This window comes from Mercurialis annua, linkage group LG5, assembly GCF_937616625.2.
Source record: "Mercurialis annua linkage group LG5, ddMerAnnu1.2, whole genome shotgun sequence".
Classification (NCBI taxonomy): Eukaryota; Viridiplantae; Streptophyta; class Magnoliopsida; order Malpighiales; family Euphorbiaceae; genus Mercurialis; species Mercurialis annua.
Window position 1 is genome coordinate 7716513 of NC_065574.1, and position 70066 is coordinate 7786578.

The 70066-nt window shown below is 33.7% G+C and overlaps 8 protein-coding genes across 12 annotated transcripts in view; 5 read left to right on the forward strand and 3 right to left on the reverse strand.

The window, feature by feature from the left end:
- Nucleotides 1–9757: 9757 nt before the first annotated feature.
- Nucleotides 9758–18492, forward strand: LOC126680604 (topless-related protein 1). 2 transcript variants are annotated; one of them, XM_050375752.2, is made up of 27 exons: nucleotides 9758–9910; nucleotides 10278–10415; nucleotides 10524–10703; nucleotides 10807–10920; nucleotides 11004–11162; nucleotides 11660–11837; nucleotides 11924–12047; nucleotides 12151–12260; nucleotides 12399–12564; nucleotides 12705–12814; nucleotides 12915–12984; nucleotides 13094–13167; nucleotides 13268–13363; nucleotides 13460–13555; nucleotides 13698–13825; nucleotides 13915–14149; nucleotides 14231–14392; nucleotides 14475–14576; nucleotides 14757–14903; nucleotides 15644–15754; nucleotides 15856–16035; nucleotides 16119–16247; nucleotides 16658–16753; nucleotides 17179–17367; nucleotides 17486–17652; nucleotides 17805–18076; nucleotides 18320–18492. In XM_050375752.2, exons 2-26 carry the CDS (start codon nucleotides 10336–10338, stop codon nucleotides 18010–18012), a joined length of 3411 nt encoding a protein of 1136 aa, XP_050231709.1. In that variant the 5' UTR covers nucleotides 9758–9910; nucleotides 10278–10335; the 3' UTR covers nucleotides 18013–18076; nucleotides 18320–18492. The 2 variants fall into 2 exon arrangements, with proteins under 2 accessions (XP_050231709.1, XP_055961659.1); XM_056105684.1 differs by lacking the exon at nucleotides 9758–9910 and adding an exon at nucleotides 10106–10122.
- Nucleotides 18493–19368: 876 nt separating this feature from the next.
- On the reverse strand, nucleotides 19369–27405 carry LOC126681117 (uncharacterized). 3 transcript variants are annotated; one of them, XM_050376504.1, is made up of 16 exons: nucleotides 27304–27405; nucleotides 26015–26308; nucleotides 25809–25937; nucleotides 25503–25710; nucleotides 25160–25306; nucleotides 24446–24520; nucleotides 24019–24090; nucleotides 23568–23639; nucleotides 23244–23315; nucleotides 23075–23146; nucleotides 22629–22700; nucleotides 21938–22009; nucleotides 21425–21568; nucleotides 20563–20634; nucleotides 20265–20411; nucleotides 19369–19840 (listed from the first exon to the last, which is right to left on the reverse strand). In XM_050376504.1, the coding sequence occupies exons 2-16, from the start codon at nucleotides 26210–26212 to the stop codon at nucleotides 19656–19658; spliced, it is 1737 nt and encodes a 578-aa protein (XP_050232461.1). In that variant the 5' UTR covers nucleotides 26213–26308; nucleotides 27304–27405; the 3' UTR covers nucleotides 19369–19655. The 3 variants fall into 3 exon arrangements, with proteins under 3 accessions (XP_050232461.1, XP_050232459.1, XP_050232460.1); XM_050376502.2 differs by having other exon boundaries at nucleotides 24431–24520; nucleotides 27304–27404; XM_050376503.1 differs by lacking the exon at nucleotides 27304–27405 and adding an exon at nucleotides 26902–27042 and having other exon boundaries at nucleotides 24431–24520.
- Nucleotides 27406–38180: 10775 nt separating this feature from the next.
- LOC126682509 (uncharacterized) lies at nucleotides 38181–41886 on the forward strand. The gene is made up of 10 exons (XM_050378226.2): nucleotides 38181–38650; nucleotides 39007–39072; nucleotides 39182–39362; nucleotides 39570–39766; nucleotides 40109–40159; nucleotides 40252–40343; nucleotides 40610–40728; nucleotides 41086–41180; nucleotides 41384–41488; nucleotides 41576–41886. The coding sequence occupies exons 1-10, from the start codon at nucleotides 38330–38332 to the stop codon at nucleotides 41711–41713; spliced, it is 1365 nt and encodes a 454-aa protein (XP_050234183.1). The 5' UTR covers nucleotides 38181–38329; the 3' UTR covers nucleotides 41714–41886.
- An 832-nt stretch (nucleotides 41887–42718) lies between these two features.
- Nucleotides 42719–44195, forward strand: LOC126680570 (homoserine kinase). Its single transcript, XM_050375712.1, has one exon. It carries the CDS (start codon nucleotides 42880–42882, stop codon nucleotides 43987–43989), a length of 1110 nt encoding a protein of 369 aa, XP_050231669.1. The 5' UTR covers nucleotides 42719–42879; the 3' UTR covers nucleotides 43990–44195.
- A 1790-nt stretch (nucleotides 44196–45985) lies between these two features.
- LOC126680569 (disease resistance protein RPV1-like) lies at nucleotides 45986–50660 on the reverse strand. Its single transcript, XM_050375711.1, has 5 exons — nucleotides 50011–50660; nucleotides 48688–49786; nucleotides 48140–48571; nucleotides 47114–48046; nucleotides 45986–47034 (listed from the first exon to the last, which is right to left on the reverse strand). The coding sequence occupies exons 1-5, from the start codon at nucleotides 50514–50516 to the stop codon at nucleotides 46246–46248; spliced, it is 3759 nt and encodes a 1252-aa protein (XP_050231668.1). The 5' UTR covers nucleotides 50517–50660; the 3' UTR covers nucleotides 45986–46245.
- A 4668-nt stretch (nucleotides 50661–55328) lies between these two features.
- LOC126681301 (probable disease resistance protein At5g63020) lies at nucleotides 55329–60359 on the forward strand. 2 transcript variants are annotated; one of them, XM_050376824.1, is made up of 5 exons: nucleotides 55329–55528; nucleotides 56662–56717; nucleotides 56819–59680; nucleotides 59797–59875; nucleotides 59956–60359. In XM_050376824.1, exons 3-5 carry the CDS (start codon nucleotides 57041–57043, stop codon nucleotides 60096–60098), a joined length of 2862 nt encoding a protein of 953 aa, XP_050232781.1. In that variant the 5' UTR covers nucleotides 55329–55528; nucleotides 56662–56717; nucleotides 56819–57040; the 3' UTR covers nucleotides 60099–60359. The 2 variants fall into 2 exon arrangements, with proteins under 2 accessions (XP_050232781.1, XP_050232783.1); XM_050376826.1 differs by lacking the exon at nucleotides 56662–56717.
- A 6453-nt stretch (nucleotides 60360–66812) lies between these two features.
- LOC126682663 (phosphopantothenoylcysteine decarboxylase subunit VHS3-like) overlaps nucleotides 66813–70066 on the forward strand; it is a 4550-nt gene continuing 1296 nt past the window's right edge. The window contains exons 1-4 of the mRNA XM_050378402.2: nucleotides 66813–67120; nucleotides 68355–68398; nucleotides 68495–68798; nucleotides 69597–70066. The exon at nucleotides 69597–70066 is cut by the window's right edge and continues 1296 nt beyond it. Of these exons, the coding sequence (XP_050234359.1) occupies nucleotides 66992–67120; nucleotides 68355–68398; nucleotides 68495–68798; nucleotides 69597–69602 (483 nt within the window). The 5' untranslated portion in view covers nucleotides 66813–66991 and the 3' untranslated portion in view covers nucleotides 69603–70066. The remainder of the gene's footprint in view (nucleotides 67121–68354; nucleotides 68399–68494; nucleotides 68799–69596) is intronic.
- LOC126681382 (disease resistance protein RPS5-like) overlaps nucleotides 69639–70066 on the reverse strand; it is a 2488-nt gene continuing 2060 nt past the window's right edge. The window contains exons 2-4 of the mRNA XM_050376923.1: nucleotides 70002–70066; nucleotides 69829–69904; nucleotides 69639–69748 (exon numbers count right to left, since the gene is read on the reverse strand). The exon at nucleotides 70002–70066 is cut by the window's right edge and continues 712 nt beyond it. Of these exons, the coding sequence (XP_050232880.1) occupies nucleotides 69639–69748; nucleotides 69829–69904; nucleotides 70002–70066 (251 nt within the window). The remainder of the gene's footprint in view (nucleotides 69749–69828; nucleotides 69905–70001) is intronic.

Genomic DNA, 70066 nt, shown 5'->3' on the forward strand with positions numbered 1-70066 from the left:
ATCCAAACTAATATAATTTTTCAAAGTAAATGCAACCGTGTACAAATATGCCAAAAACTGAAAGATAGCATTAAATATGTCAAAAAAAAGATTATGTTATATACCAAAAACACATGGAAGTTGGTAATTTTTGGTGCATTTAAGCCGTATTAATACTTCTTCCGTTTTAATAAAGTTGTCCACTTTGAAAAATTATTTTGTCCTAAATTTTTTGTTCACTTTTAAAAAATAATACTTAATTTTTATATTTAATTTTTTTATATTACCCTCCTAATGAGTAAATTAAATATAAATTATAAGTGTAGTCTATATTAAATAATGGTAATAATAAAAAATTATAAAATTCGTAATAATAATTTTTTTTTAAATTATGTTATAAAAGATAAAGTGGAAAATTTTATTCGACAGAAAGAGTATTATTTTAGAAAAAAACAAAAAACACAGAGCATATCCAAATCCAAAAACAGGGGGACATAATATTTGAGCATTTGGTGCCCATCACATCGTTAAACTTAAGTAGGGCCCACAATTTATCTGACACGAGTCACACGACCACTTTGTTCCATTGTCATTTCTTCGTGTTCTATACGCTCCTTTTGCAGCGCGTGGATATAAGTGTAACTGATGTGTCCGTTTTGAGTGGTAGGAATCTTGGGCCTTTTCTTTTTGGTCCTTTCAGATTACGTTTCTCTTTCTTTTTCGATTTCGAATTTCACACCTGTCACTTTGTCCTCGTAACACATAGATTTCCCTCTCGTGATTTTGATTTTGGTTTTTTCTTTGATTTTTAAATTGCATCAAATCTTTATTTTTTTTAATGATTATCTTTAAGCATTTTATTATAATTATTTTTGATAATTAAAAAAAAAGCGTTTATAAAAGATTGAACCCACATAAACAAAATGGTATTCAGCGGTTATGATATTCGAATTGTAATTTTTTTGAATACTAAATAATTTCATTAATAATTTAATACTTATCCTTCATAATCTGAAAAAAGGTTTGTTTATATTTCTAATATTTGGCCCGAGACTTGGGTTAACCTCTCGTATTTTTTGGCCAAAATAAGCCTTTAAAGTTTTAAAAACGGCTCAATTATGCCCCTCTGTTAGACGGCGTTAACTTTTTATTTCATAAGAAAGACATAATTAAACCATTTTAAAAACTTTAAAGGTATATATGAACAGAATTTGTCACAAGAAACATATTTATTCTTAGATAAACATTTGAGAAATAAAACCATAACCATAAATCCCCAAAATAGTTAAAAATAATCAATTAAAATTATATACTTACATTACTTCATATAATGTAAGAAAATAAATATTTAATAAAAATAATTTAAAAGTTCAATTTCTTTTTTTAAAATTTTTTAAAACACAAATAATAATAGATACTTTTATTTAAAGAATTATTTTAATTTTTATGAATGTTATAATAGTTAATAATTATAAGAAAATTCATTAAAAAACATTATGATCAATCAACATAACTTTTAATTATTTAGGGAGAAAAGAAATTTAAAAATTTAAAAATATTATTTTTTTTATTTTAAACTTACATTGCATAGTATAAATATGCCATTAATTCTAAATCATAAACTCTAACCCATAAATCCTTAAGTCTAAATACTAAATTACAAACCCAAAACTATAAATTCTAAACTCTAAACTTCAAACTGGAAATTTTAAATTCTAATTAAATCCTAAATCTCAAATCATTAATAAAAAAACAAATTACTATGAAAATTAAAATTAGAATTAGGATTATAATTCAAAATATAAATTAATATCATATTATATAAATATTTGAATACAACATTGTTAGCTAACCAGATGATTACATAGTGAAAAAAATTAATTTAATATTAAGATTAAAAAATTTAAAAATGATTTTAAAATTAGAGGGTGTTTAATTGATCTTTATAGTATATTTAAATTATAGAATGTAAGTTTAAACAAAAAAAATACTATTCAAATAATTAATAAATTTTAATCGATAATTGTTTTTCACCCAAAATAAGTAATGGTTATATTATGTGATAATAAAAAAATACAGTGGATTTCTTATGATTATTTACTACTAATTATTTAGATAAAAATATTTATTATTATTTGTGTTATAAATATTTACTAAAAAATTAAATTAAACTTTTATAAATACTTTTATTAAAAATTAATTTTACTTACATTATATGAAGCAATATAAGTATATAATTTTAATAATTATTTTTAGGGTTTAGGGTTCAAATTTATGCCTCTAAACTTTATCTAAGAAATAAATATGCTCCTCCCGACAAATTTGGTTCAAATATTCCTTTAAATTTTTTAAAATGGTTTAATTATGCCCTTTTTATGAAACCGAGAGTTAACGCCGTCCGAAATAGGGGCATAATTGAGCCGTTTTTAAAAATTTAAGGGTTTATTTTGGCCGAAAAAGTCACGAGTGGCTAATTTGGGCCTCGGGCCAAATTTTAGGGACATAAACAAATATTTTCCCTCATAATTTAGTAAAACTGCCCCTTATATATAATACTTATTGCAATTTTTTTAATAGAGATTGAATTATTGAAAAATAATAAAACAAAAATCATATAATAAAATGCAAGTATGTAATTTTTCAAAGATTGGTTTAGCAATAATTAGTAATGATAAAATAAAAAAATAGCTACAATATATAATCCTTTTTTAAGTGGGTCCTACCAAAATAAGTTTGTGAATCCACCATACACGGGTTCAATTCCCAAATATCAAATTACAAATATATAGTTTTTCAAACTTTAATTTAGCAATAATTATAACACAGCAAAAGATACAAACAAATAATTAATCGAAATGAGGAAACTAATCTGAGAATCCTACTAAAGGTCATTTTAGCGCATAATGATAAACAAAGTTATGTTAGTGAATGTTTTAATTTAAATCTCGTTCGACTTAACCTATAAACTGCTCGATCCATTGAAGTTTGCTTTATGATATTAGGTTGTATTGTCTCCCGTCTCTCTCATACTTTCCAAACATCATCTTAAAAATAGATCTACCACCAAAAACCATCAAAACCAAATATTAAAATTGAACATCATTATAAATATTGAACAAAATCTTTAACTTTTCTTTAATTCAAGGATCTCAATCAAATCAAGAAATTTTTGACATATAAGCTAAAAAAAATTTAAAATTTTTTGATCGAGTCGAAAATTTTTCAGCATGTCAAAAAAGATTTGGCATTCCAAAAACCACCTCCTTTAACGTATGATGTTGAGTTATTATTAGAGATTTTATTTTTAGAGAGGGAGTTGGGTAATATGTTTATTGCAATTTGACTTTCTACTATTATAATCATAGTTTCTCCATCTAGCTTAGTGCATCGGTTGGTTCAGTTCAACAATAAGAACTCCGAAATTGACAGTATCGAATAACTTGTAAACTATAAACCGAACTGTTAATTTTTATATCCTAAACTACATAATTGAAATTTGTCGGTCGGTTTGATTCGGCAATTCGGTTTGGGATTTTTGATGGGCATTTAATTGGGCTTTTTGCAAACACAAAATATAACAATTAAACATTCAATTACATGAAAAATACAACAACAGGTATTCAGATAAACATATTTTGTTACTGTAAATAGATAACACATAAATATTTTAACATATTCATATAAACATATTTAAGCTCTCGTTCTTAATATTGTTTCAACCTTTGTTTATTTTTATTAGCGTGGACTCATTAATTACCAACGTGAATTATCAGCGTGGACTCAGTAACCTTTTTCGGGACAGTCAAATCCTTAATGTTTAGCCATTGAGTCAAGTAAGCCCTTAATGTTTAATGCGGTGCAACTAAGCCCCTTTTGTTCGTAAATCGTATCATAAATCATCATTCTTAACACTGTTCCAAACCCCGTCTATTTTTGCCAGCATGGAGTTTAATTTTTATAAAATTGTTTAAAAGTAAGTTATATTATTATCAAAATGATTGTTTATAGATACTTATTTATCAACAAACGAGTCATTCAATTAGTATCCCATTAAAAATTTAATTGTTTGCGATTAAAAATCATGCTAAAAATAATTGTTGTTCAAATGATTCTATCATTGCTAAAAAGGACTTTTAGTATTTATAAATTCTAACAATTACTTTTAAGGATGAAATATTTTTTTATAAATTAAATTAATTCATTTTATTTAAATAAATAAATTTTTAGTATTTATATTTATTTGTAAACTGGCTATTATTTTTAAGACAAGTATTTATTAATGAGCCTATGCTGGCAAAAATAGACGGAGGTTGGAACAATGTTAAGAACGAAAATTTATATGATACGATTTACTAACGTTAGAGGCTAAGTTATACCTTTAAACGTTAAAGGTCTACTTGACAGGCCAAACGTTAGGAGCTTAACAGGCCCTTTTCACTGAGTCCACGCTGATAGTGAGTCCATGCTGGCAAAATAGACGAAGGTTGAGACTATTAAGAACGAGGGTTTATATGATACGATTTACTAACATTAAGAGTTTAGTTGCACTTTTCTGAATGTTAAGAGTCTATTTGATCTAATGGCCAAACGTTAGAGACTTAATTAACCCTTTTCCTAATTATAAATAAAATTTCAAACAAACTGAATACTTTTCTAAGTTTATTATAGAGATAATAAACGATTATCAATAAGAAACGAAAAGAAAAGGCCACAGTTGAATAATTTTTAACTATAAATTTGAATAGTATTTATAATACTTTTTGTTGTTCCAATTAAGTTGTTCACTTTTTCTATTTTCTTTTGGCCAAATGATTAAAAAAAGCCAAACCTTTCATGAAAGTTTTACAGAAAGTACAAATCTTTCAATTTTATCCAATTTGTCCCAAAACGTATGACTTTCTTTCAATTATATCCAAATACACAATTTTACTTATGTGGCGCTGATGTGTGGCATATGCCACATCAGCGCCACGTAGGTGCTACATGAGCAAAATTATATAGTTGGATATTATTGAAACGAAATCATGTGTTTCAATCCAAATTTGATATAATTAAAAAGTTTGAATTTTTGTGAATTTTCATGAAAAGTTTGGTCTTTTTTTTATCATTTGACCTTTGTTTTTCATTTTAAGACCCCATTTGTAGTCAATAATAATTTTTAAAATGAACTTTTTTATATTATTTTTATTTAAAATTCACTAATGAGCTACTTTTCTATCCCATTATATAATAATATATATATATATATATATATATATATATATATATATATATATATATATATATATAATCTTTACTCATTTATTTGTCTACCACATTCATTAATAGTAAAAATAAAAAAATATCATATGCTAGTAACATAACAGTGAAATTCTTTTCAAAACATAAAAGTGTCATATAACATAAAAGGGAGAGGATAATATTTATATAAAGAAATGAAAATGAGTGATTATATTAAATAAAGATATAATAGGTAAAGTAGGAAAATTTATAAAATATTAATTATATTTTTTAAAGTGTGTGATAATACACAGTAGACAACTCTATTAAAACAAATAAAATACTTACTTTTTTTAATAATGTTTGTCATATTTAGTCATTTCATATAGTAGATTAAGAAAGTAATAAATATATCTTAATTTATATACATTTTTATTAAGTTGTCCATATTAATTACTCACCCAGTCCTATTTAAAAAGTCACATTGTCATTTTTAGTATGTTCCACTTAAAAAGTTCCATTATACCTTTCCGCATAATTTCTCATTTTTACCTTTTATCTGATGTTAATAGCAAAACTCATACAAGACTATAAATTTTTACCCTTTATCTTATGAAACTACATGAATCCAAGTAAAAATAATCAAACAAGAAAAAGAAATGAAGTCTTTGATCTGCAAAGACGTTATTTTTATTTTTTAGTTAGAAGCCCTCAACTAATGAAACCGCTCGATCTTTAAAGTTTATATTTTTCAAATTTTCACTTCAATAGAAATCAAAGAGATAGATCTAAAGAAAATATTAGCAATCATCAACAAAAAACTTCAAATATAATAAACAAATAAAGATTTTGAAGACTCCAATTTCAAAGTATTGGACAAGCCACTAGTTAAAACTAGAAAAATGGTTTTCGGCCCTCTAAAAGAACACTTATGCCAAAAATTAGTTTATTCAAACTTCTAAAAAAGTACATACAAGAATTCTATTTCTTCTACCTTTTAAGGGACTCAACAATCTTAATCAGATTAAAGATCCTTCCAACCGACTCAAGAGGACGAAAAACTCTCAAATCAAAAACTATGAAGAAATATATAAAAAAACAAAATGGTGTTTTCCAACCAAGAAACAAACCACCTTTTAAAAAAATTGTTCTTTAAAACTTTAAAAAATGCAAAAGATCTCCAAGTATAGAGTTTTTACTGTACAAGCAAACTAAATGAATTTTATTAAGAAGAGAAGAAAAAGAAAGATTAAAGAGTGGAGGAGTTGGTTTTTCGGTCAAAAGATCAAAACCACTTCCTCAAAACAATGATTTTAGTTTGTGTTTTTAGGGAGAAGAGATGAGATTTATTTGAGAGAGACAATTGTGCTTTTTAAGTGGACAACTTATTTTACAAGACCATTAATGACATGCATAATTACAAAGCACAATTAGTAATGACAAAATAATAAAAAAAAGATTATGTCTATGTGTAAAAAATAGCAACGAGAGTACCTGAATAGAATAGAGAGCATTATTGTTTTTAAGTTTGACCAGTTCTTTTAGTCTCATCAAATTATTAATGATAGAAACAAATTTAAAAAAATAGTAATAAATATTTTTTAATTTTTTTAAAAATAAAAAATATTATGAATCAAGTGTTTTTTTTGGATATTCTCACAAAATATCTGTTTTTGAAACTTATTTACACAATTTTTGGCCATCTTTCCCTTATTTCCCACGCTACTTATTTTTCTTACTTATTTGCAAAAGTATCCACTATATATAGAAGTTTTATTTCATTTTAAGTTAAACTTTTACATAGCCATTCTTTTTTCTCTCTCTTCCCTCTCAAAGTTCTCTCTTGTTTTTTTTTTTATTTTCATTTGATTTTCAGTTTGTCTCCTCAGGTTACATTTCCGTTCGCCTTTCCGTTTGTGCTTCCATTCATCTACTTCTGATAGATTTCTCGTCGTTTTTCCGTTCGTCTTTTCCGTTTGCGCTAGTCCGTTTTCCATTCGCGCTATGGATTTCTCGACTCGTTTTTAGATTTGTGTAATTTTTTTAGGTTTTTTGTAATGATTTAAATATTTTGTAAATAAATTATTGTAGATCTATAATTTTTTGTTTATAAAATAGTTCTATTATTCATATATTTATTTATTTTTCCTTTCTCTTATTCATATGTTTATTTATTTCTACTGATTTTGTAAAGAACAAATTGATTTATGGTGCATTTGTAGTAATTTTATAATATATTTACGTTTTAGTGTATTTTTGGTGTATTTATAGTGTATTTCTGGTGTTTTTCATGATATCTATGTTTTTGGTGTATTTCTGCCGTTTTTTAGTATATCTATGGTGCATTTACAATGTTTATGGTGTATTTGCAGTATTTATGATGCATTTGCAGTGTTTTCATGGTATAGACCACAAAAACACTATAAAATGCATAAATACACCATAAATATATTATATATACAATATATATACACTATATATACACTAATCATACACTATAAAAACATTATAAAAAATAAAAAAAATTCTAAGAAAAAAATCAATAAAAAAGAAGACATTATTAAAAACTCAAAAATAGGGCTGTGCAATTGTTCGGTTCGGTCGACCGAACCGAAAACCGAAATTGGAAACCAAGGTATTTGTGAAATTAAAAAAAAAGGTATTTTTCATTAATAGAAAAATTCAAAAAAGAAAAGTCAAAACTTGACAGGTAAAAGTGTAAATAAGTTACCGAAACATATATTTCAGGAAATTACCACTTCTTTTTTCAAATGCGATAAATATTATGGACCGGAGGGAGTAATAAACAAAAAAAAAATGAACAAAGAATCAGTTCGACCCCTAAACTTGGCATAAAATATCAAAGAAATCATTTTCGAAGGAAAATGGTCAAAGTAACCCGCAACTTAACACGTTAACATCAAAAAGGCCCATCTGTCACAAAACAGAGTTAGATTGCCTAATTACAACTTTTAATCCTAATTAATTATAATTATTACTAATTAAACATAATTAAAAATTAAGTAACTATGATTAACTCAAATTAATTAAAATTCTAAACAAATCCAATTAAACCTAATTATCCTAACACTGAGACTCGGCACCACCAGATCCCACCTCTGGCAACCACTGGATCCCACCTCAGGCAACCACCCGAAATTCGTCGGAGCAGCTTCTCCTCAAGGAGGAGGCCTTCTTTGTGAAGGAGTAAATCTTCTCTTCGACTGAGAAAAAATTATGCTCCTTTTTAAACGAGGAGGCCTCCTCTGAAAAGGAGTAAAGAGATTTGCTCCTTCCTAGAGGAGGAGGAGCAGCAACACCTTCTCGCATGAGGAAGAGCAGATCCGATGGTGGTGGCTCTTGTGGAGGTGGGTGAAGGAAATGCTTTTTATTTTGATAATGAATTTGATTTAAGTTGATAAAATGAAGAAGGTTTAAAAAGACCAGTGAAATTTTATTTAAAAATTAAATTAGTTTTTAAATTTTATTAATACAAGGATTATGAATGAAAATTAAAAATTATTAAATATCAATTTGAAAAATAAAATAAAATTAGAGACCATTTTAAATATTTTTGTATTTTAAAATAGAGTGTACTGCACTTAAAAATATGAGAGAGAGACAAATTTTTTGACATGGACGTGACGAATTGCGGGTTAATTTAAATAATTTTTTTTAATATTTGATGCAAAATTATAAAGATAATTGATTCTTCGTTCTAAAGAGAGTGAAAGAAATTTGCTCAATTATTTGATTGATAATTTTTCTTTTTGGAAAAAAGCTTTGCTATTTATGGTTGCTTTTCAAGTGCTTTTGTGCATTGAATAAAAATAAATCCTGTGTGGACAAACTGCTGAAATATATATAGTGACCTCCACTCATCTCCCCTCACTTTCTTCCACACTTAAATCATTAATTTATCCACTTATTTTCATTTTTCATTAATTATTTATCTCGATTTATCGCGATATACTCGCCGTTTTACTCATATCATTCTAAAACAAATTACCATCTCATCTCATTTTATCATCAACCCAAACTACTGTATCACGTGATTCAATCAGTACCACGTCTCCATCTCCCCATAAAAAAAATGGCAATCTCGTAATATTCATCAAACTCCAAGGGTACTTTCATATTGCCCAGTCCTAGAATGGCTTGTCGTTTCTTCGGGGATCTGAGAGGGTAAAAATTCACTTTCCTGACTTTTTCCTATACTCCGCGTTTCACCTCCACCTCACTTCTCCACCGTTGGATTAACCCCCACGTCACATCATCACAACAGTCAACCAATCCTATCTGCTTTCAAAATAAAACCCGTCGTAGACAATCTTTTAATTAACATAAACAGTTGTCAGCTAGAGATTCCGCGCCGATAAATTCGACAAATCGTAGCCGGCTAAGTAGGGACCACAAAGACTGCACTTATAGATAAGTAACTTCTCTTATCAATGATAGCTTATCAAATGATAGGAACTGCAGTTTAGGATACGTAGTTCGACTTATCATCCTCTTCTATCTGTCTCCTCTTTCCTATAAAAATCGCCATTCCTGCAAGGTTTTAAATGTTTGTATGTGTGTGTATATAAATATAAATTCTAGAGAGAGAAACAAAAAAAAGTCTAGAAAGAGAAACAAAAAACCATCTCATTTAAGCTCTACTTTTCTAGAGAGAGAAAGCTTTTCTTCAAGCTTATCTCTCTCTGATCTGGTGAGTTTCTTAGAAATTTCCTTTTCTTTTTCCTTTTTAGAACCTAACACTTTTAAAATCTTTTATATTTTGTAATTTTATTTGTTTTTTTGTTAATTTTTTTGTTCATGTCTAATTGATCCCTAAGAGGAAAAAATTAGTTTTAAAACCCTAATTGGTGTGGTTTTGGTTTTGTTTGATCCATTTAATGTTTACTATGTGAAGTAATTATGGTAAAAATGATGATTATGCGTGTGTGGTAGTTAAATGATCTGGTTTTTAAGATGATTTTAATTTTGTATAACTATTTTATCAGTTGTTTTCTTGAAGCAATTTGTTATTTATGGCTGACTATTTTTTTTGTATTTTTGTGGAATTTTTTTTCCAGATCTAGTGGTGATTAGGGTTGTGTTGTGATAATTATAAGCGAAAACGGGGCGTTTAAGATGTCGTCTCTCAGCAGAGAGCTTGTGTTCTTGATTCTTCAGTTTCTTGATGAAGAAAAGTTCAAAGAGACTGTTCACAAGTGAGTTTTTTTTTATTACTGTTTTTGTTGCTATTATGTATTTTGTTTAAATAAATATGACTTGCTGATTTGGACACATTTATTGTTGTTTCAAAATGTTCGAAATAGACTTGAGCAGGAATCTGGGTTTTTCTTTAACATGAAGTATTTTGAGGATGAGGTGCATGGTGGTAATTGGGATGAGGTGGAGAAGTACCTTTCTGGTTTCACTAAAGTGGATGATAACCGATACTCGATGAAAATCTTTTTTGAGATTAGAAAGCAAAAGTACCTTGAGGCATTGGATAAGTGAGTGCAATTGTGTTTTAGTCTTACTGTCATTTTCTAATTCAGGAGTTGTCATGCGGCAATTATGTATTTATATAGATGACGATGTTCGTAATTTTAACAGGCATGATCGATCCAAGGCAGTGGATATATTGGTAAAGGACCTGAAAGTGTTTGCTACATTCAATGAGGAACTTTTTAAGGAAATCACACAGTTATTGACATTGGAGAACTTCAGGTATGTACGATATGTGGTTAAATGTAAAGTTTAATTAAAATAACTATTGGATTTGTGTAAAAATGGCTATTGATATGCACTAGGGAGAATGAGCAACTATCTAAATATGGAGATACGAAGTCAGCAAGAGCAATTATGTTGGTGGAGCTCAAGAAGCTTATTGAAGCCAATCCCCTGTTTCGTGATAAATTGCAGTTTCCTAACCTTAAAAATTCAAGATTGCGAACTCTCATCAACCAAAGGTAATTAAATTAATAGGATGCTATAATAGTAGAATATACAAACTCATCTTGATTGCATTTTGGGCTCTATTCTTTCTCTTTACTTCATCTTTCTATGTCATGCATTTATCTGCTATTTAAGTATTTTGCTAATATAACATTACTAGATAAGTTATCATATGTCAAAGCTCTGGTTGGGACTCTAGTAGTGAATCGAATGGTGTGCATGTGTTGCTCAAATAATGCTACTTTTGGTCATAAGTTGTTGATTAAAACGCACATAAATAATCGTAGTAGCAAGTGCCAGAAATTTGCTAGTATGTGTACTGCTCAATATTTGTCCTTCTGCTGCAAGTTGTAGAATACAATGAGAGCATATAAGGTAGGAATGGGTACATGTAGTCATTTTTGGCCTTTACAGACTGCATAACTAGCTGTTCATACTCCAAAAGAAAACTAGCTGTACATACTTGATTTTCGGGATTAAACAAATAACTTTTATTTTGTACAAATTACAGCTTGAATTGGCAGCATCAACTTTGTAAAAATCCAAGGCCAAATCCAGATATTAAAACTCTCTTTGTGGATCATTCATGTGGGCAACCAAATGGTGCTCGGGCTCCATCACCTGCAAACAACCCATTGCTGGGATCCTTACCAAAAGCTGGAGGATTTCCTCCTCTTGGTGCACACGGGGTTAGTTTTCTGGATTTTCTTGTTCTAGCACTTTCTTTCATTAATATGTGTGTGTTATGCTTAATGAGCCTGCAATTTGTATTCAGCCATTTCAGCCTACACCAGCACCAGTTCCAGCACCCCTCGCAGGCTGGATGTCTAATTCTTCTGCTGCAAATCATCCAGCAGTTTCTGGAGGCGGCATTGGTCTTGGTGCTCCATCAATCTCAGGTATTATTCTAATGTCTGATCAGATGCATGTAGTTTTTTCGCATCAATACTCATATTTTGTAACAGTTTTCTGAACTAGATATGTTTTGCTTGCTTTGCATAGCCGCTCTAAAGCATCCAAGGACGCCTCCAACTAATGCTGCAGTGGACTATCCATCTGGAGATTCTGACCATGTGGCAAAAAGAACAAGGCCTATGGGAATTTCTGACGAGGTAGCTTGCCCTTGCTTTCTTTGGGCTGTCATGAAAATTTCAATATGTCCATTGGCTAGGTTCATTTATTCTCCAAAATTATGTTCTTGTTGTTCTGCAGAAGTTCTCTGTACTATTGATTGTTTTCTTATCGTGCAGGTAAATTTGCCAGTTAACGTGTTGCCGGTGTCATTTCCAGGACATGGGCATGGTCAGTCTTTTAATGCACCGGATGACTTGCCAAAGACTGTTGTGCGGACTTTGAATCAGGGATCATCTCCAATGAGCATGGATTTCCATCCTCTTGAGCAAACTATTCTTCTAGGTTTTTGTTTTTGGATCTTTAATTTCAATGAAATTCATTTTTCCATGGGCCTATATCATTATTTAATTATTACCATTAGGAATTGATGATTGATTTCTCAAATTTAGAATTAACAATGATTTCTCTAATTTTTACTACAGTTGGTACTAATGTGGGGGATGTTGCCCTATGGGAAGTTGGTTCCAGGGAGCGACTAGTGTTAAGAAACTTTAAAGTTTGGGATATTAGTACTTGTTCGATGCCTCTGCAGGTTAATCCATGTTCAAAATTTTGATTTTGTCTGTGCTTTTATGTAAAATGCTTGTAAAGTGAAATTTCCAAAAAATTGATTTTGTTTTCATGAAATTCAGGCAGCTCTAGTCAAGGATCCTGGCGTATCTGTAAACCGTGTGATTTGGAGTCCTGATGGCTCATTATTTGGTACAGTGAATTCTTTTTCATTCATTGTTTCATTATAAAATTCATCCATCAGATGCTTTGTGGGTGCTAAGGGGACCTCACTGATGTGTCCTTTCTTTTCCAACAATAGGAGTTGCATACTCATTGCACATTGTCCAAATTTACTCTTACCATAGGGGTGATGATGTCAGGCAGCACTTGGAGGTAAATATGATGTATTTTGAGATGTGTGAATTAATGGAGCCTTTTACACTTGGTGTTTGTATTTCTTGAATGCGAAATGACAGTGGATTTTCTGATGTAGATTGATGCTCATGTTGGTGGAGTAAATGATCTTGCTTTCTCCACTCCTAACAAACAACTTTGTGTAATAACCTGTGGTGATGACAAAACAATCAAGGTCTGTTTTTACAATATGTTTTCTCCTTCTTCTTTATATTTTTCCCTTCCGACAAAAATATATTTGGTGGTTACTGACTTTATTTTATAATGTTAGGTATGGGATGCTGCTACTGGTACAAGACAGTATACTTTTGAAGGTCATGAAGCTCCTGTTTATTCTGTCTGCCCTCACTATAAGGAAAACATTCAGGTATATTATAGTTTTAACGCTTTCTTCCAGTTCTCAGTTGTTTCCTAATTTGGGCAGCCATGGTTTTTTTTTTCGTCCTACAACTGATCATTGCCAATATCTCCTTGTGCTTGACAATCTCTTTGGTACATTTCCCTCTTAGTTCATATTTTCAACAGCCCTTGATGGAAAGATAAAAGCATGGTTGTATGACAACTTAGGATCACGAGTTGATTATGAGGCTCCCGGTCGCTGGTGCACAACTATGTCTTACAGTGCTGATGGTACAAGGTAAATATACACGACTTATTGTTCTTGTACTGCTTGTTATTTGTTATCAATTAATTTTTTTCTTGTGTGTTTCTCGGTGGAAACTGTAGGCTGTTTTCATGCGGGACAAGTAAAGATGGAGAGTCACATATTGTTGAATGGAATGAGAGTGAAGGCAATGTAAAAAGGAGCTATCAAGGTTTCCGCAAACGTTCTCTAGGTGTTGTGCAATTTGATACTACAAAGAACCGATTTTTGGCTGCCGGTGATGATTTCTCTATCAAGTTCTGGGATATGGACAATGTTCAACTTTTGACATCAATTGATGCTGATGGAGGCCTTCCAGTAAGTCATATTTACCTGGAAGTGTTTAAAAAAAAGTTATAATGTTAGGTGCTTAGTTTTGGTCTTGCTACTAATTTACAGGCTAGCCCGCGTATCCGCTTCAACAAAGATAGCAGCCTCTTGGCAGTTTCTGCCAATGATAACGGTATTAAAATATTGTCAAATTCAGATGGTCATAGGTTGTTACGGAAGTTTGAGAATCTCTCTTATGACGCCTCACGAGCATCTGAAGCTGTTACAAAGGTGGGTTTGGGATATTGTCAGTTTTCTTATGATGTGGACCTGTGCCAATTAAGATTTTTCTAACATGGTTTACCTTGTGCAGCCTATAATTAACCCAATATCAGCGGCGGCAGCAGCTGCTGCTGCGGCAACCAGTGCTGGACTTCCTGACAGAAGTACGTCTGTGGTTACTCTGCCCGGCATGGTTAGTTCAATGTATTTGTTCTTTTATATTCAGTTTATAATTTCACTCTGTTGCACTACTTGATAATAGTTAGCCTTCAATCAGACAATTGAAAACTAGGAGCATGATCTATTGAATTTTCTTTTAGTACCATATAATATTTTTTGTCATGGATTTGGCTTAAAGAATTTTGTTTGGCAGAATGGAGATGCTAGGAACATGGGAGATGTAAAACCTAGAATAAATGAAGAATCCAATGATAAATCAAAGATATGGAAGCTTACTGAAATCAGTGAAACATCACAATGTCGGTCATTAAGGCTCCCTGAGAACGTGAGAGTAAACAAGGTATAAACTTGCTTGATGGAAAACTCATTTTATGTTAATTTATTTTCCACCCTACATATCTGGTTGATTATATGTTTGATCTTTTCATGGTTGTTTATGGTATTTCTGAACATAATTTCTGTTTTTTTTTAATCATCTCTTTGAACTTCTTAAATATCCTTCATCACTGCTATACTTTTACTAATGTATATGCTTAAAAGAAAATAATTGTAAGTAGATCAATACACTTATCTCAGGGTAAATGGTCAGCTGTTGATATTTTTGGTGATGTCAAAACTCGTAATCTTAAATAAGTATTTTCCCCTTTTAAGAACAAAATTCCTTTCTTCTTTTCCTAATATGAGACTGCAAGGAGCATGTCAATAATAGAAGCTGGTGAATCTGCTATTTTTATTTGTTAGTTATGGATATTAACTGAACTTTTTCCTTCTAAAAGGGACCTTTTATTTTTATGTTCTAAGTTGATTCAGTTTTATAGCTGCTATGTTTGGTGACAAATTACATTTTTATGGATAACTTAATGACTTTAGGTGATATAAAAAGTTTTCTTTAATATGTACATATTGTAAATGTTGCTTGTTTCTGAAATTAGTTACCTTTTACATATACTAAAGACTAGTTGTACATAGTTGCTTAGAATTCCACTAAATTATTGAATTAGGATTATAGGGTTTGTTTCTCATGAAAAAGTTCTCTTTTTATGATGATATCCTCATAAGCTTCTTCCTTGACTATTGCAGATATCAAGGTTAATTTATACAAATTCAGGCAATGCCATTTTGGCGTTAGCATCAAATGCAATCCATCTTCTTTGGAAATGGCAACGAAGCGAACGTAATTCAACTGGCAAGGTACATAAACATTTAAGTGTTTTTATCCATCTGACTTGCATTTTCTTTGGGTTTCTAAATGACTTCCATTTTGTATTCAAAATTGGTGCTTCATCTTGTAGGCAACTGCCAATGTATCACCTCAATTGTGGCAACCATCAAGTGGCATTCTGATGACCAATGATAGTACTGACACTAACCCTGAAGAGTCTGTGCCATGCTTTGCTTTGTCCAAAAATGATTCTTATGTTATGTCCGCATCTGGAGGAAAGATTTCCCTTTTCAATATGATGACATTTAAGGTACTGCACTAATCAATAGATGCTACATCAATTTTTTCCATCAATTTCATTTGACCAAACTCAACTTATTTGGAGCGATGCAGACAATGACAACTTTCATGCCGGCACCACCTGCAGCAACATTTCTTGCTTTTCATCCTCAAGATAATAACATTATCGCTATTGGCATGGATGATTCCACAATTCAGATATATAATGTTCGGGTAGATGAGGTAAGATAATATATTTGGTTATTTACATTGTTCATATTTAGGGCCGATGCTTGTTATTTGGTTACATGAGGATTGATTAGTTTCATGTTTTATATGTAAAAAAAATATAAAAAATATTCAACACTAAACTAAACACTTAATTAATGTTGCTAAAGATTCTGTGTTTATTAATGAGCAAAGAGGGTATAGTAAGGAAAACTAGAATATGGTGTACGACCTTTTACTAGAATATTTACATAATAGTAAATTTAGTTTTAGTCTATTTGTGTGATTTGTTTTAAATATATTGATCTCATTTTTTATGTTTATAAATTCAATAAATAATTTCTCTAATTTTTTAAAGAAATTCAGCCCACTAATTATATGTTTCATTAGAGGGCTAATTGTACTATTTTTTTTTTCTGATGTAGGTTAAGAGTAAGCTCAAAGGCCATTCAAAAAGAGTTACTGGCCTTGCCTTCTCTCATGTGTTGAATGTGCTAGTTTCATCAGGAGCAGATGCTCAGGTAGTTGTTTTCCCATTAAATCTTGTCTGGTCACTTTCGTCAAGCTTCAGTTTGTTTTGGTATGATTAGTACTTATATTACTGAATTTTTTTCCTCGAAAATATATGCATTCACGCTTTTGTAACCTTCAACTTATCTGGCATTTCGACATAATTCCATAGTGCATTAATTTGCAAATGGTATGCTAAGCGATTTTTTTGGTTTTCCCAAGTGACATACAGGATAAGAATATAAGATTTTCTAGATCTCTATCTTTGGCATTAGCTACTTCTTTCAGTTCTTAAATTTGTTTTCATTTGCATTATTCTATGGCTCTTTTGTGAAGAATGCAAAATACTTGTGCTTATGCTCCCTCTCTTTTCTTCCTTTCTTTGTGAATCATTATTGAAAATTTGGTGCTGACCCTCTTACTGTCTTTTCTTCAGCTTTGTGTATGGAACTCTGATGGATGGGAAAAGCAGAAGACAAGATTCTTACAGGTTCCACCTGGGAGGACAACAACAGGACAATCAGATACACGTGTACAGTTTCATCAAGACCAGATACAGTTTCTGGTTGTACATGAGACACAGCTTGCTATATTTGAAGCAACAAAATTAGAGTGTACAAAGCAGGTAGCTTAATCGACCCTTCTAGTGGATGCCAATAGTGATTTTTCCCTTCTTTATATAATTGGAGATTGCATATGTTTTTGTGTTAGTAATTTATCTCTCTTTCCTGGTGTTTGTTTAGTGGGTCACGCGTGAATCTTCTGCTCCAATCTCTCATGCAACGTTCTCATGTGACAGTCAGCTTGTATATGCTAGCTTCTTAGATGCAACAATTTGTGTGTTCAGTGCCCAAAATCTCAGATTACGATGTCGTATCAATCCTTCCTCATACCTTTCTGCTAATATTAGGTAATGATCCTGCTCAGTGTCAAAAGGAAACGTTATAGAAATTTTCAATCTGAATTTGAGTTTTATGTCCCTTGCTAGTTCAGTTTAGTAAGAATAGTATTGTTATGCAAGCCATACCATTTCTGACACTTAATTTTTTTACCTTATGGCAGTTCTAGTGTCCATCCACTTGTGATTGCTGCACATCCACAAGAACCGAATCAGTTTGCATTGGGACTATCTGATGGTGGAGTTCATGTCTTTGAACCCCCAGAGTCTGAAGGCAAATGGGGTGTGCCTCCACCTGTTGAGAATGGGTCAGCAAGCAGTGTTCCAGCTACTCCTGTTGGAGCTTCAGGTTCAGATCAAGCCCAAAGATGATCTAACGACCGCCACAGCTCAAGTTCTTTTACATGCTTGGCTTGCTGGCCCATTCCTAAGTTAGGTATGACTGGCTTTCGTGCTCCTAAATTTTCTGCTACTATTTAGAGGTCTGAATACCCAACATTTACTACATGATGATAAGAACGAAATATGAAATTTAGTCGGTTTTACTTGGAAAACCATAACCGGGAAAGTGACACGTAGAAATGTTGCAATCTCTCTCTATCTTTAAGCTAACTTATTATACCTTGGTGTTCTTTTCGTATTTTAGACGTCTTATATTTGTTTGAACTTTTGTTTGCAGTTGAGGTTGATGATATGTAATTTACTGAAGGAACAAGTTGCAGACGATGTAGACTTAGCATGTTTTGTTAGATACTATGTAAGGTAAATGCTGTAGGAATATTAGTAGTGAAATGCTTTTTGGCATTGGAAAGAAATCTCTGGAAGTTTATTTTATTAATTTTTTGTTGCTTCTTTTCTGTGTACATTTTATTTCCTTGCAATTGTTGAATAGGCTGAAATTTTTCTTTTGTCCTCAAGTCCTGCCACCCACAGAAATCAAAAGCTTCAACTTTTTTTGTAATTTTCCCAATATGTGGTCAAATTCTTGCGACTCTCTTTCTGTTTTTTTAGAATTAATTTTCAAATGAAAAATACAGAACTCATTTTCTTTGCCAATTTAGTCCTTACAAGATGATGTATGGTTACTGTCAAAACCAAGACTTGGTTGTTGGATTTTATATAGTGGTGTCAGCTGAAAAGGATGCATGGCATGCTGTTTATGTTCCATCCTGATGGGTGTTTCGGTCATTATCAATTACACAAATTGTCCAATTTTTCATCATCTGTATGTAGCATTGGAACAGAACTTGAACTGGCTATGAGCCTCTGAATGTCTATGCTCTGACCTTGACAAAATCCAATTTTGTGATTTTAGCTGCCATATTATATTCATCAATCCCTCTGCTATAAATGTCATAAACAACAAAATAGTGTGCTTCAGAAGAAAAAAAAAACAGGTTAATGAGGACATCCTTAATTGACCCCTATCAAATTTTTTAACTATGTTGAAATTTGCAAGAATTAAATATCAACCAGTTCAAGAACGGTTTTTATTTTATTGCTCTCTTTACTTTTAATCACATCACCTCTGAATAAAGTCAAACAGAAAATTATTTAATCATATAACGTTATTGATATCTGCAAAGAAAATTAAAGATTCTATCTATAAATAACATATGAACATAATTTATATAAAATCTACACAGGAAAAGAAAAGACATGATGCACAAGCTGAGATATCTAGGATTCAACCAGAAAAAAATGAAATTAGTTCAAAGCTCATGAGCATTTGGTTTGCAAACAATCTGCATAATTCAAGTGAACATATTGTCAGAGTATATACAAAATGTTCTTTTTTAATAAACAACTTGCGGAGGAAGCTTATATACAATTTCTTTCAAACTGTATCAACATGAAAGAAAGCTTCACATAAGATGCAAGTTTAGAGCTAGCATCCCATCACCACCCATATGTACAATTCATCATCATGTTTTTTAAGCTTCATGTTTTTTTCCATGATATAAAATCCAAGCCAACGGAACCTATTTACGTAAAATCTCATACTGCCTCCTCGGCTACTCAGGCCGGTAGCTCACTAATTGAGGGAGGTCTGTTGACTGCAGCTTTTTAATATCATTTGCTGTGACCTTGCACGACTCTAAGGTCAATGATTTTAAGTTCTTCAGCGGCTTCAGATGCTGTAATCCCGCACTGGTTATACGCGAATTTGACACGTTCAATGATACCAGTCCTGTCAACCCTGCATGAACAGAGATATATGAGTTGAACTTGTGATTTTTTTCCCTAGAACTTGAACATTCCTACAGAGATGTAGGGGTTATAAGTTTGTCAAATGTCGTTGCATTCTGGATTGTAAATGAACAAAAATTATAATTACTGATTCTGAACGCTAACAGATAAAAAATTAATTGAACAAAAATCAACATAAAAAGCATGTGCAGTTCGAGCATATAAAGAAAAAAGTGCTTGCCAGGAAACTTCAAGCATTTAAAGAAAAGAAAACTATGTACAAGCACTGGCCCATTTTATAAAAAGTATTGAGATGTTAACCAATGATAGTGTGTTAGCCTGTTAGGTACTAGGACGATGATCCAGTGCCCAACATTAATTTAAAACAATTAAAATGAAATAATTCATCTAAGGGAAAATACAGTGATTGTTACCAGAAATTAGTTCCAACGATTTATCAGTTAGGTTGCAGTTTTGGGACAGATTGAGCAATGACAGGGACGAAAGATCCTTTATGTTCCTGATGCCAGCATCAGTTAATCCTCCACCGCATATTTCCAACGATTGCAGATTCTTGAAATCTACATTAAAACAAACACATTAAAAAACCGTGCGAGGTAGGCAGAAGAGAAGGTAATTGATGCAAGACTAAACAAAAAACACATTCTTAATTTCCCAGTGATGCCATGACTACACATGATCTAATATCAACAACGAATGCTTATAACGTACTTCTCAAATAATTGGTTCCAGAATCTGTAATACGAGCTCCAAAGAGATCCAGATGGGTCAATCCAGTCAAACCTGTAACAGACAGATGCAGTCAGTTCATGCATCTCTTCATCAAACTAGTTTAATATATTTAAGATCTTAAATAAATGCAAACATGACCAGAAAATGAGTACTTCATAATGCATACACTATAGATTGCTGCTTAGAGACTAAGAAACTAAAATAATGGGGATTCTTTTTTTACGTAGAACATATAAGTATAACACTCAAGAACAAGCATTTGAAATTTTAGTTACTTTTTTTTTAATATCACATTATCAGATTGATGAATTCAAAATTAGATATGCAATATTTAAAAAATATTTTTCAAATAATTTTATATTACGAGTAACGGCGCATTGTTACCAAGAGCCACTACTGGTAGCAATATTTTATATTTCGTTATTTTTTTTGTGATATTTTAAAAAATAACTCCTTAAATTTATTAAATAATTGATTTTTTTACAATAATTGATTTTTTCACAACAGTTCAAAGTTAAAACAATAAAGATCCTCTCAAAGGTTATGGCTTGTAGCCTACCATGACCAAATGGCTTATATTTCATAAGCAATCATATATACTATATGCTTCAAATTTTAAGTGCATTTTAGAAACTTGTTGCAAGCCTCTGCCAAATAAATTTTAGCAGAAAAATAACAGAGACGGGCATATTTGAACAAACACATGTTGCTTATATATGATATATTTGAACCATCACCAAGAAATACCACACTAGATTTTAAAGATAAAGATAGAAAGATCTCAAAGAGCTAGCTAATTTAAGGAAAGAGTTTATAGGTACCATTTTTCAAATACACTTACTTGTCAAGGCTGCAAGTCCACTATCTGTAATTTGTCGAACGTCTAGATTAAGCGATCTAAGAGATGACAATCCAGATAGTTTTCTTATACCTCCATCTGTTATCATAGTGAATGAGAGATTTATACTCTCCAAATTGATCAAATCTGAAGAAATAAACAAGTAAACAATAGGTTATGCAATGCATAAAAACCACAAAAAAGATTAGACACAAGCTCATAACAAGAAGTGCTGAAGTATTATCCACAGCAAAAAACCGTCTTTTGGTGAATCATGAAGTAAAAAATTCCCCAAAGAGTACGGTTGATCAGACTCTTCAACTTGTTTATCTAGCATCATAACTTGGTTTATCTTGAATCATGTAGATCGTGCGATATTAAATCTAAAATTAGGTATATCAAACTCCATAGAAAACATATATTTGCTTTCCTTCGTCTCCAAGAACTCTCACGAAGGAATAACGTTTAATCAATTAATTTACATTTCAATCCACAAGTAGGAAATAAATTTCTAACCAGAAAGGTGGCGGAGCCCAGCACTTCCAACTTCAGTATCTGACAGCACTAGGCATTTCAATTTCCGAAGGCCTGAAACCAAGTGACCAAGCAACGTTCAAAAGTTAGCCTTCTGATAAAGAGCAGAAAAGGAGAAAACCATTTAATTATGCAAATTAAACAACTCAGACAACATTGTCTTTTAAAGCTGGAAATAATTTAGTATGTGTGTATGTTTGACAAATCTATTGAAAGCTTTTCAAAAACCTGTCATTATCAATCTGTCACTGTAATAAAAGCTATCAGTTTCAACAGTAGAATTTTCAATAAACACTAAGAGTCTTGACAACTAAATATGTGGTCATTTTACTTTTTTCCCTTTCAAGAATTTGGAAGTGATCATAATGCAGTTTTCAGTAAACAAAGATCACATGTTTGCAATTGAAGGTAGGGACGTTTAAACCTCCAAAATGTGGATTCAAGACAGTTTCATAACAAAGTATACTCTAACTGAAGACTCCATAAATTCAGTTTTATCTACACGGAGAATGCATGCACAGCGCACACGCAATGAATCACGGATACATATGACCTTTGTACAGAAAAAAAAATCTTATGAATATGGTTCTAGAGAACATTTGATTAAAAGAAATGAAAGAAAAATTATCCAATTAAAAAAGATGATAAATCTATGGGTAAACCAATTAATGACCTGTTAAATTAGCCAGCCCCTCATCATTGATTGTACAAGAATCCAAGTTCAAGCTCTCCAAATTAATCAAACCTGATCGAAATAATATAGAAAATTAGTTACAATGAGTACATGTAGTTCAAAAAACGTAGCTGTAAAACATTACTTTGAAAGTTTATAATGTAATCATTGCACAGCCAATTCATATCATCAAAGTTTAGAAATGGAACTGCGAAAATTCCAGGAAAAGCGAAAAGGCGCCCGATAAATTGTTACCTTTTCCTTATTCAGTTTCTTAGTTTCTTCTTGTTTTTAAGGATCTTTAAACTTTTAAAAAAAATCTTTTTGAGAGAATGAAATATTTTTTGTCGTTCAGAAACACTAGCTACAGTTATAGAAACATATAAAAATAATAATCTACACTTCTGGCATTAAAAAAAAAAGATGAAGAGCAGCAGATAGACTACCCTTTAGGTGTACCAAACACGCATTGGAGATGTCATTGAAGCCCAGATTTAATACCTTAAGTTTTTTGAGCTCTGCGGAAGACAAGGCAAGTCATAAAGTAGGATCCTCCCGTTAAACATGACATTAACTTTCCATAAGATAAAACTGAAGCATATGAATGGTACTTACTGGAAAAACCTTCACATCCATCATCAGAAAGATGGCATCTGTTGAGATTCAGATATAACAGAGAAGCAAGAGCTGCAAAAAATCATGTAAAAACAGAAATCAGGTTACGACAAATCCACATCAAACAATTAATTAAACATACTTAACAACATAAAGAAAGTCTTTCAAACTTTTAACAAGAATAGAGTCATCATAGTATAGTTCACCACACATCAAACATTCAAGATCACAAGAAAACCAGGCCAATTAAGCATCAAAAGCCACTCTCGAAGCAAACACTTGGGTGGGTCGATAGCATGTTGAGCAGTGGAATGGACTACAAACCTGAGAGAGTACTTAAGCATGCAGCGGTAACTGGGCACCCCTCCAAATTTAGTAAACTGAGCTTATGCAAACCTGAAAATAAAATGAATTGTGATCAACTTCTTTAATATTTTGGGATCTAATTATCAGCTAAGATACTAAAATGACAGAGAATGAAATCTTACGGAACCAAACAGTTCATGGGCATCATCGTAAACCGATCTTAAGAAAATAATACTTAGATAAGGCAGATTAACTAAGCAATTCAAAAGCTAGTTGTATGCTAAAATGATCATTAAAAGCTATAAATAAAGTAGATTCGATTCAACCAATTTTGACCTTCGGCCTATGTACATCGTATAACTTCCTCACTTGCTAAACAAAGCAAGCAAGAAATGTTTCCTGTGTCAGTTAGTGAGGCCTAATTCTCTTTTTGACACTAATATAAATAAAAGAAAAAAAAACTCCATACCTTTCAAATAAGAAGTGCCCAAATCTGTAACCTTGCTGCAAGAGAGTTGCAATTCTTTCAAATTTGTCAGCCCTGTATAAAAAATTGAATTGGCTCAAATTCAGAATTAACTTCACACTTTTAATTTTAGCTTTTCTAGTCAACAGAGTTAATTTCCTATCATGAAATTCTCAGGCTTCATGAATCAAATTTGTAAATAGTAGACATGAATTCTGAAAAGGAAAGAGACTAAGATGTCATATATAGGGAGATAAGCGAATGCAAGTCCGAAGTCAGCAACGATAACCAATACAAGAAACACAAAAAAAAGCTCCATTAAATTGGTTAGACAGAGGATTAAGATATCTAGTGCCGCACTTCACATATACATTCATTTTTCTGAGAAAGGAAAACAAACGGAGAAATAGAATACCAAAGAGCTCATTACTAGAGAGATGCTTCATATCATCATCTGTTATGCAGTTGCACCATTTAATACTAAGGGATTCCAGCTTCATCAAACCTGCAGTAACACAGATGTGGAACAGAAGTAAAGATTAACCAAAAAGCGAAATATCAAAAGCATAGTGATTTTATAACTTGAGAGCTTCATTGTCATAAATTCCTTGATTGCAACACCTACCGAGCACTGATACTAACATCTATCTAGATTTAAATTGTCACAAACTGGCACTTGTAGTTGCAAGTACATCACAGAATATGCTTAATCACACTACACATGAACAGAGGTTTCAAGGATCTCAAACATATTAATCCGATAGTCGTAAACATGGAAAGCTTTTGAAACATAAAAAAAAGCATCAATAAAATTATTTAACACTAGGTAGCTCTACACAATTTAGAGTTTACACAAAATCCTGTTAAACATATGAGAATTTTAAGCTTCTTTAAAAAATAGAATGGAAACGACAAATTCATATTATTTGACTAAGCAAAATCCTATGAAAGCTCAATCTGTCCAGATTGTCCTCTTAATATTTGATTAAAAAAAGAGTTGGACTCTTGTAAGAATGAGTCACAACAAAACATCATTAAAAACAAAATACAAAATTTAGCATAAAAAGACACATTTCTTATATAAATGTCAGTGACAAATTTGTAATTTTCAAACAACGTTAAAGTGCTTTAAAGTGGGCAATACCTTTAAGATGACCAAGTCCGCCACCAATGCCAGGACACCTCTCCAGATCCAATTTCACCAAGTTAACCAAGTTAGCAAAGGCGCTCATTCCTTGTGCTGTAATTGAATTGTTTCTTCTAAAACTCAAACTTGTCAAGTTTGTGAGGCCTGTATATTATTCAGAATTTATAATGTTACAAAAAAAATTAAATTTATTTCCATTTATTATATGTAATATATATAAGGCTTCTATGTTGTTATCCTTTGCCAGTTTCTAAGAGTTAAATGATTTAAAGAAATACCATAAGTAAAAACTAGCCTACTGAGAGAGAGCTGAAGAAGAAAAAGAAAGGTTATTACTTACCGCTGATTTTACCAAGTCCGAGGTCTGAAATCTGGTCACAATAATTAAAATTTAAGGCTTGCAGGTTTTTACAGTCTTTAAAATGAGCCAATCCAGAATCAGTTACATCTGAACCAGAAAGATCCACAGAAAGTAAAGACATCCCTTGTGAAGAGATAACAGCCATCCAGCTATCATTAACCCCGGAACATCCTCCCAAGTGAAGATCCTGTTAAAAGCACAATCAGTTCAATAGCATGCGATATTCAACACTCAGCAGCGACAAAGATCTTAAAAAGAGTTTGCACATGTCCCACCAGACATTACCTGGAGAGCACAATCCCGAAAAGCTTCAAGAAGGAGCTCATTCAATTGTTGAGAATATGCCAATTCGTTAAAAATTTGTTGAGTAATATCCCTTGGAAGCATAGAAAACGTATTGTAGTTATTTATGTCCTGTTTGAGTAAAAAGCTCAAGCAATCAGTCCATATAACAATTTGAGGATTCAGATACCGTACTAAGGAGAATATACCTCGCATATTTTTTGGATGCATAACTCCATGAGGGATGGATATTTCTGACTGCCTCGCTGTAGTTCATAAGCAGGTCTTGGAAATGAAGTTGCTAACCACTTTGAGCTTGCGCTTTTGCTGTATCTTCTAGAAATGCCTCTTTGTAAATTATCATCATTGTTTAATTGATTCCTCTTCCTAGAACAGGCTCCCCCCATCGAATTATAATCAATTTTATGTCATAAAATTCGGCAGCAGAACAATGCTCTAATCCATTCAAATACCAAAAAGGAAAGCTGACACTCCCCTTCAACCTGCACAAATGAGAATAAAGTACTTGCTCAGCCCACACCAATAATTCAAATGAAATTCTTTCTTTTAAAGAATTAAATATGCACTAGACAGCATATTAGAACATCACCTATAAGAACCGAAATAAACTGTTTGCTAAAATGCAGCAGGTTTTCTCATATTAATTTACAGACAACCTTTAACATAACATTTTGAGACGCTCTAATGTACCAAAAAGGCGTAGAAAACAATTCTCACTCATCAAAAAAAAAAGTTCCCAAAATGTTTTCTAATGAAGGATTGCATACCACATTCAAACCAAAATTGCATAAAACGTAACTAAACTCAATACAATGATACTGCAACTCATAGTATCATGAGTCAGAACCAAAGATTGAATAAGCTGCAATCTCCTTCCTATAAAAGGATCCAAACCTACCATAGTTGCACTAATAATTAACAACCTAATGTAGCACATGAATCCCTCAGATTAACCAAAAAAAGCCAGAAATTAGGTACCCCACTTTTCACAACACAATAGTATTACATCACACAAGGGGGACCATCATCATCATCATAAATAACAACCATCAATAACTAAACTGTCAAAATTTACCATTTTCAGCAAAATACATGAGCTCAGTAGCCATCACATAAGTAGGTAAAAACAGCTTCAAATACTTAATTTAACATGCGATTCTGATCAAAAAAAGTAATTTTTTTACAAACCCCATGAAACAGAAGAAGAAAAACAACAAAATTCCAGTGTCCAGCTAACAAAAAGAAAATAACAAAGGTTAAAGATGAGAACTTTACAAAAAAAACAGAGCTCAATCATACAAAACTAATTCTAAAACTGAAACCCAGAAACCAAAAAATAAAAACTTTCTTACTGGAAACATAAGTTAAAAGAAAAAGAATCGTTTTCCGGGAAAACAAACAGACTGCAAAAAAACCCACAAATCAAAAGTACAAGAAAACGAAAGAAAAACAAAAAAGATTGAATCTTTATCAGTACCTTAAATGATGATGATGATCAAAAATTCAAAACACAAACAGAATTATTGAGAAACAGTGTCACACATACACACAAGACTTATAGAAGTATCTCTGTCTGAGACGGAACTGAAAGTCCACATGCCCATTCGATGGTCGCCACGTGGAGGAAGGTACGGTGGGATTAATGTTAGGTGCACTAGAAGAGAAGATAAGAAGAATGGTGGGTCCGGTTCTGTGTGGGTCCCATTGAGAATAGACTCTTCCCTTTGCTTTATCCACTACCGTATTAGTGGGGCCCATCTAGAGTTTGATTAACCTTTCTTTTGAGGATAGTACACGCAAAGTTTGTTTAATTAAATTTGTTTTTTTGTTTGAATTTGGTTATTCTTTTGTGATTAATCATGTTAATGATTAGGTTTGAGAGCGTAATGGTAAAGTTTTTAATTAGGAATTTGTTAATTGAACTATTAATGAACTACCATTGTGTATAAGATAAAGTTAGAATTGTGCCCCTATCGGGGAAAAAATTTGTTGTATGGACTAATACCTAATGTATGCATTACATTTCATATTGTATTATTTTTTAGAAAAATCATATTGTATTTTTAATTCATATACTTTTTATAAAAAACTAATCATATCCATATATAATATTTGATAAGGATAGAATATATTCTGTTGTAACTACTTGATAGAGTCCTATTCTTAGACTAGTTCTTATTATAGTGTAACAGCTATAGAGTGTAATTCTCTAGTATATATGAGACCTGATGTAACTCATGTTCACAATGCAATACAATTGATATTTATCATGGTATCGGAGCTGAAGCTTAACAGCTAGAAGTTTTTTTCTTTTCTTTTTCTTTTCATGTCATCTTCAAATTCTTCTTCTTCTTCTACCTTAATCACCATGGCAAATACCACTCATATTTCTGCTCACCCACCGAATATAGCTCATCAACTCCCTATCAAACTAAATTCAACCAATTATCTCTTATGGAAAACTCAATTACTTCCTCTTTTCATAGTTATGATCTTTATAAGTTTATAGATGGCACTTGTGAAGCACCCCCTATGAAGATTGATGATCAAATCAGTCCTGCCTATGAATCGTGGTTTAGACAGGACCAGCTTGCTTTGAGTTGGATAATAGGATCTATGTCAGAAAGTTTTGTCCCACAGATAGTCGGAGTATCAACATCACATGAAGCGTGGTCCAAACTTGAAACTACATATGCTGCTGCATCAAAATCTCAAGTGAGAACACTCAAATCCAATTTCTACAAACTTGAGAAAAAGGCCACAGAAACTATTACGGCTTATGTACAACGAGCCAAAAGTATGTTTGATCAAATGAATGCTCTTCGACACCCTGTTCCAGAAGATGATCTCGTACGTGTTATTGCAAATGGTTTGGGTCCGTTATATCGACCATTCAATCGTTCATTAGAAAACAGGTCCGATGATGTATCTTTTGAAGATTTGTTTGGATTACTTCTTAGTGAAGAATCAAATTTGGCCGATGAAATTACACCACAGAAAGATATTTTAATCCCAACGGCGCATTACACTAATGCACCTTCAATTTTGGGTCGACCCCCCTCTTTCCGAGGTCGGGGCAGTCGAGGCAGAGGTCGAGGAGGTCGATACTATTCGGATTATACGAATGGCAGAGGGTATAGTTCAAGACCAATGACACCAAATCCGGAAAGCTCTTATGGAAGGGGTTTTCATTCACGTCCCCAACAATACAATTCTTCTTCACAGGTCACCTGTTATAATTGCTCTGGATTTGGTCATTTTTCAAATCAATGTCCCACCAATAAACCTTTCTCACACCCAACCAGACAATACAACAATCCTAGACCATCAGCCAATTATGCTTCATCTTCACCATCACCTTATTCTCAACCGTGGATATTGGACTCGGGGGCCACTCATCACCTTACGGCAGACATGGAAAACTTAGCGGTTCATTATGATTATCATGGTTCTGATAATGTCACAATTAGCAATGGTAAAACAATTCCTATCTCTTCTATTGGTTCTTCTCAATTCTCTTCACATAATAATAAGTCTTTTTTATTGCAAAATATCTTATGTGTTCCAGAGGCATGTAATAATCTTTTATCAGTTCTGATTTCACTCGAACTAACAAAGTTTCTCTTGAATTTTTTCCTGATCATTTTGACGTGAAGGATATCCGCACGAAGGAATTAATCCTTACAGGCCCGAATAAGAATGGATTATATACATTGCCTTTACAAAGAGAGTGTTCATCTTCCTCCAAAGTTCAAGCTCATCATTGTTCCTTGAGTACATGGCATGCTCGTTTGGCTCATGCGGCAATTCCTACTGTCCGCAATGCCCTTAATAAATCAGCAATTAAGTTTGAGTCTTCTAGTCATTTATCTTTATGTCATGCTTGCAGTCTTAGTAGAATTCATAAGTTGCCTTTTTCTTTGTCACAATATCAAGCCGAGGGTCCATTAGACTTGATTTGTTCTGATGTTTGGGGCCCTGCTCCTTTTATATCTTCTGAACATTGTCGTTATTATGTTCTATTTTATGATCATTATAGCAAGTATTCTTGGATTTTCTTTCTCCGTTTTAAATCTGAAGTTCTAAATGTATTCATCAAATTCAAGCATATTGTTGAAAAATTCTTTAATCGTTCAATTAAACAGTTTCAGGCTGATTGTGGTGGAGAATTCCAAGCATTAACCAAATATCTTAGTGATAATGGAATAACACAACGTAGCTCTTGCCCTAAGACACCAGAGCAAAATGGTTGTGCTGAACGTAAACACCGACATATAGTAGAAACTGGACTTGCTCTTATGCAACATGCCTCTGTTCCCACCGAGTATTGGCAACATGCCTTTGACACTGCTGTCTTTGTCATTAATAGACTACCCACTCCTCGCCTCCAAAATAAATCACCATATGAAATTCTTTTCTCTTCTCCACCAGATTATCGTGAACTTAAGATTTTTGGATGTTTATGTTATCCGTGGTTAAAACCTTATAGTCAGAATAAACTTTCTCCTCGTTCTAAAGCATGTGTTTTTCTTGGATACAGTAAAATTCATAAAGGTTATCATTGTCTTGATCTTGCAAGTAAAAAATTATTTGTCTCACGACATGTCCTTTTTGATGAACAGGTCTTTCCATATGCCAAAGGTGATGATTCCCGATCCAACCAATCTGCATCAAAATCGGACCCGGCTACAATTTTTCTACCCAACTTATTTCACGTTACTTCACCACCTGCTTCCTTATCCCAACCCTCAAATCCTTCACATTTGAATTTAAATAGGACCACTTCTACTTTATCTCCACCACCATCCACTGATAATGATACCTCATCTCCACAAATTGCCATTCCATCAAATAATCCACCTCTTTCTCTTATTGTTGATCTTAGTAATATTCCTTCAAATTCTATCTCTAAAAATACAGCCACCCCTTCTTCAGATATTCAGCAAACCCATCCATACAATACAAGAACAAAAACCGGCAATCTCAAACCCAAAACTTTTTCAGCAGCTCTTACTCTCTTAGCTGAACCTTCATCATTTTCTCAGGCTATTAAAATCCCAGAATGGAAGCAGGCCATGCAAGAAGAGATTGATGCATTATTGATTAATAAAACTTGGTCATTGGTACCTTCTGTTTCAAGTCAGAATGTCATTGGTTGTAAATGGGTATATCGTTTAAAGCAACATGCAGATGGATCACTTGCACGTTACAAGGCTCGGTTAGTAGCCAAGGGATTTCATCAAAGGCCTGGTATTGATTTTTCTGAAACATTCAGCCCTGTAATTAAACCTGCTTCTATTCGACTATGTTTATCAGTTGCGGTGTCGAAAAATTGGAAAATTAAACAACTTGACGTTTCCAATGCTTTTGTTCATGGCTCTCTAGACGAAGTTGTTTATATGCAGCAGCCTCCTGGGTTTGTCAACTCTGCATTTCCTAATCATGTTTGTCAACTTCATAGATCTCTCTACGGTCTCAAACAGGCGCCTCGTCAATGGTACAAATGCCTTACATCAGCATTATTTGCCAATGGTTTTCAAGGTTCAAAGGCTGACTCCTCTCTTTTCCATTATCATAAGGGTTCGGTTCAAGCATTATGTCTTGTGTATGTTGACGACTTGATTCTTACCGGGAACAATGAAGCTTTTCTTTCCACGTTGATTGAAAACTTGAAGACCAAATTTGCCATCAAGGATCTCGGCAATCTCCATTACTTCTTAGGTATGGAAGCTACTTTTAGTTCTAATGGCTTATTGCTTACACAAAAGAAGTATATACATGATTTGTTGACTCGGGCCAACATGACAACTGCAAAGGGACTGAATACACCATCTTGCACGGCAAGCAAACTATCGATTCATGATACGAATTCCTTCTCAGATGTTACACTTTACCGCAGCACTGTTGGAAGTTTACAGTATTTATCCTTGACTCGTCCAGAAATATGTTATGCTGTCAATAAAGTGTCTCAGTTTATGCACTCTCCTAAACTCTCTCATTGGCAAGCAGTAAAACGTATTCTACATTACTTACGCTCTACTCTTGATCATGGTCTTTTGATTCAAAAATCATCCACTATGGCTATTAATGCATATAGTGATGCAGATTGGGCAAGTGATATTGATGATCGGAAATCAACTACAGGTTTTGCTATTTATCTTGGTTCGAATCTCATTTGTTGGGGGTCAAGAAAACAACGCACTGTTTCTCGATCATCTACGGAAGCCGAGTATCGTGCTTTAGCCATGACTGTCACGGAAATTCATTGGATTGTTTCATTGCTCACTGATCTCGGTTTTATGGTGACAACATGTCCCAAATTATGGTGCGACAATCTCAGTGCTACCTACTTGACAACAACACCGATTTTCCATTCCCGGTCTAAACATTTGGAAATAGATTTTCATTATGTTCGTGATAAAGTTTCAAAAGGTGAAGTTCAGGTCTGTTATTTATCATCTGAAGAACAAATTGCTGATGTTCTTACAAAACCTTTGAGCAAGGATCGTTTTCATAAATTCCGTTTCAAGTTGTGTGTGCAATCTTCCCCACACAACTTGCAGGGAGGATGATAAGGATAGAATATATTCTGTTGTAACTACTTGATAGAGTCCTATTCTTAGACTAGTTCTTATTATAGTGTAACAGCTATAGAGTGTAATTCTCTAGTATATATGAGACCTGATGTAACTCATGTTCACAATGCAATACAATTGATATTTATCAATGTTTAACTAAAAGATACTAAGCTGATTTAAAAGAAAATAAAAAGCTTAATTATTTAGAAACCTCTGACTCTGACATTGTAAAACGGCAATTTTATTTTATTTCGTATGTTCGACTTTCAATATATCTTAAAGCGTCAAATTGACCTCTTTTCCTTTGAATAACATTCAAAATAAATCATTTATAAATCTACCAACGAGCTATAGCTCAAATGGTATAAGCGCTGGCAGCAAACTGCTAGGTCGTGGGTTCGATTCCTCCCACAAGCGCTCCCCCCTCCCCAATTATAAAAAAAAAACATTCAAAATAAATCATTTATATTTAAAAAAGGCTAATCCCCTGAAAATCCCCTCACCTTTCAATCCCCTTTCGTTTGCACCCTCACCTTTTAAAATCGCCAATTTTACCCAAATTACCACCTTTCACTTTCAATTGCACCCTCAAAATACTAAATTGACCTCTTTCTACTGGAAAAAATTCATATCAATACTTTATATTTTAACCCATATTCTAAATAATCTTTAATGATAAAATTTCAACAATACAACCATTTTCTCTATAAAAAAAATTTCAAAAATCACTAAATTTCACATCCACTTTTATTCAATTTTACCGTTTTAATTCCACAAAATTAATTTTTTTGATAAAATATTTAATGATTTTTAACAAAAAAAATAATCAAGTTACACAACCGAAAACCGTGACCCACCGATGCCCATCTATCACCGGAAAATAATCCGTCCAAAAATGAAATAAATATTAAAAATAATTTTTTACATCTTAAATAATTAAATAAATAATAATTTTTTTAAAAAAAAAATTATCCGGAGAAGACGACCGTCTTCTCCGGCGGACTGACCCACCACAGTGGGTCTGTCCATATGAGAACAGACCCACCGTGGTGGATTTGTACATGCGCTTGGTATGAGAGCATCACACTCGCAAAGAAGCAATTCGTTCAAATCCATAGAATCCTTGAGGCTTTGATTATTTTCCTTATGCTTAAGCAGAGCTGGAATGTCAAGTCCGTTTGGATTCTTGAGAGCACCAGTAATGTCACTGACAGCGACAATTTTGCCTCCTTTCTCATGAACAAACCTGGCCGCCCAAGATCCCACATTCCCAAAGCCCTATATGCCATAAAACAATTTGTTAACATTTAAAACTATAAACATATAATCTTGTTTGAGTCATATAAGAAGCTCAATGAACAAATCTGGATAGCAAATTTTGTGAACATTGATTTATATTTAATATAAAAAAATTAACTGTTAAAAATTTAGGGAAGATGGTGTTTTTATTTAAAATTTTAATATTGGGTATCATTTAAAATAGTTGTTGAAATATAAGGTATGGATCTGAACTTTTTCCAATGAAAAAGGTCAATTTAGTACTTTAAGGGTGCAATTGAAAGTAAAAGGTGGTAATTTGGGTAAAATTGGCGATTTTGAAAGGTGAGGGTGCAAATGAAAGGGGATTGAAAGGTGAGGGGTTTTTCAGGGGATTAGCATTTAAAAAATCATATCCATATGTTTCAAAAAAATTGATGTTTTAAATATAATAAAAGATCCCTTCCTATCTACAAATTCAAAAAAATAATACTAATAAATATAATAATGTAAACTATTTAACACATATTAATTGTATTAAATTTTTTAACGGGAGTGGATCACCTCAAGTCCAAAAATTCTTCCATTTCTCTCAAGTTCACTTAGATGTTTGCACCTAAGTAAAATGATAAAAATGAAGGGAATTAAATGTCATTTTGCTTATGTGTTAAAAATCTAAGTGGATTTGAGGAGAATGGAGGAAATTTGAACATGAGAGATGTCATTCCCTTTTTAAACAAACAACTTCGAATATGTTGCCGACTTTTCTCGGACTGCAACTGATTTGGAGTCGCCACCACTCGTCCTTCATGGAAGACGAGTGGCAGCGGATCCGAGAGCTCGCGGTGGCAGGTTCGAGAAAGACGGTGGTGGATTTGGACTCGGAAGTATTGGTATGTCTGTTTTGATTTATTAATTTTTTAATAAAAATTAATTTATTATATATATCTAATTAAATATTTACTTATGACATATTTGAATTTTTTAAAAGTTAAAGGACTTGTTTGAATTTGTTCAAGTAAAAAAGAATATGATATTGTTTTTAAATTTAGTTGTTTTGAATGTTTTCATCCTTATAATAATAAAATTATTCAAAATTTTCAATTTATGATACAATTTATGAAAATCAAACATACGAAATATGGTACGATTGGGCGTTTTACAATGTCGAGGTGCGATTGAAAAAATTGCAAGTCAAAGGTTTATGAGTTATTAGGCCAAAATACTAGTAATAAAAGCAAAAAAAATTTAAAAAAACATCCACCTCTTGATCTTTTGCAATAAACAAAAAATTATGCTGCCTAAGCAAAAATTTATGCAAACTGAGTCTGTGTGGTTGGTTGGCAGTCTCGTAAGCTGCTACCGCACGGCCTTAGTATTAATTTCGAAAATTGGCTAATTATTTAGGGCAATCCTCAATTAAATTTACTAGTTCAGTTCTAATAAATAGTATATTTATCGATCTCATGAAATTAATAAAAATTTCCTGTATATAGTGTGGTGACAGTCTCTTGGAAGAAATACTTGTGTGAACCTAGTTCGCCACGTAGGATTGTGAACTATTCATTAAATGCATAACACGGGGTGGTGCTATTTTCAGAGCAAGATTTGATAAAGACAGAGCAAATCTTTTTATGATGACAAATTCACCCTTATTTATGATGAATCCATATCTCTCTTATTTACAAAAGAAGGATAATTTTGTAAAAATATGAAGATTTGTTCTGTCCCTATCAATTCTTGCTCTGGACTCCATAACACGTGGCGTAATTAAATATTATAACCAATCAATAAATATAACATTCATTAATAATTTTTTAATTAGAATTAAATGATATATAATAATTGGCTATGACATTTAATTACACCATATGTCATGTATTTAATTGATGGTTCATAATTCTACGTGGCGAACTAGGTTCACCTAAAAATTTCTCCTCTCTTGGGCTGCCACCACAGAGTCTTAGTATCAATTTTGAAAATTGGCTAATTATTTAGGGCAGTCCTTTATTAAATTTACTAATTTAGTACTAATTAAATAGTAACGGACAATATATTTTTTTTTTTTTGCCAAAGATAATAATATATAAATATATAAGAAGATAGGCCATCTCATGAAGAAAATGACCTACCTTGAACAAAGAAAATAAAAGTGGACTTAGCGGCTACTAATTGAGCCATCCAATTACACATTCGTTTAACAAATTAAAATACCCATACATGGATAATTTGCTAAACGAACGGTAGCAAATTAATAAAGTCTAGAGCTAAAGAGGCCAAGAGGAATGAGCAAAAACTTGATTAAAAGTTTAACCAATTTTGTCTGTTTAAAAGTTTTCGATTACTTCAATTTAATTGATTCAATTAAATTAATAAAAAATCAATTTAATTATAGTTAAGAAAAGTCAAAATTTAGTAAATTAAATTAACTTATTCTTTTAAATGTTTTTACCAGTTTAATTACCTAATTCAATTATTTTAATTTTATATTGTTAAAATCTTAATTAACTTAATTTTGGTTAATTTAGTTAATTTGATCGATTCAGTTAAAGATATAATATAACTAGGTCGACGCCCACGTATTGCGCATGTATAAATTATTTTTAAAATTTTTTAATTATATTTTTTTAAAGTTTTAATATGCAATATTATTTGAAATGTTTTAAAAGAAAGTTTGATTCTTTTTTTTACTATAAACGTATGGATTGTCTTCCGGGATTGTTTAACAATCGGTGTATAATAGTTTGAGAAATGTGATTTTATAATATTTATACTTTGGCCTAATTATTTAAAAAACCCCCATCTTGTAACATTTTTTCGTTTATACCCCGACCTAGGAAAAAATTCATTTGTACCCTTTTTTTGATTTTTCGTTTTTAACTCTACCCTAAAACACTAAATTGAACTTTTTTTCTTTAAAAAAAAGTTTAAAATAGTCCTTCGTTTTTAACCTATATTCTAATTAGACTTTAATGTTATTATTAATACAAAAATACCTTCTTCTTTATAAAATTAAAATTATAATAATTATGAAATTTGTATTATCTATAAATAATTTTTAAACACAAAACCGTAAAATTATATAATTTTTTTTTTTAAAAAAAAACAATCGAATTCTCCGTTCGGAGGAGGAGGAGCCCGCGGCTCCTCCTCCATGGAGGAGGAGCTGCTCCTCCTCCATGGAGGAGGAGCTGCTCCTCCTTGCTGTCAAGGAGGAGCAGATCGCTCCTCCTTGCTGTCAAGGAGGAGCTGCTCCTCCTTGCTGTCAAGGAGGAGCTGCTCCTCCTTGCTGTCAAGGAGGAGCTGCTCCTCCTTGCTGTCAAGGAGGAGCAGATTGCTCCTCCTTACCTGCCAAGGAGGAGCGATCTGCTCCTCCCTGACATGGAAGGAGGAGCGATCTGCTCTTCCTTCCATGAAGGAGGAGCAGATCGCTCCTCCTTGCTGTCAAGGAGGAGCGATCTGCTCCTCCTTGCTGTCAAGGAGGAGCAAATTGCTCCTCCTTACCTGTCAAGGAGGAGCGATCTGCTCCTCCCTGACATGGAAGGAGGAGCGATCTGCTCTTCCTTCCATGAAGGAGGAGCAGATCTGTGCTCCTCCTCCATGGAGGAAGAGCGGGTCGCTCCTTCTTTCGAGCGACCCGGAAAAAAATAAAAAAATAATTTTTTTTGTAAAAAAATTCGTAGCGATGTATAAATTGAAAGTGTACGGTGGTTTGTCGGAAATGTTTTTTTAATTTATTTAGTTTTTTTAATAAAAATTTAAATATAATTGATTTGTTGGATTTATTTAAACATTTTTAAAGTTGAAGGACTTATTTGTATTTTTTCAAACAGAAAAAAGATGATATAATCCTTCTATTTAATTATTTTTAATGTTTTCATCCTTAAATTAAATAAATTGTCAAAAAATAAAATTTTGGGGTACAGTTGAAAACGAAAAATCAAAAAAAGGGTACAAATGAATTTTTTCCTAGGTCGGGGTATAAACGAAAAAATATTACAAGGTGAGGGTTTTTTAAGTAATTAGGCCTTATACTTTAAGGATTTCATGTGTCAAAATAATGTTTCCTAACTCGAGCATATAATGTGGTCGTTGCAGTTTATGCTATAATTTATATAATTTTCACAATTTTAATGAATTAATTATATATATTTAATATTGATAATGGTTTATCATATATATGTAAAACCAACAAACTTCAACTATTTCCGAGTAAGTTGATGTTCAAAATGATAATTGTACTAAACATCAATTATGTTCATATTCGGAGGAACTTGAATGCCGATGCTTGAGAATGGAAATAGGAAATTAATCCCAAAAAGCCTTGTACCTGTTTTTCTATTTTGGGAGCTTGCAAATATGTGATTGTTTTTATTTTATCTAGGTCAATTCAATTCCTCTATTACTATTACTAACAATGAAACTTCGAAGCTTTCCAGATTTTACCTTAAACATTAAATGTTCAAAAAATTATGGGTTTAAATTATAGTAACTCTGTAATTTACAAATTACAATTAACAAATTGAGTTTTCGAGAGGTACTTTATTTATCCACAAACAAAATTATCTAAACCTCCCAAGAACCCCAACTCTTCTCATCTTCTCCTTCTCAAAGGACATAACACAAACAGAACACCTGCAAAAATCTTACATAATTCTCGTCAACACTATGGCTTCTTCACTCTCTCTAGACTTAGCCACTACCTTCTTATCCTTCACTTCTCGCCGCCAAACCCCACTCTCCAGAGTTCCTACCACTGTTCTCCCTCTACTACTAAAACCCAAACAAAAATTATATCTCAAACCCACGCCGCTCTCTCTCTCTAGAATTGTTTTTTCTAAACCTCTCCGCCGCAGGTTCTCCGTCTCTGCCGCTTCCTCCTCCGCCACTGCCGCCCCTCAGAGTGAGGATTCCGATTTGGCTACTAATATTCCTCCTGATAATCGAATTCCTGCTACTATTATTACAGGGTTTTTGGGGTCTGGCAAGGTATAAATTTGTTTTTTTTAATATGTATAGAGATATTTGAGTGTTTTGTGTGAAACCCATTTGTAATTACTACTTGAATTGTCAGTGAAGAAATGAAATTTATTTGCTTTACATGTGGGTGTTGGGTATGCTTATTAGTTTCATATGTGGATAGGTTTTTGAGTAGGGATGCAAATTCTTTTGTAAAATCCGTTTCTATGTTGTTACGTTTTCGTTGAAATGTAAGCTAAAAGACCTCGGCTTTTATTGGTACTAAACTGTGTCTTAGTAGCTTGTGCTATTATAAAGCTTTATTTGTCAGCCTCTTCTGGAATTGGATTGTTAGTTGATGTCATTTTTGTTTTGCTGATGAGCAGACAACGTTACTTAATCATATATTGACTGCGGACCATGGGAAGCGAATAGCAGTGATTGAGAATGAGGTATAAATTATTTTTTATATAATAGCATTTAGCATTTAAGTTTAGTATGTGTAGATGAGTAACTAGTAAAAAAAAGATGAGTAGTTAACTGTTATAATGTCAATTACAGTATGGTGAAGTCGACATTGATGGTTCTTTAGTTGCTGCAAAAACCACCGGAGCCGAGGACATTATTATGTTGAACAATGGTTGTCTGTGTTGTACAGTAAGGGGTGATCTTGTGAGGATGATTGGTGAATTGGTTGATAAAAAGAGGGGGAACTTCGACCACATTGTTATAGAGACTACAGGTTAGAAACTAGTCAAAAAGTACGTACATACACATGCAATGTTATTTATGTTTAGGGGAAACTGCTATGCGACATGATAATATTTACTGGAAATGGCTTGGCTAGCCTTTATGTTGTCTTACCTCCATAATATTTACTATTATTTAAATTCATTGCATATGATGCTTGAGCTGTATTATAGTACAAAACTTATGTGCAATTTTACAGGGCTTGCAAATCCAGCACCGATCATTCAGACTTTTTATGCTGAGGATACGATTTTTAATGATGTCAAGTTGGATGGTGTTGTAACCTTAGTTGATGCTAAACATGCCACTTTGCATCTGGATGAGGTAAAGCCAAAGGGAGTGGTCAATGAGGCTGTGGAGCAAATTGCTTATGCTGACAGAATTATTTTAAATAAGGTACTTTCCTGATTAGCAGTATATTTGGTTTTAATACTTTGGCACAGTTTGTAGCATTGGCAGACTACTTTTCAAATCAATGCACTGGCTTATGGAACAGTTGATCTTACTTGTGGTTTCTAAATCTGCTGAGCACATGCTATTAACTTCACCTTGCTTTTATGATAATCACGCCAATGGTATGAAATGATACACGTGCTAATCTTGCAACCATATTTACTGCATAGTGGTTACATTTTGTAGGAATATCCAATTGAAAATATGGTGAATCTCTAATTTAGTTATTAAACATGCTGCATTGCACTAATTCTGACTGATGTAGTTCTATGTGTTTGCTACTAGACTGATCTCGTTGGTGAGAAAGAAATTGCTTCTTTGGTGCAGCGGATTGGGGTGAGCACCCTTGTTTTTCCCATCAAACCTTTATTCTATTGCTATCAACTTATCATATTTTGAGCACCTGCGCTTGATTCTCCCAAATGCAGAACATCAACCGCATGGCTCATTTGAAGCAAACACAATTTGGAAAAGTTGACTTGGGTTACGTCCTTGGTATTGGAGGGTTTGATTTAGAGAGGTTAATTCTTCACACTAATTTCCTGTTCTTGATTTATATATATTATTAAAATATTGAAATTTTTAGTTTTTAACTGTAAAATTGCTGTCCTTTTTTTTCCTATGGGATTTGATTCCTTATGTGTATCTCTTCATTTTCCTTTTGTTTTTGCATATTTGATTTGTTTGATGAAGAGCTGATTAGATGTGAGGAATTATGTGAAACTTGCCTGTTGAAGGGCTATAGATGGAGGAGGGGTTGGCTAATGTTATCTGTTTTCTTCTCAGAATTGATAGTGCTGTAGATGCAGAGGCTGGAAAGGAAGATCATGCCAGCCATCATGATCACGAGCGCCACGACCACGGCCATGATCACGAGCACCATGATCACGACCACGACCATCATGGTAAATTTCTTTTTGCACAATCCTTTTTTATTTTAATGGTTTAATACCAGCTGCATTTAGTGTTATCTTTAAATTCTTGATAAATAAAACCATAACATACTGATTGGTGCTATCTAGTGAGTAGTGGCTGGCTGGAAAGTGTATTGTGTTTGATCAAGTAAACTAATATTCATGATTGTCCTTTGTCCATTTTTGCATTTTTACAGTGTGACAAACACATCCTAGGTTTGTTTATTTTTGGTATATCTGCTATTTTGTCAGACTTGCTAATTTTGGAATTTTTATAAATTAGAGGTGCCACTTTTCCTCTGGTTATTTTTTGAACTAATTAGAATATGTATGGATGCAATTTTGCAGAACATCATGATGATCACCATTCGCACGATCATACTCATGATCCCGGTGTTTCTTCAGTCAGCATAGTATGTGAAGGGATTTTAGATTTAGAGAAGGTTGGTTTTCTGTGTCTTGCATTCAAATTCTACACTGCATGTGTTTTCAAAAAACTCTAATTTTATGAGCTAATCTTGCCAAATGGCGTCAGCATTTGCTGTTGTTCTACGGCTACTTTCAGGACTTGGCTTTTTTAGTTTTGATACTCTTGAAGTGTAAAAGAACTGATTTTTTTATAATGTTCGTCACTTGATGTTCTCAGGCCAACATGTGGCTTGGTAATTTATTGATGGACCAAAGTGACGACATATACCGTATGAAAGGTCTTTTATGTGTTCAAGGCATGGATGAGAGATTTGTGTTTCAGGTAAGCTACCATTCTGGATATCTAGATTGCTTCCATTTTAAATGAATGTAATTTCTTGATTTACTCGAGTATGTTACTGTTTGACAGGGTGTTCACGACATATTCCAAGGTTCACCAGATCGGTTGTGGGGCGAAGATGAACCCAGAATAAACAAGATTGTATTCATAGGGAAGAACTTGGATAAAGAAGAAATTGAAAAGGGTTTCAAAGCCTGCTTGCTGTGATTGCTAACTCAAAGTCCAATTATTGTATCTCATTACTTTGATAAAGTGATAACTGATGTATGTTAAAATTGATGATAATATTTATAAATGATTTGTACACACTCAGAATAAAAACTATAGTTCATAATAATCATTGTGTATAAGCAGTCAATTGATGTGCTTCAATCATGTCAGTTAACCTGGTCTTTATGAGAAATGTTGGTTTGGTTCAGCTGCTCTTACAGAGTTACAGTTGATGCCTATAGTGGAAAGCTTATATGAGAAAACAAATTGTTACTAAAAAATGGCTCAATTGTTTTAAAAATCATGAATATTAGTGTTAACACTGTTTCTGTGTCTACATTAGTATTTTTTATAGGCTTAATTTCTTAAAAAAACCCCACCTTGCACTTTTTTTTCGTTTATACCCTGACCTTGTAAAAACACCATTTGTACCCAATTTTGGGTTTTTATGTTTTATCCCTATCCAAAAGCATTAAATTGTACTCTTTTCATTTAGAAAAGAGTTAAAACATACTTTTTTCTATTTTTAAAAACACAAATAAATCCTTAAACTTAAAAAATGATCAAATATATCCAAATAATTAATTAATTTTTTTAATTATATAAAATAATAAAAAAATTAAAAAAATTATTATTATTTTTAATTTTTTTGTTAGAAATATTTTTTAAAAAACTAAAAAAATTAAAAAAATAAACAAAAAATTCGGAATTATTTAAAAAAAAAAAAAAAATTATTATTTTTAATTTTTTGAAGAAGATGGTATTTTTGTACTATTAATAACTTTAATATCTAATTAGTATATAAGTTAAAAATGAAGGATTGTTTTAAACTCTTTTTCAAATGAAAAGAGTACAATTTAATGCTTTTGGGTAGAGATGAAACATAAAAACTCAAAATTGAGTACAAATGGTGTTTTTATAAGGTCAGGGTATAAACGAAAAAAAAATACAAGGTGGGGTCTTTTTAAGGAATTAAGCCTTTTTTATATGAAAACCGTTGGTATTAAAAGTTTATGTAAAACACTAGAATTGGTGATTTTTGAAAGCAATTAGGCCAAAAAAAGAACACCAACTTTAGTTTCAGACATTGCAGCAGAACTCACCAACTCCTCCTCCATCTTCTCTCTCTACACTCTTTCATAACTTTCTCTCTCTAGTAAACCATGGCAATCTGTTTCTTCTCACCCTTAAAGCCCCTCCCACTCTCCCCTTTCCCCCACACCACAAAATCCTCCCCTCTCCTCCGCTGCAACTTCTCTCTCCCCACCACCATCACCACCACAACCGAACCCGAACCCGTTTTCACCTCCGTCAAGTCCTTCGCGCCCGCCACCGTCGCCAATCTGGGCCCCGGCTTCGACTTCCTCGGCTGCGCAGTCGACGGACTCGGTGACTTCGTATCCGTCACCGTCGACTCCTCAGTCCACCCGGGCGAGATATCAATTTCCGAGATCTCCGGAACTCATGCAAGTAAGAAACTTTCCAAAAACCCTTTATGGAACTGTGCTGGTATTGCTGCTATTGCCACCATGAAAATGCTTAATGTTAGATCAGTGGGTTTATCTTTGACTCTTGAAAAGGGTCTGCCTTTGGGTAGTGGGTTAGGGTCCAGTGCCGCCAGTGCCGCGGCGGCCGCGGTGGCGGTTAATGAGATTTTCGGTGGGAGATTGAGCGTTAAGGAGTTGGTTCTTGCTGGGTTAGAGTCTGAAGCTAAGGTGTCTGGTTACCATGCTGATAATATAGCACCAGCTATCATGGGTGGTTTTGTGTTGATTCGGAATTACGAGCCCTTAGATTTGATGAGATTGGAGTTTCCTGAGGGGAAAGATTTGGTGTTTGTACTCGTGAGCCCGGATTTTGAAGCGCCTACTAAGAAAATGCGGGCTGCGTTGCCTACTGAGATTGGGATGCCTCATCATGTTTGGAATTGTAGTCAAGCTGGGGCGTTGGTGGCGTCTGTATTGCAGGGCGATTTGGTTGGTTTGGGTAAGGCGTTGTCGAATGATAAGATTGTTGAGCCTAAAAGGGCGCCGTTGATCCCTGGAATGGAGGCTGTGAAGAAGGCTGCTATTGCTGCTGGGGCGTTTGGGTGTACTATTAGTGGAGCTGGGCCTACTGCTGTCGCAGTGATTGATAGTGAGGAGAAAGGGAAGGAGATTGGGGCGAAGATGGTGGATGCTTTTCTGCGAGAAGGGAACTTGAAAGCTGTGGCTACGGTGCAGAGGTTAGATAGAGTTGGTGCTAGACTTGTTGCTAGTGTTCCATATAGATGACGAACTTTGTTTTGTTTTTGTTTTTTTAGCTTGTTCTCCTTTGTTTTGTTTCGTTTACCACTCTTCATTGGTTGGAATTTTTCTTGAAGATGCTTTCTAGGGGTAGATGGTAGTTTTGGAGAATGCAAAATGAGGAGGAACTGTAATCTAGTGTTTGCTGGATTTTCTAATGCCATTAATAAAAGGTTTCATCCCAAATTCCAAAATGTTCATGATTAGCAAATATTTTCACTAGTGACCCTTGTGCTGGAAAATAAATGCCGATTCACTAGTTTATCCAACTAACACTTCGGTTCACTTTGTTGTTTTTTCAACCTCATTCAAGTATGCTTTGTTCTTTATTATTCCTGAAATGAAAGGATTTTATATTTCCAGGCAAAGATAGAAAGTATTTTCAGTAGCAGATGATTTAGCATATGCATGGGTGCAAATTGTATACTAATATTTATGAAATTTCATTATATATGCTATTTGGTAATATTGGAGTGAGTTGTTGCTTTGCACTTTGTAGTAAAAAAATTGAGCATAAGTTATAAAGTAGAGAGTTCTGCATCAGTCTTCTGTTAGCTATGTTGAATATATGTGGGTTTTAATTGTAATGCCATTTTATTTATTTTCCTTATATTGTAAATTGTCCTTATTGTTAAAATGAGTTGGTGTTACACTAGAGTGATGATTTCAGGACTCTGCGTATTCCTCTCAAGAATAACAGTATACCTTTTGAAACATCAATTATACTTTCCAGCCATCTGCAGAATGTTTCATACATCTGCAAACAGACTCAATTTTCAAATATGCATAACATTCTATACCACTCAGACTGGCTAAAATAAAATATGTAACAATCATTATTATTGGTGTATATTAAATATCCCAGGCTTATGTTTGATAGTTTGGTTTGACACCGCAAATCCATGGATACAGAAATTGTTTTGAAATCGGATTTGTCAAAGAAAACAGCAAAGATATCTTTTTCTTCTTTCATGGACTGATCATGCAAAACCTAACACTGCAGTGGGAAAGGAGTGAGTGTAGCTTTATCACAGTTATAAATTTGTTGTCAAACTTCATTCCAATATTTGTTTGTCATTTGAAGAGGATGCGAGGCTTGACTTGTCTGGAAAGAATTTGGCTGTCCTGTTGAGGATCAAAGGCGTTGCATAATTAGCTTGATATGGTTTTAAGAAGAACTTCTGTTCTGTTTGAATATTTTTTATTTTTGAGATCGGAGAAAAATATTGGAAGATTATTGATTTATTTTTCTTTCAACTCAGCTTCTGCTAATCTGCAGACGGTTACAAAGTGTTTTAACATAGAAAATCTATTTTAGAGGGCTCATCTCAAGAACAGGATTTCTCCGTATAAACACTTCAAATATTAGTTCCGATTCATATAGTGGATCATTTTGAGCCCAAGGTATTATCTTTTCATCCTCTTTAGATACTTAGCTTTATTCCAACTGATTTCAGTTTTCTCTGTGATTCCTTCTAATGTCTTTTTGGTTTTTTGGGTGCGCGCGCGCATGCAGAGCTATCTTTATTAGGAAGTTAAAGATTGAATTCCAGCAAAAATCAACCGTTGACATCCGACTTAAAGGTGAAATATGCTTTCTTCTTGTCATCATTTCTTCTTCCTGTCTCGGAGTCATAAATTTGTGCTGTTTTTTTCTGTTTCGAGTTCCAGCTTTCTTTTGGGGGTATTATCAGAAGAAAGCATTGCTTTCATTCTCATCATCAATCTGAATTATTTTGTTTCTAAAAGGTTCATGAAAATGACTCTTTTTGTTCTGATTTACTGGTAAGTGGTAATTGATGCCAATGTTTTAAATTGTGAACGGTAATGAGAATTTCTTAAGACCATTGCATCTAATTAATTAATAACTTATTTTTTAAGAGTTTTTAGAGTTTGATTTGTTTCTCTTTTTTCTTGCCTTTTTATTAACCAATTCTCATTCGTTTGAAGATGTTTTTCAGCAGTAAAGTGGTCTTAGAGAACATAACAAAAAAGAAAATGTAACGCAGTGTTTGCTCACATTCTCTGTTCTATTTATGAAGTTAACACTCTCCAAAAAATCCTAATAATAAATTTTCATTCTTCAGTGTGGAGGAGAGCTCGAGTCAGATCACTTTCTAGTATTCCCCCAGAGAAATACGAAGGAAAATCTGAGTTTCTGGTCACTGAAGTTGTGATCTCATTACATGTTAGTTCTCTTTAGCATTTACACCTCAAAGAAATGATTGAAGAACAGCACTGGAGCTACATCCAATCATCAGTTTCAGAATCTTCCTCCATCTCCTTTTCAGTTTCTGAGTCTTCCTCCATCTCCTTTTCAGTGTCAGAGTCTTCCTCCATCTTCTTTTCAGTTTCAGTGTCTTCCTCCATTTCCTTTTCAGTTTCAGAGTCTTCCTCCATCCCCTTTTCAGATTCAGAGTCTTCCTCCATCTCCTCAAAAAGATACTCATAACCACTCATGTCATCCCAGTCATATCTTCCCGATCCTTGATGTGTTTGGAACTTATGATGACACAGAAAATATGAATCTGTTCCCAGTTCATATGCTGCCATATCTGTATCAGTCATGGTTATATACCCAGGAGAAGAGGTACTGCTGCTTTCAATAATTTCTTTGCCACTTCTGTTCTTCTCCTCATATACGAGGCAGATCCCACATCCTTTTACATGTAAACCAGATGCCATTTCCACTAATATGTGCACCTCATCCCCAGCTTCAAATTGGTCTCCAAATGTCCAGTGACTTAACCATAACATATCCTCGTGGTGTTTTGGAGTCCCGTAGAAGGTTGGGTTATACGTCCATCTTAAACTTGTGGTTTTATTGTTGATTTTAACACAGTTCTCATCTATGTATCCTCCACCTTCAAGAGTGTCATTATATATAGTGCATAAACTCAGACCTTTGATCTTGTGGCCAGGTTTCGATTCAACTTCAAAAGATATGGAAGGACTGTCACTTGTTTGGCTAAACCACTCTGGCATTCTATTCCCTGGAAGAAATATACTGAAAATTCCACATTCTTGCAATACCTAGGCAATTGGAATTTCACTTGGTGAAATAAATCAAGGACTCGTAAAAGATAAGATTGAAAACAGAGCAGGAGAGTACCTGAACACTGGTCTTCATTTCTGTGCATGTCAAAGCGTTGGACATTTCCACTTCGACTTCTTTGAAAGCTTTCATATCGGTCAATCCCATACTATCGAGTATTTCGTTATCTATGTTTTCTACCGGTTCTAATTTGAATAGGCCTTGCACTTCAACTAGCTTGTCACAGCCAAAGATTTCTAAGTTTAATGATTTCAACAAATTGGGCAGATTTGTAATTCTTTCCAATGATGTGCAGTCTTCCGCCTTCAAGGAGTTTATTCTTGTTGGAAGCTCAGGAAGTGATTTGAGGTTTGTGCATCGATCTAATACAAGGGAGTCGAGCATCCCAAGGCTGTTAATACTTTCTGGTAGAAAACAAAATGGGTTTTCGCTTAGATTTAAGTACTCTAATGAAGGCAGGGCACTAAGATCCCCAGGAATAGCAGTGTCTGATATCCTGCAGCCTGCAAGACTAAGGCTTACTAGGAAGCGAGGTAGAGAAGGTAGTGACAAGCTGGTTGATTCAGCCCATCTTTTTTGTAATAGCCAAGACCAGGAAGTTGAATGCAATACTGACAATCTGAGTTTGTTAAAATCTTCAGTAATGGAGTCGGGTGAGTTTATGGCAATACCGTCTGCATGCAGTATCTTCAACGACTGCAGCTTTGCTAGGTCCTTTGGTAGCTCAACAAGATTTGAGCAGCCAGAAATGATGAGTTCTTCAAGAGAATGCAGCATGGTAATTTCTATTGGTAACTTTTTTAGGCTTTTGCAATCTTTTAAATTAAAAATTATAAGCCTCTCTAGTCCTCCAACAGATTCATCAACATCCGTCAAGTTCTTACAATCTTTAAGCACCAATTTCTCAAGACTAGGGAGTCCTCTGAAATCAGGGGTTCTTACAAGACCATGGCAATGACCGAGGTTGAGTACTTTCAGCTCTACAAGGAACTGTTTAAAGAAAAGTAGTTAGCCTTCTTCATCATGTATTAATCGGTATGCATGGATGATAGTACACGTAAAGTAAGAGATTTGAATCATTACCCTCATTTCCTTCCAAAGATATTTTAGCTTGCTGTTGCGCATATCAAGGGCGACAAGCTTGTCCAGGCAGAGATCAATTGGTAAAAATGTCAAAGGGAAGCCACGCCAACATAACCATACTAAACTTCTTGGAAATTCCTTGTAGTCTTCACAAAGTTCTACATAGTTCAGATTAAGAAGTTTTAGTCTCACCATCTTCTCAAATGCCTTGGTGGAAAATGAATGTTTTTGAGAAGCGTTTACTGGCTGCTTGGATAAGATGCTAAGTCTACGTTTTTTCGAATTTTTTTTTTGATCAAGTGGAGTCGATTCATCACTTGATACTCCTATATGATTTAGTTTTGGATGATTTTCATTAACATCTTTTGTTGTGCGCTTGTCTTCTGTCTGCATTGGCATTTCAAGGATAAGGCCCTTGATTGACTCTGTACCCTGCATGATTGCAATATGTGGATAAAATTATGCAAGTACTACTGTAAGTATGCTTATATGCTTAACATGTAAGTTTCTGATGAAATAGTGACCATCACATGGAGTATGTTTCTTACAGTATTTTGTTTCAACACATTGGCAGCGTCTTTTGGATTCCACAATCTGCTGCGTTCTCCAGGATCATCGGGTGATTCTTGGCGAACTATTTCCCGCCCCATGTCTCTAACTAATTGATGCATCAACAATTTATGGTCGTCGCTGATAGTTATTAAACATCTATTGATAAGATTTTGAATGCCAATTAGAGTGTAAAACCCACAGCCATTTAGAACTCTAAGAACATAACCCATATCCATTCTGGTGAAAAAACAAGCCATATCAAGGAATAGACGTTTGTCATGATCATCCTGAAGGGAATCGTAGCTTATTCTCAGAATCTGCTGAATTTTACTGTCAGCAATTTTTTCTAATTTCTGCAATGCACTTTCCCAAACAGGTATTGTTTTTCCTGATAGGGAGGCGCCCAATACTTGAAGAGCTAATGGAACTCCACCGCAGTGATTTACAACATCTTCGGAGAGCTTCTCGTAACCATCTGCAGGATGATCTTGGCGAAAGGTATGCCAACTGAATAGCTGAAGTGATTCTTTATTATCCAACTTGTTGACTTCATACCTCATAAAGATTCCTGAAACGCCTTGTAAATATTCATGTCGAGTTGTTATAATAATTTTGCTTCCTGGATGACACCATTCTCGCATTCCGACCACTGCATTGAACTGTTCTAAATCGTCAACATCATCTAGGACGAGAAGAACTCTTTCGTTGCGTAAAGCATCTTTGATCTTCATAATTCCTTCATCCACATTGTAGATTTTAGTGTTTCTCCTTATGAGATCCGAAAGAAGTTGCCTTTGTAACCGAACCAGACCATTTGGTTGCTCTGATCTTTCTCGAACATTTGCGAGAAAGCTTCTTCTTTTAAATTTGCTAGAGTTCTGACTATAAACTATCTTGGCAATGGTTGTCTTGCCAATGCCACCGAGGCCATAGATTGTAGCTATCTCAACATCATCCGACTCATCTTGCAGCCAGCGATTAATGCGTGCTATTCGAGAATCTGTTCCTACTAAATACGGGGCAACGTTAAGCACTGTACGGTTCAATTTATTCTCAACCTCTCTGACAATATTTTGAATAAACTGCGACTCATACCTGAAAAGTTGTTAGCAAGGAAAAAACGTTATGCAGCGGAAACAAGCGTTCTTACATTGCACGAAAACAAACTCTACCAGAGGGAAAATGCTGAAAAGAAAAATGGCGAAATCATATGTTTTACAATAAAATGTTATAAATATGAAATTCAAGAGCTTCCATAAGTGTTTTCGAAAACTGAAATAAAATGTCGAAATTTTAGAGTTCTGGAAGATGGTTCTTACCCATCTTGTAAAACCATCCCTCCACCAATATCTGCAGCTGCTGTAAGAGCTGCCCTCCATTCCTCCACTTCGCTCTTCAAAAAGTTCTTTTCATGTCGAACAAACGCTTTGCCATAGCTTCCGGTCTGATCTCTAACTTGGGAACGATCCACATCATAGAAAACCGGGACTACAATATGACCAACCGATTTTCTACGTTCCATAATCATGGCAAGCTCATCTAAACACCATCTTGAAGAAGCATAATCTTTAGAAAGAATGATAATAGATAACTTGGATTCTCTTATTGCTCTTTGTATTTCCAACTCGATATTCTCTCCTCGTCTGAGTTGGTTATCATCGCGAAATGTGTGGATTCCTTCTTGATTTAGTGCCGTGTAGAGGTGATCGGTGAAGTTCTTGCGGGTGTCACCGCCTCTAAAACTCAAGAAAACATGGTACTTAAATTGCGCTGTTGACGACGATGATGGTGAAGAAGAAGGTACTTGATTTCCGACAAATGCCATTGATGTTCAAGAAATTTCTTCAAAGAAATGGAGGAGGATAGCAGTAAGAGTCAATATAAGGATGAGTGTAATAACAAGGAGGATTGTTGTATTGAAGCAAAAAGTCGTAAGCTATTGGTTATTGGTAGAGATGGTTGACTATTTCAATGTGCTGCCTTGTTCATGGAATATAAAAATATCTTAAGAACATGGGCGGACCTACATACATTGCATATAATTTACTATAGGCTTACCTGAAAAAAAAAACTAACTTTTATTTCCAATTCGTTTGCACCCTCACATTAAAAAACCACCAAATATATCCAAATTAAATTCCACCCTTAAATATCAAATTGATCTCTTTTCATTTGAAAAAGGTTCAAATCAATATTTTTTATTTCAGCATATATTCTAAATAGGGCTCGATGTTATATATTAAAAACAAAAATAAAATTATTCATTTCAAAAATTATAAAATTTAACAATAATTTTTTATTTAATATAAACATATTTATTTATAAAAATTCATACCCGCAAATATGCCGCCTCGACTCTACAAGATTAATTGACGATATTTCTATATTTGAATTATTTTGTCGCCACTGTTCGACCCGTTAAAAAAATGTATATTTAATAATTTTTTTAAATATAAAATAATTTTTAATCTTTTTTAAATAAAAAATTTAAAACTCAATCCGAACCAACTAATACCGCCACCCGACTAACGCCGGGAAATTTTTCGGTCAGACCATCTTCATGAAGAACAGCATTATACAAAAATTATTGACCACTTATTGCATAAATTAAAGAAAATTGACGGGGCAACCTTAAAATTCAAAATCAAAATAAACCCCAATTTCTGCTTCACTTGCAGCACCCAAAAGGAAAATTAAGCGCGGCGGTAATGGCTACTGGCAGAGTCGAAGAAAAAAAATGTTTCTGAAGCGGCAAAAAACATTCAAAGCAAAAACGAAAATTGGAGAAAAGAAAAGGCTTAATTACTTAAAAACCACCCATCTTGTAATTTTTTTTCATTTATACCATAACCTAGTAAAATTTTCAATTGTACCATATTTTTGATTTTTATGTTTCATCTCTACCCTAATGAGTTGAATTGACCTATTTTTTTTTTAAAAAAAAGTTTTAATTAGTCTTTTATTTTTAACCTATATTCTAATAAAACGTTAATGTTAATCATTTATGTATCTTGTTTTTAATATTTTCATCTTTAAATTAATTAAATAATAAAAAAATTTATTCTTTGGGTACAAACGAAACATAAAAATCGAAAATAGAGTACAATTGAAATTTTTTCTAGATCGTGGTATAAATGAAAAAAAGTTATAAGGTGAATGGTTTTTAAGTAATTAGGCCAAAAGAAAATGTGGATAAAAAGAAAATCTGAAGATGGTTGAATATGACGTCCTTTAAATTTATAAATATAGTTTTCAATCTGAATCGTGAAAATTTTCTCCATTTTTGTCTTGATTTTTGAATTTGCTGCTCCTCTTGTTTTTCTTCTTATTGTTACTGTTGGTTTAGCCGCCGATTAGCTTTACTTTTGGAACCTTGTGATGATTATGGATTGTGAAATCTGAAGGTTCCTTTATTTGTTTGTTTACTTCGATTTCTTGTTTTTTATTAGAAAAAAATCAAATTTTATTAGTTTATGAGATTTTTTAGTTCAGGAATGGAAATTTAAAAATTTGTGTTGAAGAACAGATCCCCAAGAACAGATCCGACACGGATCTGTTCTGATGGTCTTTTTGTTTAATCCACATAAAAATTTATTTTATTAGTTTGTTATTAATTTTTGAAAATTTAAGAAGATGGTCTTTTTGTTTTAATTATGACTATGAGGACCATTTAGAATATTTATTAAAATTTAAAGTATTGGAGAAAAGATCCGTTTGATGCTTTATGGTGTAATTAAAACCAAAAGATGTGAATTTTAATATTTGAGAGCGCAATTGAAAATAAAAGGTCGTAATTTGAATATATTTGATGGTTTTTCAACGTGAGGGTGCAAACGAATTGGGATTAAAAGGTGGGAGGTTTTTCAGAAGATAAACCTTTACTATATAGGTTACATTTTTTTTTTTTCCATAAGCTAAATTTTAATAAATGAAGTTTTAAATAGTAACAATATAGAGATGGGCTCATTTCAATAATAAGTGAGCTATTCAAAACTCAAATCATTTATAAAAGTTTTTTAGTCATCAAATAGACACAATGTCGTAAAAAAATTAAAGTTAGTTTTTAACAGTAAAAAATTGAGTTTTTTTTTATATGAAAAACTATTTTTTCTCAATATTTATTTTTGGCCTAATTACTTAAAAAAACCCACCTTAAAACAATTTTTCGTTTATACCCTGACCTAAGAAAAAGTTCATTTGTACCCTTTTTATAATTTTCTGTTTTCAATTGTACCCCAAAATTTTATTTTTTGACAATTTAATTAATTAAAGGATGAAAACATTAAAAATAATTAAAAAGAAAGGTTATATCATCTTTTTTCTATTTGAAAAAATACAAATAAGTTAAAAAATGAAGGATTATTTTAAGTTTTTTCTAAATAAAAAAAAGTTCAATTTAGTGCTTTAGGGTAGAGTTGAAAACAAAAAATCAAAAAAATGGTACAAATGAACATTTTCCTAGATCGTGGTATAAACGAAAAAATATTACAAGGTGGAGTTTTTTTAAAGTAATTAGGCTTTTATTTTTTTACTATACCTTCTAAGCTTTACATTCCATACCTAATTTTTTTTCTTTTATACTATTTTTTAAAAAAACTTTACTTTTTTATATTAACTCCCATTTTCCAATATTTTCTTTCATCATTTTTGATTTTTTTATCATTATAATCATGCGCTTAATATTTACCACATATTTTAATTTTAATTTTTTTGATTTTTTTTTGGATTTTGACTTTTTTTACTGTTTATATTTTTCGTCAGTTTTAATATCAACATGAAATCAACACAAAAATCAACATATATAATAAACTAACTAATTTAAATTTTTCTATCTTTTTTACACTAATTTTTATTTTTTTAATTTAATTTAATTTCAATTTTTTTATTTTATTTCACATATAATGTGTTCTTTTTTCGTTAATGTTAATATCAACTAAATATCAATATAATATCAACACAATATCAAATAAGAAAGATCAACATTGTAACATTACAATAATTTAACATCATTATTGTTTTCTTCACCGATGCTAAAATCAACAAAATATCAACAATATCAACACTGTAACATTACAATAATTCAACATCATTATATGTCTTTTTCCCTTATGCTACTATATCATTATCTTGTCTTAATTTAATTTAATTTATTTTTTTTAATTTATTTCATAGACAATATTATCTTATTTGTCAATTTTAAAATAAAAGACAATCAGTTGATATCAACATAATATCAATATAAAGTCAACATAAAATCAACAACACTGTAACATTGCAATAATTCAGCAATCAATCATCATCAACAAATCGTTATACAGAATAAAAAAAGGGTTAATTTCATATATATTCAGCACCTTTACATGTTTTTTCATTTTAATCACGTCCTTTAAAAAGTGTCAAATAAAATCACCACCTTTCATTTTTTTACAAATCTATCATCGATGAGTAAAATTCAATATCTTTTTCCTCCCAAATAAATATTTTAATTTGACTAATGTCCTATTAACACATAAAATACATTCCTCTTACTCTTTTTTGTTGATTCCGGTTGTCAATTCAACAAAAATACACCGAATTTTCATATTCGTGATAGGTTTGCAAAAAAATAAAAGGTAGTGATTTTATTTGACACTTTTTAAAGGATGTGATTAAAATAAAAAAACATATAAATGTGGTGATTTTATATGGAATTAATCCTAAAAAAACGCAGAAACCCAAAAAAATGCAGAAATAACAGAATTTTATTCCATAAAATCACAAAATTATTCTACATAACATGAAATGAGTATTAGATTCTTTAAAGATAATTTTTATACATGTTTAATGGTGAAAAAAAAACAGTAAAAAAAAACAAATTATAGATCTGAAAAAAGAAGAAGAAGAACAATGAATTTTTGAGCCGACATCAAAACGATAAAAGAAAGATGACGGCGAGACGAAGGCGGAATGACGGAGGCGGGACGGCAGAGGCGGAATGCGGAAACGGAACGATACGAAGAACAAATATGAGATTTGTATGAAAGGTGAGTTGAGTGAGAAAAGAGAGAGAAATCTCAGGAGAGAGAAAATAATAGTAATTATGAAGGTTTATGTTATTAGGGTTTCATTTATATGCATGGTATAAAAGTAATAAATTCTTCTTTATATGTTAGTTTTGAAATGTCAAATATGTGTTAGTATAAAATAAATTAAATTTGAATGTTGGTTATTTGAATAAAAAATTCTAAAAAATTAGACAAAAATGATTGTCACTTTGACATATCATCATCAATAATATTTTTTTTTTGCATTTATAAAAATATGATCATCTCTCTAAAATTAAAATGACAATGTCTATAAATAACAACTTTTGTATGTGAGATTAAAGTTTCAATGTCTTACTAATTGAAAAGTTAAATTTTAGCTAAAATAAAATAGTTGTGTCTTTATATAAAGATCTATAGTTATTTTTTATATAAAATAAATAAATCTTAATAAACGTGGAATAAATATATTCAGCTTTTAATGGTGATATTATAATTTTGCCATCGTTTTAATGAGTTGTTGTAATATGATTGATTTAATCTACAGATGGCGTTTTCTCCATAAATTAGCTGTAAATACATGCTGATGTTGCAAAACAATAATTGGTAATTGGATCCACATAAAGAAAAATATTTCTCCAGAAGAAGAGCCAAAACCCTAATGACACGTTTCATGTCTGTCTCTCTCTGAGTCAGACATTAGTTTTGCAATAATGCAAATTTAGCCAGTGTTTTGTTTTCCATAATGCAATCTGTTGCAGTGGAAACTGCCAGTCTTGCTCACAAGTCTTTGCTTTTGCTTCTACTTGTTATGGTATATTGCCATGTTAGTTTCTAATCTCTGTTTTATATTGTATTTTTTTTTGCAATTTTAGGACTTGTTTGAGAATATAGTGATTTTATTTTGATTTTAAGGAAGTTTTTAGTTCTTAATTTTCTTGAAATTCATTCTAAATTAATTTTAATGTTGCTATATTAGTAAGAAGATTCTTGATTTTTTGCCTAATGTTTGTGGACTAGCAACAGAGCACTTTTATTCTTAATTATGGATCATGGATCAAATTACATTCTGTGCGAGTTCAGTTTGATTTGATTTTGTTATAATTACTCAATAAATTAAAATTTAAAACAATATCCTCACACAGTAATATAGGCTTATGAATATCTTCTTAGTTACTAACTATTCCTAAAATTCCTACTAGCCTGCCAAAATGTCTTATTTGATATCAATAGGTATGTACGATTTATACGGTGATATTACAATGTTACCATCATTTTAATCATGTGTTATAATGGGATTGATTAAGTACACGGATGACTTGGTGGAGTGAGTCTGCATAAGATTTGCATAAGATTTTCTCTCAGTAAAGCTTCTTTCTTTTGATTAGTTTCCTCTTATATCTTGATGTATTAATGATTCGTAAATATTGGTCCATGGTTCTCATTTATTCTATGTAGTACGGAAACAAAAACATTGAAATAGAAAATCACGATATGAAAAATGATGAAAATGATAATTTTTTTAAGAAAGTATAACTATAGAGATTCAAAGTTTCATTAGGTTCTTTTGAAATAGAAACAGAATGCCGAAATATAAGACTAAAGAAGTTCCTGTATAATATAGTAGCACTTATCTCTTAAATGTGGGTTATCTTTTTTGTTTTGTCACCATAATTCTTTTAATCAATTGAGGTGGAGTTATGGTGTAATGGTAAGGTGGCTCTTTTTGTCAAACACAAAAGCTTCTTCCAATTGCAGGAGAAAGGCTGCAGAATTATGATATTTCTAAGAGCTTGTAGTGTGGGAAACCCGAGTTTTAGGTTCTACTGGGAAAGTAAAGCTATCAAAAAGAGCCTTTATTCTTATGTTTGAGGTCTTTGGAGAATCAAAGTTGATTTTTGCAGCCATTCTCCTTTATACTTATTCTTGTATTTTCATTTCTAATAGGGATCTCAGCCAAATGAAATGCATATGGTACCACAATTTTCAGCTACTGATACTAGGTAGAAACTGATTTGCTTTTTTTTTTTTATGATCTGTAATTGGCTTTAAATGATCATTACTACGGGCTGGAAAGTGATCAGGTTGTGGAAATGCTTTGCAGATTTCCTTTGGCTGAACTAAAAAGAATGGAAAAACCTGCAATGGAAAAACCGAAATTCTCTCAAATTTCAAGTCCATTTCCCTACTAAAATCATCAATCCAAATAATAGATGCTTGTATGATATTTTTGAGTTCCAAGTAAGTTTCATAGTTGACTTTGTCCTACACATCCAGTCATCTAGAAGTTCAAATTCACCTTAAAGATTCCGATCAGTACTTTAAAATGTCCGGTTTAGAGGCGGCAGCAGCAATTTCCCCATTCTGGGAAGCCATCAAAAGCGGCATATGTTTTTGCTGCGCCCGGGCAGAATACTTTGATGATCTCGAATCCAGTCTCGAGTCCTTAAAAAGAGAAATTATCAGATTGAAGGAAATGAAAGAGCACGTAGAGGGTAGAGTTAGGCAGGAAAAGAAACCGCAGATGCAGCAACTGTACAATGTAACAGATTGGCTTCGAAGAGTCGACGCGTCGTTAGAAAATGCGGATGACATTTTCAGCCATGGTGAAGAAGAAATTGGCAGGAAAGCCATCAGATTCTTCTTTCCCAAGCACTGCTGCTCCTATAATAGAGCTGGCAAGAAAGTCAACGGAAAGCTCAAAGAAGTCACTGATCTCATAAGAGACGGTGGTTTTGGCGCGGTTGTAGAGAAAAGAGGCGTTGATTTAGTTAACGAGATGCCTGTGCCGGAAACTGTGGGTCTGGAGTTGAAGGTTGAAGAGATATGGAGACTGGTTGAAGATCGCAGTGTGGGAATTATAGGGCTGTATGGCATGGGCGGTGTGGGGAAAACCACATTGCTAAAGAAGATGTACAATAAGATTTGGAGAACCAGTGAGTATGTTTTGATTTGGGTTGATAGATCAGACGAAGATCCTGTCAAAGCAGTTCATGAAGCCATCAGGAAGAAATTTGAAATCTCTGAAGAGTTGTGGAGAAACAAGAATGAATCAGACTCTGTCGCGATATGGAAAAACTTGAGATCGGAGAAATTCGTGCTGTTGCTAGATGATGTTGGCCATCGATGGCATTACCACCGATTGGAAGAAGCTGGAATTCCTCTGAATGGTAATGATAATGGGTCCAAAGTCATCTTCACCACTCGATCAAAGGAGGTGTGCGACAGGATGAGGGCAAAAAGTGTCGAAGTGAAGTGTTTGCCCCTAGAAACTGCGCAAGAATTGTTTCAATTGTGCGTGGGACGACCAATTCTGGATTCTCACTCGGAAATCCCAAAGCTTGCGTTGGATGCTGCTATAGCCTGTAACGGCTTGCCGCTTCTGCTTGTCACTATTGGACGAGCCATGGCGAGTAAGACAAGATTTCGAGACTGGAAGATGCAAGTCGAGAAGTTGAAGGAACAACTGACAAAAGTTGCTGATGTAGAAGCTCAAGTGTTTTCTGTTCTCAAGGTAAGCTATGATACATTGAGCTCAGATACTCATAAGAAATGCTTTCTGTATTTTTGTTTGTTTCCAGAAGGCCGGAATGTTAAGAAACAGGAAATAATTGAACTCTGGATTGCGGAAGGGATTTTAGACTACGTTATTGATCCTTGGGAAGAAGGGGAAGAAATAATCTCAAGCTTAAAACTCGCAAGTTTGCTTGAAAATGGCAAGTCAGAAGAATTTGTTAAGATGCACGCTGTGATTCACGCAATGGCGTTATGGCTAGCTTGTGAAGAGGGGAAGGCAGAGGACAAAGTATTGACACAGGAGAAGGCATTGGAGTCATCATCAAAATGGGTAAACGCAGAGAGGATATCGTTGTGGGATTCCACCATCAAATCTCTCCCTCATATACCTTGTTGCACTCATCTTACAACATTGCTTCTCAGAGCCACAAGCCTGACGGATTTACCAAGCGGATTCTTTCAATCTATGCCAGCTTTAACTGTGTTGGACCTGTCGAATAATAATGGCTTAACTGATCTACCTGCGGGCATTGCAGGTCTTGGCAGCTTGCTTTATCTCAATTTGTCCGGAACAGGTATTAAAAATCTTCCTTCTGAACTTCAGGACCTGAAAAACTTGAGGACTTTGATTACAGGCTACCTTGTGAAGATTGAACGCGGATTCATATCTAGTTTGTGTGGATTAATTGTGTTTAGAATGTTAGCTGAGGCAAGTATTTATTCTCCACAATATGATGAAGAAAGATTTCTTGAGGAATTGGAATGCTCGGAACACATAAAAGAGCTAGGTATCATCTTGTCTTCGACCAACGCTGTCCTGAAACTGCTGAACAGCAACAAACTGCGAAGATGCATCAGACAACTGAAGTTTGTGAAGCTCACAGATCAGGTCTCAGTACCCTTGCCTAAATTATGTCTAAAAAGCATGGAGCATCTAGAAAGACTTGAGTTATGGAACTCTCCATCGCTGATGGAGGTTGAAGTTAACAATGAAAGCCACCAAGAGCCACAGGTGTTTCCTGGTTACCGCAAATCGTTAGTACAGGAATGCTTTCAAAATCTTAGTTTTATAAGCATTTACAACTGTCAGATTACGAATGTTGCGTGGCTCATCCACGCTCCAAATGTTCGAACTTTGACATTATGCGAATGTTACGAAATGGTTGAATTAGTGGATGAAAATTGGGGAAAGTCTATATTCGACAATCTCACAGATTTATCCTTGACAAACCTGCCAAAGCTGGAATACATCTGCCGACAGACTCTGCAATTTCCTTGTCTTATAAGCTTATCTGTATACACCTGCCCAAAACTAAAGAATCTACCTTTCAATTCCCGTAGTGCAAAGAATTTAAAAGAAATAAGGGGACGGAGAGACTGGTGGGATGGCTTGCAATGGACGAGTGATACTGTTAAGGACATTTTCTTTCTGAAATTGCAGCAATCAAAAGTAAGTTTAAGTTACAGTTTCTTGAATATTTTTGTGATGTCAGAAAGTCGTATTCATTTTCTCGCAAACGAATTTATATTATGATAAGCTCATGAACCTCCATTGGTTTATTGCAGCAAAAAGTTGTGATAAAGGTGCAAATGACTTGCGAGAAGTGCCGTTCCAAAGCATTGAAGGTTGCAGCTGCTTGCTCAGGTAAAAAGAAGTTTAGAGCATGGTCACATTGTTTTAAAAGCTCGTTAATTGATTCAATTTTGGTGGAATCATATCTACAGGAGTGGAGTATGTGGCAATAAGAGGACCAGAAAAAAATCAGATCGAGGTGATAGGAAAAGAGTTAGATGCGGTGAAACTTGCAGTTTCACTAAGAAAGAAATTGGGGCATGCGGAGTTAATCAGCATTGGACCCACCAATTAAGAAAAATGAAGCTGAAGAGGGTAATTTTCACCTACAGTCCCTGAGTTTTCTTCTCTCTTTCACCAAAGTCCTTAGACTTCAATTTGTAATAAGAAAATCCCCGACGAAGCTTTTGTATGTTCGTGTGGAGGTCAAGTTTGTCGTGGCAGCTACTTAATCAGTTCTTTTAGGTTGGAACCAAAACGTTGCTGCTTCATTAATTGATATCAATTGTTTATGTAATCATTTGATTCATTTTAATACACAAGTGTTTCTAGCTAATTCGATTCTTTGATACTGCTTATATGGTATTAAAAAGTATAAACATTGTTTATTAGAAGCGTAAAAGTATATGAACAATGGATATTAAAAATATATTAAAAAATATACGAACAATGTATATTAAAAATATACAAATCATGTATATTAAAGTATACGAACAATATATATTAAAACTATATTAAAAATATATGAATAAAGTATACGAATAATGTATACTAAAAATACAAGAACAATGTATAAATATATAATATAATATTAAAATAATATATATAACGTGTAAATTTTGTTATTTTTGATAGTGTTTGCACCAAAATTAAAAATATGGCCAAAAGGCCATAGAAGCCCATATTCTTTTAAAAGATAGGGAAAAGCTACCGTGAATAATTGGCTAAGATTTGACCAAAGATAATTTCAGAGGTTTTGGCTAAGATTTGACCAAATATAATTTCAGAGGTTTATTTTCAGAGGTTGATTAGTTTGACTCCAGAAGTTGATTTCCACAGGTTAATTTCTAGAGGTTAATTTTCAGAGGTTGATTTCCAGAGGTCGGCTCCAGGAGTTAATTTCTAAAAGTTGACTACTCCAGAAGTTTAATTTCAGAAGTTAATTTCCAGAAGTTAATTCCAAAAGTTGACTCAATCTATTTCAGAGGTTGATTTTAGATGATTGGTTTCAGAGGTTGATTTTAGATGATTGGTTTCAGAGGTTGATTCTAGAAGTTGACGAGTTATTCCTAGGAGTTTCAAAAGGCCTAAGTCCATTTTCAGAAGGTTAAGCCCATGTTTTAAATGGCCATTAAATTATGTTTTAAATGGCCCATAAGCCCAAGAAGGTTATTTTCAGAAGATTAGAAGTCAAAAAGCACGAGCAGAAGCAACAAGACACGATTGGCAGTTTTTGAAGGTGGGAAAGAACGTGTGCAGTTGAAAGATGAAGCAGCAGTTTTCAAGTGATAAAGTCTATAAATAGGACAAGAGCAGGAAGAGAAAACCCCCGATCAAATCCAACAAAAACCAGCCCAAAGGCAAAAACACTCAACACTTAGCATTCTCAGTTTTCTTCAATCAGTAAAGAACTTTACGATTGAACTTTTGCAATTGCTACTCAAACACTTGTATTTTCATTTCATTCAATTAGTAAACACATTTACAATTGGATTCTTTGTTTTAGCATTACTTGATTGGAGTACTTGTTATAAGGTTAACCAAACCCCAATCGCTCGTTTTAAGAAGTTAAGTTACATTTTGGAATCCGCTTCCTGGCACGCCCGCATTTCACACGCTTGTTGTTACAAACGCAAAACGCCAGTAACAATTTTTGGCACGCCCAGTGGGACACTGAGAGTCATGGCTAGAACTCGAAGTGAGAAAGGAAAATATGTTATTGTATCTCAGGATGCAGTGGATGATCCTACTTCTGTATATGTAGGACATGGAGACTATGTGGCTCACATGGTCAGAAGCATTGAAAAAGAAAATTTGCCTCTAGGAGAGGCGAGTGAAGATGTGCCTCCTGGCTTTGGAGAGCAACAAATACCAACTCGGCAAAATTCTAAGCCGAGATTGGTAGGGGCTTTAGACGTGTTGTCAAAATCCATGGTAGACATGAAGCAGACTCATGCTAGCTTTAACCAAGCACAGGCCGAGTTGAACAGGAAACAACAGTTCGACATGGAACGCTTGGCGGAATTAATAGTTACAGTGAAATTATTGTCCCTGAAGGATGATGATAAATTGCCAGAGGCTGTTAACACGGCTAACCGACTCGGGGATCAAACCTCTAGAGGAGTTCAAGAGATTGGAAGCACTGTACCAATCTCAAACCCATCACCTCTTGAAGAAAGGCATGTACCACCTCATAAAAGAGATGAACTTGCTCAAGTTAACTCTTTTAAAATAAATAATCAAACTGGCCGAAATTGCAAGCCGTTTCATAACGCAGGTGCTGCTAATCATCCTTCCATGGATGATCCAGAGGTTAATCAAAATTATGTCAAACCTCTAGGCACAGGGGGCAACTATTTTTTCCAAGGGAGGAATCCACCTCTGCCGCTCCAACCTCTAGCACGACCACTTGACATGGAGGCTGTAAGAGAAGTCGTTCATCCTTACATGGTTGATCCAGAGGTTAATCAAAATTATGTCCAACCTCTGGGCAGAGGGGACAATTATTTTCCCCACGGGAGGAACCAACCTCTAGCACGGCCACTTGACATGGAGGCCGTGAGAGAGGTCGTTCATCCTTACATGGATGATTCAGAGGTTAATGAAAATTATGATCAACCTCTGGGCAGAGGGGGAAATTATTTTCCCCAGGGGAGGAACCAACCTCTGCCACTCCAACCTCTAGCACGGCCACTTGACATCGAGGCCGTGAGAGAAGCCGTTCATCCTTATTTAGAGGTTAATCAAAATTATGTTCAACCTCTGGGCAGAGGGGGCAATTATTTTCCCCACGGGAGGAACCAACCTCTAGCACGGCCACTTGACATGGAGGCCGTGAGAGAGGTCGTTCATCCTTACATGGATGATTCAGAGGTTAATGAAAATTATGATCAACCTCTGGGCAGAGGGGGAAATTATTTTCCCCAGGGGAGGAACCAACCTCTGCCACTCCAACCTCTAGCACGACCACTTGACATCGAGGCCGTGAGAGAAGCCGTTCATCCTTATTTAGAGGTTAATCAAAATTATGTTCAACCTCTGGGCAGAGGGGGCAATTATTTTCCCCAAGGGAGGAACCAACCTCTGCCACTCCAACCTCTAGCACGGCCACTTGACATGGAGGCCGTGAGAGAAGTCGTTCATCCTTACATGGATGATCCAGAGGTTAATCAAAATTATGTCCAACCTCTAGGCAGAGGGGGCAATTATTTTTCCCAGGGGAGGAACCAACCTTTGCCACTCCAACCTCTAGCACGACCACTTGACATGGAGGCCGTGAGAGAGATCGTTCATTCTTACATGGATGATTCAGAGGTTAATGAAAATTATGATCAACCTCTGGGCTTAGCAGGCAACTATTTTCCCCAGTGGAGGAATCCACCTCTGCTACTCCAACCTCTGAGGAGGCCACTTGATGGGGAAGCTGTAAGAGGAGCCAACCATGAGTTATATGGTGTAGGTCTGAGACAAATTAACTGATCACGATTTCACAAACCGTATCCAGATCTCATTGACAAGGGATCGGTAGTGAATATTAAACCATTCACCACTGCCACTAACATGGTGGAAGTTTGCTACTATGATTCCTATGTTGGCCCCATTCATTTTACTGGAAAAAATAGAAAAGGCCAACTAAAGGAAAATAAACCTCTAGAGATTCATCAAGAGGTTAAAAAGAAAGCAGAGAAAATATTAGAATCAACGGCTATTATTCATCTGCAATTTTGATGGAACGTATGCAGCATATTATGGAGGAGAGTAATTCGGCAGAGGTTCTTGATGCCGAATTAACATTTCAAGAAGATGAGCTAGTATGGAAATTGATTCTACCCCCCTAATACTAAAGACAGAGAATATGGGAAATGGTCTACCAACTGGGAAGGACCATTCTTGGTCCACAAGGTGGTAACGCATACTGGCTATCAAGTCTAGAGGGTGAGCCTCATAAAAAATTCATCAATGAAAAATACTTGAAGTACAATCCCACCATATGGGAGAAATATAATTTGGATATGACTTAATGGCTTTTAGCCATACATCTACTGGAGAATATGCAAGTGTGTTTTTAGAAATGTCAGTACATGAGTTGTAACAGATGGCTTTTAGCCAAATGTATTATCAAAGTCTTAAAAGTTTGGCTGTTTTGGCTAAACCAATACATTTTCATTAATTTCCATTTTGACACAAGTTGTAATGTAATGGCTTTTAGCCATTTTTATAATTAAAGTTCTAGGAGTTTAGCTATCTTGGCTAAACTAGTATTTTTCATTTTCTTAGTTGTAATTTAATGGCCTCTAGCCATTCTTCTAAAAAAAGGTTAATTTCAGAAGTTGACTCTAGATTTTGACTTCAGAGGTTAATTTCAGAAGTTGACTCTAGAGGTTGAATCCAGAAGTTAATTTCAAAAGTTGACTCGAGAGGTTGACTCTAGAGATTTGGCCAGAGGTTGACTCTAAAGATTTGGCCAGAGGTTGACTCTAGAGGTTTGGCCAGAGGTTGATTTTAGAGGTTGACTCTAGAGGTTTGATTTCAGAGGTTGACTCTAAAGATTTGGCTAGAGGTTGACTCTAAAGATTTTGTTGACTCTAGAAGTTTGGCCAGAGGTTGACTCTAGAGGTTTGGCCAGAGGTTGATTCTAGAGGTTGACTCTAGAAGTTTGGCCAGAGGTTGACTCTAGAAGTTTGGCCAGAGGTTGATTCTAGAGGTTGACTCTAGAAGTTTGGCCAGAGGTTGACTCTAGAGGTTGACTTTAGAGGTTTGACCAAAGATTGATTTTAGAGGTTGGCCAAGATGTTCAGAAACATATTAATGAAAGTAAGATTGAAAAAAAAATTACCGCTGATTTTAGAGCCACTGTGTATAAAGATTGCAAGCTGCTGGGCGAAGCATTGGCTGGGTTTGCTGGCAAGATATTTGCTGTAGCAGCTGGGCGATGGCGAGCAACCTGCTGCCGCTGACGGAAGCAAAGGAGAACCACGCTACTGTTGTTGGGTCGCCAGAATCGCCGCACGTCATGGGAGTTGTGTTGTGGATGGCGTGAAGGCTGCCGTTGGAGCTGGGTGAGCCGCTGTAAAGCTTGGCGAGCGCGGGCTGCTAACTGCCGGCAACGTGGTGGTAGCCGGAGGTTGGTGGATTTTATTTAACTAAGCTAGACAAATCTTGGGGATCAATGCTTGGTGGATTGAGAAGAAAAATGATTTTAAATTTTTGGGAATTAGGGTTTGCTAGAGGTTTTGGGGAAGGAGTGAAATTCTCTTGACCTTCTAAAATCTCTAAAAGAAAATAATTTTGGCTTAAAGAAAATATATAAATGGCTTTATTCCTAAAAAGCCAATTATATAGGGGGCATTGTTTGCACCAAAAATAAAAATATGGCCAAAAGGCCATAGAAGCCCATATTCTTTTAAAAGATAGGAAAAAGCTACCGTGAATAATTGGCTAAGATTTGACCAAAGATAATTTCAGAGGTTTTGGCTAAGATTTGACCAAAGATAATTTCAGAGGTTTATTTTCAGAGGTTGATTAGTTTGACTCCAGAAGTTGATTTCCACAGGTTAATTTCTAGAGGTTAATTTTCAGAGGTTGATTTCCAGAGGTCGGCTCCAGGAGTTAATTTCTAGAAGTTGACTACTCCAGAAGTTTAATTTCAGAAGTTAATTTCCAGAAGTTAATTCCAAAAGTTGACTCAATCTATTTCAGAGGTTGATTTTAGATGATTGGTTTCAGAGGTTGATTTTAGATGATTGGTTTCAGAGGTTGATTCTAGAAGTTGACGAGTTATTCCTAGGAGTTTCAAAAGGCCTAAGTCCATTTTCAGAAGGTTAAGCCCATGTTTTAAATGGCCATTAAATTATGTTTTAAATGGCCCATAAGCCCAAGAAGGTTATTTTCAGAAGATTAGAAGTCAAAAAGCACGAGCAGAAGCAACAAGACACGATTGGCAGTTTTTGAAGGTGGGAAAGAACGAGTGCAGTTGAAAGATGAAGCAGCAGTTTTCAAGTGATAAAGTCTATAAATAGGACAAGAGCAGGAAGAGAAAACCCCCGATCAAATCCAACAAAAACCAGCCCAAAGGCAAAAACACTCAACACTTAGCATTCTCAGTTTTCTTCAATCAGTAAAGAACTTTACGATTGAACTTTTGCAATTGCTACTCAAACACTTGTATTTTCATTTCATTCAATTAGTAAACACATTTACAATTGGATTCTTTGTTTTAGCATTACTTGATTGGAGTACTTGTTATAAGGTTAACCAAACCCCAATCGCTCGTTTTAAGAAGTTAAGTTACATTTTGGAATCCGCTTCCTGGCACGCCCGCATTTCACACGCTTGTTGTTACAAACGCAAAACGCCAGTAACAGATAGTAATGGAAAGTACAGCAATTAAAAAATTAGTCACTACTATATTATTTATATATTTAAAAAAATTGCTAAAAGAAAAAAAATGAAAAATTAGAATAACAAATTTTAAACAATCTAACTATATTTTTTTTAATTATTGTGTTTGCCCAAATGAATATATATATATATATATATATGGCAAAACAATAATAATACGTATTTGGACCGCCAAAATAAGGTGAGTTTATCCCATGCAATCGTTGCGCCACGCCTTTTTTACATCAAGCTAATAAACTTTTGGGCTAGAGAATCTTTTAATTATTATTTATTTTTTTATTATTTAATTTTTCACTTGGCTATCGCATAATGGGTTTGTTGTACGATTGACATGACGCAACGGTCGTGTTGTATAATTATCCCAAAAATAAGAGTCAAAACCCTAATGACACGTTTCATATCTGTCTGTCTCTGAGACTGAGTCGCACCTTAGTTGTACAGTTTCTCCCAGCAAAATCCCTGCTCATCACTTCACTGAAGAAAGGGACAGAATCTCCCTATTTCTCGGCTTCGCTGTCTTTCTACTGTGTGGGCATTTTGGTAAAAAGTGTATCTGATCCAGTAGATATGGATTCTTCTCTTTCACACTGCAATTATGAAAATTTAGACAGAGTTGTGTTCTCTATAATGCAATCTGTTGCAGTGGAAACTGCCAGTCTTGCTTACAAGTCTTTGCTTTTGCTTCTATTTGTTATGGTACATTGCCTTTTCTTTCAGTGTTAGTCTCCAATCTCTGTTATAGTGTATCTTTTTTGCAATTTTGCGCTTTATTGAGAATATGGTGATTTTGTTTTGATATTTGAGGACGGGTACTTCTCTGTTGAGAAAAAAGGGTTTTATTATGATGTGTTCTATTAAAGTTGTTTGCTTGAAAGTTTTCATTCATGGAATGAAATAACATGAAGTCTAATTTATATTCCATAAGAAATCTTTACTTTTCGACACAAGTACTTATTCCATAAAATCATAGAACAACAGAGAAATTCCTACGTAAATTGAGTCTATCACGTTATTCGTAGATTAATTGTATTATCAGAGCTCATTAAAAGGATTGTAAAATTGCAATAAATGTTTTCAGGTTTTAATGATGATATTACAATTTTATCATCATGTAATTGGTTTAGTTATTGATAACGTGGTAGACTCAGTTTACCTAAAAAAATTCTCAAAATAGCAACTGTTCCATTAGTCATTCTATGCGGAATAGCTATTTCAATACACACTTATTTCATGAACCAAACATAGCCTTAGATGATATGAATCTCGTACCAGTAAATTGAATCGGGGTTGATCTTTTACTTTTGCTTGGATTGTAAAGTAATTTTCTTTTCCGCTAATCATGCTATACTAGTAAGAAGATTTCTGATTGCTCGACTTATGTTTGTGGACTAGCATAGAGCACTTTTATTCTTACACTCCTAGTAGAATTCTGCAACTGCAGGATTGCTAATCTTAGATTTAAGCTTTCTTTTTGAACTTCTCAGTTCTGAGAAGCAAGTCAACTTACGGAACTTTGGATTTTAAGATCAAATTTACTTCATCTATTATTTGATAGCTTATTTGATATCAATAGTGCTTCGTTCTTTTAACTACTTTTCCTTTATACCTTGATGTATTTATGATTCGTAAATGTTGGTCCACGGTTCTCATTTATTCTACGTAGTACGGAAACAAAAACGTTGAAATAGAAAACACGATATGCAAAATGATGAAAATGATTTTTTTTGTAATAAATTGTAACTATAGGGATTCAGAGTTTCATAAGGCTCTTTTAAAATAGAAACAGAAATGCCAAAATATAATACTAAAGAAGTTCCTTTGGCTGATTGAGGTCTTTAAAAAATATAGAGATTGGGGTCTTTGCAAAATCAGTATTGATTTTTGTAGCTATTTTTCTTTGTACTTATTCTTATATTTTCATTTCTAATAGGGATCTCAACCAAATGAAATGCACATGGTACCAGAGTATACGAGGTAGAAACATATTTTCTTTATTTATGACTTGTAATTGGCTTTAAATGATCATTACTACGGGCTGGAAAGTGATCAGGTTGTTCAAATGCTTTGCAGATTTCCTTTTGCTGAACTAAATAGAATGGAAAAACCAGCAACGGAAAGTCGAGATGTTGGTGAAACTGAGGAACGGGTGGATGGAGATGATGGAAATGTTGACGATGATGAGGAAGGTCATGATGGTTCCTCTGGAGAGGAAGAGACAGATGATGATGAAGAGGACTCTGAGGACGACACTGATAGTGACGAAGATGATGATGATGAGGATGACGACGATGACAGTGATGATGAGGACGACGACGATGATGATGAAGGCGATGAGGATGAAGATGAAGATGAAGAGGAAGATGAGGATGAGGAGGTAAAAGTTCAACCACCACCTTCTAAAAGGAAAACATGAGAGTATTTTTTCTTTTCCTATTTAGTATGATTTCTAAACCCCATGTAAGCTAGATTAAGTTAGAAGAATCCTATCTTTTTAAAAGATTGACAGAGTCAAAAGTTTAGATCATTAGCATTCACAGAACTTCAATTTTACACTCTTCTTTGTTGAATTTTAAATCATCTGTTTTATAGTTTAATATCTTCATATTTAATTCTAATTTCTCTTATAATCTATCTTGTTATGTTATTTATTATCATTATGTAATTGGTATCTATCTTTTGAGGAAACACTATAATGTAGATTTCTTCTATTCTTTCTTGTGGTATGCTTGAGCTTGCATTAATCAGACTGATTATGAACTTGTAAGAAAGGAATTATTAGATTAGTATTTACTTCATCTCCAACAAATTACACCGTTAATCATGTCGAATTCTAAGATCTCCGTCTCCTTGGCTTTTAGAAAACCTTTAATTGCATAAGTCATCACCAATATGATATGGTGCTGTTTCATTTGCATAATCAGTCCATCATATGAGTTGTTAGAGTTATTTGAAGGCTTAACTCCTATTTATCTAATTAGAATTTTTTTTTTCTTTGACGGAATTGAAGTACATGGGTTTCAATTGCTGATAACTACATAGCCGATTATAATTAATTAATTGAATTATATGACCTTTCAATTTTCTACCATCATGATTGAGTTATGTTTTCACAAGTTTACAATTTATATGAGTTCCAACTTCCAACATTCTCACATTTTTTCAATTTGTACAGAATTAACGTATGAAGCAGTGAATATCTTCAGCCTCATCTTTCTTAATTGGTGGGTCCCATCCGTATGCAGCAATATCTTATCGGACCAAACTCTTTTCCGATCACCTCGATCTGATTTTGCTCTGGTCCTGTTATTGCCACATACTCCACACCTGTAGATATGATTCGACCAAAAATTTAATCAAGCGACGAGCTATAAAACAATGTGACCAATGCTCAAAACTTTTTTTACCTGAACAGCTGGCTGCAACATTCACTGCTTTGAAACGGTACTTCCCAGTAATTTGCACCTTTATCATAACTTTTCTCTGCAATAAATCAATGGAGGTTTATGCTTATCACTATATAAAGTCGTTAGCAAGAAAATGATTACAAAATATTCAAGAAACTGTAACTTAAGCGTACTTTTGTTTCCTGCAATTTCGGAAAGAAAGTGTCCCCATCAGTATCACTCGTCCATTGCAAGCCAT

Coding starts and splice junctions, on each gene's coding strand:
- LOC126681117 (XM_050376502.2), bottom strand. CDS start 26,212: ATGGGGGGAGCCTGTTCTAGGAAGAGGAATCAATTAAACAATGATGAT. Junction 22,010..22,628: donor GGGGCTGGCTAATTTAACAG/GTCATTAATTGG, acceptor ACTTGGTTTCAG/GCCTTCGGAAATTGAAATGC. Junction 20,412..20,562: donor TGGAACCAATTATTTGAGAA/GTACGTTATAAG, acceptor GTTTTAATGTAG/ATTTCAAGAATCTGCAATCG.
- LOC126680569 (XM_050375711.1), bottom strand. CDS start 50,516: ATGGCATTTGTCGGAAATCAAGTACCTTCTTCTTCACCATCATCGTCG. Junction 48,572..48,687: donor ATGTGTTGAAACAAAATACT/GTAAGAAACATA, acceptor GCAATCATGCAG/GGTACAGAGTCAATCAAGGG. Junction 47,035..47,113: donor AAATGAAGACCAGTGTTCAG/GTACTCTCCTGC, acceptor CCAATTGCCTAG/GTATTGCAAGAATGTGGAAT.
- LOC126682509 (XM_050378226.2), top strand. CDS start 38,330: ATGGCTTCTTCACTCTCTCTAGACTTAGCCACTACCTTCTTATCCTTC. Junction 39,363..39,569: donor CATTGTTATAGAGACTACAG/GTTAGAAACTAG, acceptor GCAATTTTACAG/GGCTTGCAAATCCAGCACCG. Junction 40,160..40,251: donor CTTTGGTGCAGCGGATTGGG/GTGAGCACCCTT, acceptor TCCCAAATGCAG/AACATCAACCGCATGGCTCA.
- LOC126680570 (XM_050375712.1), top strand. CDS start 42,880: ATGGCAATCTGTTTCTTCTCACCCTTAAAGCCCCTCCCACTCTCCCCT.
- LOC126681301 (XM_050376824.1), top strand. CDS start 57,041: ATGTCCGGTTTAGAGGCGGCAGCAGCAATTTCCCCATTCTGGGAAGCC. Junction 59,681..59,796: donor TGAAATTGCAGCAATCAAAA/GTAAGTTTAAGT, acceptor GGTTTATTGCAG/CAAAAAGTTGTGATAAAGGT. Junction 59,876..59,955: donor GGTTGCAGCTGCTTGCTCAG/GTAAAAAGAAGT, acceptor TCATATCTACAG/GAGTGGAGTATGTGGCAATA.
- LOC126680604 (XM_050375752.2), top strand. CDS start 10,336: ATGTCGTCTCTCAGCAGAGAGCTTGTGTTCTTGATTCTTCAGTTTCTT. Junction 12,261..12,398: donor CTATGGGAATTTCTGACGAG/GTAGCTTGCCCT, acceptor CTTATCGTGCAG/GTAAATTTGCCAGTTAACGT. Junction 15,755..15,855: donor AACGTAATTCAACTGGCAAG/GTACATAAACAT, acceptor TTCATCTTGTAG/GCAACTGCCAATGTATCACC.